General features: G+C 52.3%; 4 protein-coding genes across 11 annotated transcripts in view; 2 read left to right on the top strand and 2 right to left on the bottom strand.

Annotated features, from left to right (window-relative positions):
- MAMSTR (MEF2 activating motif and SAP domain containing transcriptional regulator) overlaps positions 1-1,561 on the top strand; it is a 10,770-nt gene extending 9,209 nt beyond the window's left edge. Inside the window, exon 9 of the mRNA XM_024237386.3 lies at positions 1-1,561. This exon is cut by the window's left edge and continues 3,519 nt beyond it. The gene's annotated coding sequence lies outside the window, so the exon portion shown is untranslated.
- A 1,103-nt stretch (positions 1,562-2,664) lies between these two features.
- Positions 2,665-13,518, bottom strand: LOC129052009 (galactoside alpha-(1,2)-fucosyltransferase 2). Of its 3 annotated transcripts, none has more exons than XM_054540870.2 (2): positions 13,345-13,518; positions 4,312-6,423 (listed from the first exon to the last, which is right to left on the bottom strand). In XM_054540870.2, the coding sequence occupies exon 2, from the start codon at positions 6,419-6,421 to the stop codon at positions 5,390-5,392; it is 1,032 nt and encodes a 343-aa protein (XP_054396845.2). In that variant the 5' UTR covers positions 6,422-6,423; positions 13,345-13,518; the 3' UTR covers positions 4,312-5,389. The 3 variants fall into 3 exon arrangements, 2 of the variants coding, with proteins under 2 accessions (XP_054396844.2, XP_054396845.2); XR_008516659.1 differs by lacking the exon at positions 4,312-6,423 and adding an exon at positions 12,635-13,046; XM_054540869.2 differs by lacking the exon at positions 13,345-13,518 and having other exon boundaries at positions 2,665-6,692.
- A 12,081-nt stretch (positions 13,519-25,599) lies between these two features.
- Positions 25,600-48,302, bottom strand: LOC100445051 (galactoside 2-alpha-L-fucosyltransferase SEC1). 6 transcript variants are annotated; one of them, XM_054540867.2, is made up of 5 exons: positions 48,226-48,302; positions 46,334-46,404; positions 41,744-41,883; positions 34,858-34,969; positions 25,600-28,213 (listed from the first exon to the last, which is right to left on the bottom strand). In XM_054540867.2, exons 2-5 carry the CDS (start codon positions 46,383-46,385, stop codon positions 27,189-27,191), a joined length of 1,329 nt encoding a protein of 442 aa, XP_054396842.2. In that variant the 5' UTR covers positions 46,386-46,404; positions 48,226-48,302; the 3' UTR covers positions 25,600-27,188. The 6 variants fall into 6 exon arrangements, with proteins under 6 accessions (XP_054396842.2, XP_054396839.2, XP_054396837.2 ...); XM_054540864.2 differs by having other exon boundaries at positions 48,009-48,271; XM_054540862.2 differs by lacking the exon at positions 48,226-48,302 and adding an exon at positions 47,530-47,628.
- NTN5 (netrin 5) lies at positions 30,426-48,210 on the top strand. The gene is made up of 9 exons (XM_002829515.6): positions 30,426-31,206; positions 34,571-34,667; positions 35,083-35,193; positions 37,111-37,761; positions 44,442-44,630; positions 45,285-45,434; positions 45,785-45,838; positions 46,056-46,136; positions 47,576-48,210. The coding sequence occupies exons 4-9, from the start codon at positions 37,131-37,133 to the stop codon at positions 47,938-47,940; spliced, it is 1,470 nt and encodes a 489-aa protein (XP_002829561.3). The 5' UTR covers positions 30,426-31,206; positions 34,571-34,667; positions 35,083-35,193; positions 37,111-37,130; the 3' UTR covers positions 47,941-48,210.
- Positions 48,303-53,924: the final 5,622 nt, after the last annotated feature.

Genomic DNA, 53,924 nt, shown 5'->3' with positions numbered 1-53,924 from the left:
TGGGTGCACAGACCTAGTAAGAGGAATCTGAAGGCACGTGGGTGGGCCGCCAGCACTGTCCACTGCAGATGGAAAAGAACAGTAGACCAGGCTGGGCGCAGTGACTCACGCCTGTAATCTCAGCATTTTGGGAGGCTGAGGTGGGCAGATCACCTAAGGTTGGGAGTTCGAGACCAGCCTGACCAACACGGAGAAACCCCGTCTCTACTAAAAATACAAAATTAGCCGGGTATGGTGGTGCATACCTGTAATCCCAGCTACTTGGGAGGCTGAGGCAGGAGAATCGCTTGAATCCGGGAGGCGGAGGTTGTGGTTAGCCGAGATCACGCCGCTGCACTCCAGCCTCGGCCTCCCAAAGTGCTGGGATTACAGGCGTGCGCCACCGTGCCCAGCCATTTTTGCATTTTTTATAGAGACAGGGTTTCACTATGTTGCTCAGGCTGGTCTTGAACTCCTGACCCCAAGTGCTCCTCCCACCTCAGCCTCCCAAAGTGCAGGGATTACAGGCGTGAGCCACCACACCTGGCCCGGAGACTTTTCTGACTGTATCACTCTCTATATCAATGTGTCCCCATCTCTGCCTGACTCAGGTCACTCTGTCCCGGTTGTGTCTTCATATCTCTTCTCTGTTCTCTGTCTGATTTGCCCTCTGGCTGTTCTCTCCTCCCTATCTCTGTCTCCAACTCCCTCCTGCCCTTTATCTCTGATGCATCCGTCATCCCTTTCAGTCTCCGCACTCATCTTTCTGTGTCTCAGGCACTCGTCTTTCAGCTTCTGCCAGGCCCCTCACCTGCCTCCATTGCACCTTCCCCATCTCGCCTGCGTCCAGAGTGGGCACTGTTGAGCTGAGGGTGCACTTGGTCCCTGCACTGCCCCAAGGAGTCAGGGCCAGGAAGCCGGCTTGGTGGGGTGCCTGTCTGAACCTTAAGCCTAACTGAAAGGCTTGCATCCTGCACTGCCAAGCACCCAACACCCAACTCTTCTCCAAAGACTTCATCCCTCCCTCCTGCCTCAGGAAAACCAGGGCTGGACCAAGGGGGATCAGATGGGGAACCCCAAGCAGCACCTTCCTGCTCTCCTCCGATCTCAACAGAAGGTGGATATTTACATCATGAGGCCTGAAAAAGACCACCAACATCAAAATACTAAAAATTACTAATTTATCTTATAAACATACTCCCTCCCCAAAAGGATATAGTCATATTCATTGTGTAGACTGGAAAAAATATTTCTCCTCCTCCTTCCTCTCTTTTTCCTTCCTTCCTTCCTTTTTTTTTAGACGGAGTTCATTCTTGTTGCACAGGCTGGAGTGCAGTGGCATGATCTCGGCTCACCGCAACCTCTGCCTCCCGGGTTCAAGCCATTCTCCTGCCTCAGCCTCCCAAGTAGCTGGGATTACAGGCATGCGCCACTACACCTGGCTAATTTTGTATTTTTAGTAGAGACAGGGTTTCTCCATGTTGGTCAGGCTGGTCTTGAACTCCCACCTTAGGTGATCCACACTGGTCTTGACCTCCCACAGTGCTAGGATTACAGGCGTGAGTCACTGCACCTGGCCTCCTTCCCCTCCCCTCCCTTCCCCTTCCTCTTTCTTTCTTTCTTTCCTTCCTTCCTTCCTTTCTTTTTTCTTTCTCTCTTTTCTCTCTCTCTCTCTGTCTCGAGTTTCGCTCTTTTGCCCAGGCTGGAGTACAGTGGCGATACCTCAGCTCATTGCAACCTTCACCTCCTGGGTTTAAGTGATTCTACTGACTCAGCCTCCCAAGTAGCTGGGATTACAGGTGCATGCCACCACGCCTGGCTAATTTTTGTATTTTTAGTACAGACAGAGTTTCACCATGTTGGCCAGGCTGGTCTCGAACTCCTGACCTGAAGTGATCCATCCACCTCGGCCTCCCAAAGTGCTGGGATTACAGGTGTGAGCCATAGCACCTGCTTGCCTCAGGATCTAATTGTATCTTTTCAATTATCTTTTTTTTTTTAGACGGAGTCTCGCAATATTGGCAGGCTGGAGTGCAGTGGCACAATCTCGGCTCACTGCAACCTCCACCTCCCAGATTCAAGCAGTTCTCCTGCCTCAGCCTCCCGAGTAGCTGGGACTACAGGTGCCCACCACACCCTGCTAATTTTTGTATTTTTAGTAGAGACGGAGTTTCACCATGTTGGCCAGGATGGTCTTGATCTCTTGACCTTGTGATCCCCCTGCCTCGGCCTCCCAAAGTGCTGGGATTACAGGCGTGAGCCACCACGCCTGGCCTGTATCTTTTCGATTTTTAAAAATTTTGTTAGTGATGGTGTCTTGCTATGTTGCGACTTTGGAGTGCAGAGGCTATGCACAGGTGTGATTGTGGCTAACTGAAGCCCCAAACTCCTGGGCTCAATTGATCCTCCCACTTCAGCCTTCCGAGTAGCTGGTCCTACAGTTGTATTCCACGATACCCAGTTAGTTTTTTATTTTTTGTAGAGACAGGATCTCCCTATGTTGCCCAAGCTGGTCTTGAACTCTTGATCTCAAGTGACCCTCCCATCTTGGCCTCTCAAAGTGTTGGGATTACAGGCGTGAGCCACTGTACCTGGCCTGTACCAATTATATTTTGAAGTGACTTGTAAATGCCGTCTTGAGAGCAGGGATCGTATCTCCTAGACTGCTTTCTGATACATGATAGGTTCACAGTACATATTTGTGGGTAGTCTGGAGAAAATACTGTAATATTGAGATCTCAAAATCATTGTAAAAGTTGCCTTGTTCTTTTCTTTTTTTTTTTTTTTGACCAAGTTTTGCTCTTGTTGCCCAGGCTGCAGTGCAATGGCGTGATCTCAGCTCACTGCAACCTCCATCTCCCAGGTTCAAGTGATTCTTCTGCCTCACCCTCCCTAGTAGCTGGGATTACAGGCATGCACCACCACGCCTAGCTAATTTTGTATTTTTAGTAGAGACAGGGTTTCACTATGTTGGCCAGGCTGGTCTCGAACTCCTAACCTCAAGTGATCCATCTGCCTCAGCCTCCCAAAGTGCTGGGATTACAGGTGTGAGCCACTGCACCCAGCCAAAGCTGCCTTTTTGATCCAGACTTGTAACAGGATTCCATCTACTCCTAAGATTTTTTTTTTTTCGAGATGGAGTCTCACTCTGTTGTCCAGGCTACAGTGCAATGGTGTGATCTTGGCTCACTGCAACCTCTGCCTCCCTGGTTCAAACGATTCTCCTGCTTAAGCCTTCCAAGTAGCTGGGACTACAGTTGTGCGCCACCACCCCTGGCTAATGTTTTGTATGTTTAGTAGAGACAGGGTTTCACTATGTTGCCCAGGCTAGTCTCGAACTCCTGACCTCAGGTGATCCGCCCACCTTACCCTCCCAAAGTGCTGGGATTACAGCCACATGCCTGGCCTAAGATGTATTTTGGAGTTCATGTGATACTCATGTAATAAGCTCTCAGAGAACCTTTTCTCCCATCCCCAAAGTCATAATTGTGTTTATTCATTTATTTGTTTATAAGAGTCAGGGTATCACTACGTTGTCCAGGCCGCAGTGCAGTGGCTATTCGCAAGTCCAATCACGGTGCACTATAGTCCCTAACTCCCGGCATCAAGCAATCCTCCTACCTCAGCCTCCCTGGTAGCTGGGAATACCCCACTCTATGACTGTGTTCACACTGGTGATTAAAATAGATTATTCCTTTGATGACTGTGTAATGGTTACAAATGTATCCTCTAAGAGGGAAGGCTGCTGTGGGGTGTTTCACTGCCTGACATGTAACAGATGTGCTGCAAACATTTACTGAAAGAATGAATGGAACGCCCTGAAGTTCACTGAGCCAGGCTGGTCTCTGAGTTCTCAGCAATGATCATCCCAGGCCCTAGAAAGCCAGGATTGAAGAGGCAGGACCTATGAACTTGGATGCATGCCAGCTACAAGCCAATATGGCACATTTGTGCAAGCTGGAAAAAGGCTCCACTTCCAGATGGACTAACTAGAAAACAGTGAGCTCTAGGGCCAGGCGCAGTGGCTCACACCTGTAATCCCAGCACTTTGGGAGGCCAAGGAAGGCAGATCATGAGGTCAGGAGTTTGAGACCAGCCTGACCAACATGGTGAAACTCCATTTCCACTAAACATAAAAATTAGCTGGGCGTGGTGGCATGCACCTGTAATCCCAGCTACTTGGGAGGCTGAGGCAGGAGAATTGCTTGAACCTGGGAGGCGGAGGTTGCAGTGAGCCAAGATCATGCCACTGCACTCCAGCCTGGGGGACACAGCAAGACTCTGTCTCAAAAAAAAAAAAAAAAAAAAAAGAAAAGAAAACTGTGAGCTCTCTGGGTGGACACAATGCCAAGGACACCTGGTTTGATGAGTAGACTGTGGGTCTGTTTAAACCCCACTTGCCTTCTTGACCAGGGGACTTCATGCAGTGAACAACCTACACAACCCCTCAGGGCATCCCTGTTGTCTACCCTAAAGCCATTTCCCCTTTTCTCTAATTTTCTGCAAGCTGCATGTCCTTCAGAGGCAGCTGATCAACTTCCCAGCTGCACAATCTGAGGCTAAACTAATCCCAGAAGTCTCATTTCTTTTGCCTCCTATCGGGTCACATGGGTATGTGACAATTCCTACCCATCGGAGTTGGGGGGAAATTGCTGGAAGGCTTAGGAAGGTTTCATTCATTCTTCAAAAGGGACCAAGACAAGAACCAGCCTCTTTCTGCTGTTTTTGAAAGGAATTATTTGTATGTGATGGCTGGATGTGTAGCAGCCCTTTTGGGACCGTGGGATGATACAGCTAAGAAATGGTAGCACAGCATATGAAGATGGATGGAGCTCAGGTGACTGATGACTTTGTGGAGCTGCTAAATTAACTGACCCTGAAGCTGGGCCACTTCTGATCTTGTGTGATATGTATGATTATGGTCTTTGAACCCGTTCATTTCTTTTTCTTTTCTTTTCTTTTTTTTTTTTTTTTTTTGAGACGTAGTCTTGCTCTGTCACCCAGACTGGAGTGCAGTGGCACCATCTCGGCTTACTGCAACCTCCGCCTCTTGGGTTCAAGAAATTCTCTTGCCTCAGCCTCCCGAGTAGCTGGGATTACAAGTGTGCACCACCACGCCTGGCTAATTTTTGTATTTTTAGTCGAGACAGGGTTTCACCATGTTGGCCAGGCTAGTCTTGAACTCCTGACCTCAAGTGATTCACCCGCCTCGGCCTCCCAAAGTGCTGAGATTACAGGCATGAGCCACCACGCCAGGCCACTGTTCATTGAGATTTCTGTTACTTGCAGCCCAACGCATCTTCACAGAAGAGATATGGGTCCTGCTCATAGAACCACATGCCTCTCATGCCCGGGCACTCATCTTGAGGGAGCCAGAGAAGGAGAAAAGTTCTCAAAGGACGGGCCAGCATTAGTGCTTGAGTAAGGGGGACAGGTCTGCGGCAATCCCCGTCCACTCCGGCAGGAAGGCTGCCTCTGGCTTAAAGATTTTGAGGAAAGGGGAGTCGGGGAGGGTGTAATTGGCCAGGTAGATGGTGTCCCCACCCGCAAGGTATGCGGCCCAGATCCCGAATGTCCCGATGGTCATGATGGTGTGGTTACACTGTGTGAGTAGAGCAAAATCTTTGGCAGGTGAGCCCTCAATGCCATCGCCAGCAAACACCACATCACTGTGGGAGGTGTCAATGTTCTCCTGACACCAGGCCATGCCATTACTGGTGACCACGAAGATGGGGGAGCTGTAGCGAGCTCGGAACCAGTCCAGGGCCTGCTGTAGGTATCGCCGGTCGGCCACCACCCCCTTCCACACTTTTGGCATGACATGGACATAGTCCCCTCGGCGAACATGGACCCCTACAAAGGTGCCCGGCTGGCTCCCATTTACCTGCAGGCCCCGCAGGAACTTCTGGGCCTCCTCCCGCACGTGGTCGTGCAGGGTGAACTCCTGGAGGATCTCGTGGCGGAGGTGGTGGTAGAAGGTCCAGGAGCAGGGGTAGCCCGTGAGGCGGACGTACTCCCCTGGGATGTGGCGGTACTTCTCCTCCATCCAGTCGTTCAGGTGGTAGTTCTGCCAGGGGATCCTGCTGGCCGTGGTGCTGTGCAGCACCGGCAGGGTGATTCTGAAGATGGGGGCCAGGGTGCTGTGCATCTGGGCCGGGATGAAGGCGGGCCGCCCGTTCATCTTGGCCAGGGCGTACAGCGTGGCGTACTCACCCATCTGGTTCCCCAGGCGGCCTATCGCATTGATTGTCCATATCCCCCTGAGCTGGCTGGGTCCCAGTGCCTTTGATGTTGAGGCTAGCACTGGTATCTGCTCCGGTAACTCCCACATGGCTTGAATCTTCGCTAGCCGCTGCTGAATGTGAAATATAGTGGACACCGTAAAGACAAACAGGATGAAGTGGGCCACGGGAAAGGAGAAAGGCATCTGAACGACCAGCATGGCTGTCAGGGGAGGAAAACGGGACATGTTAGCTGGGAGATGGAGGCCCGGGGCGCTGGTGAACGTGGCCATGCGCTGGTGCGCAGGCATAGTGTGGGTGCATGTGAGTGTGCTTTTACTTCGGGTGTGTAAATACTTGGCACATACTTGCCTATATGCATAGGCATGTATCTCGAGTGTGTTTATACAGATGTGTCTACATTGTGTTCATAGGTGGGTGTGTGTACACAGGTGGATGCGTACACATTGTGTGTAATGTGGATATGGGGGATCCATACATTGTATACATATACAGGTGTGTGCAAAATTGTGCGTGTACATATACAGCTGTGTACAAATGGACATGTGTACATGGTAGTGTATGGGTAGAGATACATCGTGTACATGTAAGGGTATATGTGTAAGTATGTATACACATACATATGTCATCTAGGTGGTTGTGAACACAGCATGTGTGTATATGTGAATGTGTATACATAGCAGTATATATATATATACTTTGTGTATCTATACATTGTATGCATTTTTTGTTTTATTTATTAATTTTTTATTTATTTTTTGAGACAAGATCTTGCTCTGTCACCTGGGCTGGAGTGCAGTGGTGAGAACGTGGCTCACTGTAGCCTCGACCTCCTAGGCTCAAGCAATCCTCCTGCCTTAGCCTCCCGAGTAGTTGGGACTACAGGTGCCCATCACCACGCCCAGCTAACTAAAAACAAATTTTCTTTTGTAGAGATAAGATCTCAGTATGTTGGTCGGGCTGGTCTCAAACTCCTAGGCCAAGTGATCTTCCCACCTTGGCCTCCCAAAGTGCTGGGATTATAGGCGTGAGCTACTGCACCTGGCCCACATTGTATGTTTAAATGTGGGTGTTTATCGACTGAGTGTACATATGTGGGTGTCTACATATGGTGAGTACAAGTATATGTAGTTATTATTTACTGGCGATCCAGTTTGTAGAGATGTTCTTTTTTTTTTTTTGAAATGGAGTCTCTGTCACCCAGGCTGGAGTGCAATGGCACGATCTCTGCTCACTGCAACCTCTGCCTCCCGGGTTCAAGCTATTCTCCTGTCTCAGCCTCCTGAGTAGCTGGGATTACAGGCACCCACCACCACGCCTGGCTAACTTTTGTATTTTTAGTAGAGACAGGGTTTCACCATGTTGGTCAGGCTAGTCTCGAACTCCTGACCTTGTGATCTGCCTGCCTCAGCCTCGCAAAGTGCTGGGATTACAGGCGTGAGCCACCGCGCCTGGCCCGAGATGTTCATCTTTTGTTTTTATTTTCCTACTTGCCAGAGTCCAGTGCCAGAGATATTAATCTTTGCATGTCCTGCCTGTATCCACTTTGAAGGGAAATTGTCCACCTGGCCTGCCTGCCCTCCTGGCCACAGCCTGTTGAACTTGAGAGGAACACCCAGCTCCACCGTGGACTTTCCATTCATCGGCCACGGCCTATGACAAATGTAGGCTGGCTCTAAAAGATGAGTTGTGGCCAGGCACAGTGGCTCATGCCTGTAATCCCAGCACTTTGGGAGGACGAGGTGGGCAGATCACCTGAGGTCAGGAGCTGGAGACCAACCTGGCCAACATGATAAGGCCCCGTCTCTATTAAAAATACAAAAATTAGCCAGGTGTGGTGGCGGACGCCCGTAATCCCAGCTACTCGGGAGGCTGAGGCAGGAGAATTGCTTGAACTAGGGAGGCTGAGGCAGGAGAATTGCTTGAACCGGGGAACCCGGGAGGCGGAGGCTGCAGTGAGCCAAGATCATGCCACTGCACTCCAGCCTGGGGGACACAGCAAGACTCCCTCTCAAAAAAAAAAAAAAAAAAAGAAAAGAAAAGAAAAAAAAATAGTGAGCTCTCTGGGTGGACACAATGCCAAGGACACCTGGTTTGATAAGTAGACTGTGGGGCTGTTTAAACCCCACTTACTTTCTTGACCAGGGGACTTCCTGCAGTGAACAACCTACACAACCCCTCAGGGCATCCCTGTTGTCTACTCTAAAGCCATTTCCCCTTTTCTCCTTGTTAACACCACCTTAATTTTCTGCAAGCTGCATGTCCTTCAGAGATGGCTGATCAACTTCTCAGCTGCACAATCTGAGGCTAAACTAATTCCAGAAGTCTCATTTCTTTTGCCTCCTATCGGGTCACATGGGTATGTGACAATTCCTACCCATCGGAGTTGAGGGGAAATTGCTGGAAGGCTTAGGAAGGTTTCATTCATTCTTCAAAAGGGACCAAGACAAGAACCAGCCTCTTTCTGCTATTTTTGAAAGGCATTATCTGTATGTGATGGCTGGATGTGTAGCAGCCCTTTTGGGACCGTGAGATGATACAGTTAAGAAATGGTAGCTGGCTGGGCGTGGTGGCTCACGCCTGTAATCCCAGCACTTTGGGAGGCCGAGGCGGGCAGATCACGAGGTCAGGAGATCGAGACCATCCTGGCTAACACGGTGAAACCCCGTCTCTACTAAAAATATATTTTAAAAAATTAGCTGGGTGTGGTGGTGGGCACCTGTTGTCCCAGCTACTCGGGAGGTTGAGGCAGGAGAATGGCGTGAACCCGGGAGGCGCAACTTGCAGAAGCCGAGATCACGCCACTGCACTCCAGCCTGGGAGAGAGAGCGAGACTCCGTCTCAAAAAAATAAAAAGAAAAAAAAGAAATGGTAGCACAGCATATGAAGATGGATGGAGCTCAGGTGACTGATGACTTTGTGGAGCTGCTAAATTAACTGAGCCTGGTCCGCTTCCAGTCTTGTGTGATATGTATGATTATGGTCTTTGAACCAGTTCACTTCTTTTTCTTTTCTTCTTTTTTTTTTTTTGAGATGGAGTCTTGCTCTGTAACCCAGGCTGGAGTGCAGTGGCACCATCTTGGCTTACTGCAAACTCTGCCTCCTGGGTTCAAGCGATTCTCTTGCCTCAGCCTCCTGAGTAGCTGGGATTACAGGCGTGCACCACCACACCTGGATAATTTTTGTATTTTTAGTCGGATGGGGTTTTACCATGTTGACCAGGCTGGTCTCGAACTCCTGACCTCAAGTGATGCACCCGCCTCAGCCTCCCAAAGTGCTGGGATTACAGGCGTGAGCCACCGTGCCTGGCCACACAAATTCTAGATAAAGTTCCTTTCTCATCACTACAAAAGTATATCCTTTCACTAAGTCCAAAACAGAATGCTGGACTTGATGACTCAAAGACACATCACCACCAGTGGCTAGGTGCACAAGCTCTGGCCAATTTCAGACTCTCACAGTCACGAGCTGTGTGATTTTGGGCAAGTGACATCACCTCTCTGAGGACTAAAACAGTGTCTGGCACATATACACAGGTGGTAAGTGTTTGCTATTGTCACCCACAAGGCAAAGAATGCTGTTCGTTATAGCCTCTGGGTGAAGAACCTAGGTTTCCCACTTTTGATACTGGGAGTATTGATAGTGGTCAAATGTAGCATTTAAACCATAGATCATAGAACGGGAGGGTAGCCAGGCACAGTGGCTCACGCCTGTAATCCCAGAACTTTCAGAAGCCAAAGTGGGTGGATCACCTGAAGTTAGCAGTTCGAGACCAGTCTGGCCAACATAGCGAAACCCCGTCTCTACTAAAAATACAAAAATTAGCTGGGCGTGGTGGCGTGCACCTGTAATCCCAGCTACTGGGGAGGTTGAGGCAGGAGAATCACTTGATCATGGAGGCAGAGATTGCAGTCAGTAAGCCAAGATCGCGCCACTGCACTCCAGCCTGGGCGACAGAGTAAAATTCCATCTAAAAACAAAACAAAACAAAAAACCCACCCAGGTTTCCCTGTTTCTTTAGGCCTTCATTTCTGAAGGCTCCCATGTCATGTAACACTTGCCTTAAATACATTTGTTATGCTTGTGTCTGTTAACCTTTTACTGTAGGTGCCCCAGTTGCAAACTTTGTGATAGGTGAGGAAAAGATGCTACTTTTTCTCACCTATGGAAGGAAGGAAGGAAGGAAGGGAGGGAGGGAGGGAGAAAGGGAGGGAGGAAGGGAGGGAAGGGACAGAGATGATAAAAGGGACAGAGGAAGAGACAAATAGAGAAAAAGACAAGAAGACACAGAGAGAGGCAGGACTAGAGAGACAGAGAGAATGAAACAGACAGGGACCAGGCACGATGGCTCACACATGTAATGCTAGCACTTTGGGAGGCCGAGCTGGGAGGATTGCTTGAGTTCAGGAGTTCGAGATCAGTCCGGACCACATAGTGAGAACTTGTCTCTATTTTAGAGAAAATTAGGCCAGGCGCGGTGGCTCACGCCTGTAATTCCGGCACTTTGGGAGGCCAAGGTGGGGCAGATCACCTGAGGTCAGGAGTTCGAAAGCAGCCTGACCAACAGGGAGAAACCCCGTCTCTACTAAAAATACAAAAATTAGCCAGGCGTGGTGGCACATGCCTGTAATCCCAGCTACTTGGGAGGCTAAGGCAGGAGAACCGCTTGAACCTGGGAGATGGAGGTTGTGGTGAGCTGCGATTGTACCATTACACTACAGCTGCACTCCAGCCTGGGTGACAGAGTCAGGCTCTATCTCAAAAAAAAAAAAAAAAAAGGAAAAAGAAAAACAGAATGTTCTAGACGGATGTCCCTGCCTCCTTGGTAGCTCCCTACCTCCTTACCCAGGAAGGAGGAAGGTGGCTGCTGAGCGGCCCAGAGCAGGAAGCTGGGCAGTGACCTTGACTTGAACCTGCAGGGAGAGAAGGAAGAGGTGGGGGGGGCCTCACAGAGCGAGCTGCGCTATGAGATTGTGAATTTTTGAGGTTTGGTGAGATGCCCTGCACGGCATGATAAGGAACCTCTTATGTGCTGTGTGACTTTAACCCAGGGCTTTTACCTCTCTGTGTTTCATTGTCCTTGTCTGTCCATCAACAGGGGGTTGTGGGGAGGGATAAAAACAACACCTCCCCGGAGGTTGCAGTGAGCTGAGATCGCACCATTGCACTCCAGTCTGCGCGATGTCTCAAAAAAAAAAAAAAAAAAAAAAAAAAAAGCCAGTGCAGTGGCTCATGCCTGTAATCCCAGCACTTTGGGAGGCTGAGGCGGGTGGATCGCCTGAGGTCAGGAGTTCGAGACCAGCCTGACTAATATGGTGAAACCCCATTTCTACTAAATACAAAAAAATTAGCCAGGCATGGTGGCTCATGGCTGTAATCTCAGCTACTTGGGAGGCTGAGGAAGGAGAATCGCTTGAACCTGGGAGGCGGAGGTTGCAGTGAGCTGAGATTGTACCATTGCCTTCCAGCCTGGGCAACAAGAGCAAAAGTCCATCTCAAAAAGATACAACAACAAAAACAAACCACACCTCCCTTAGGGCTGTGTGGGCACAAAGGGAAATGCTGTATTACATGGGCTGTCCCTGGTGTTCAGAGCAGAATTGGTGCCCCAAACTCACACTTATGTCAGGCTTGAACCAAGCACCACTCCCATTCTGCCTGAAGGCATTATTTTTTTTGAGTTGCTTTTTTTGTAGGGATGATGGGGAGGGGGGTCTTGCTATGTGGCCCACACTGATCTCAAACTCCTGGCCTCAGGAGGTCCTCTGTTCTCCTTCGTCAGCCTCCCAAAGTGCTGGCATTACAGGCATGAGCCACCACACCTGGTCTATCTTACTGAGATTTTTTTTTTTTTTTTGAGACAGAGTTTTGCTCTTGTTCCCCAGGCTGGAGTGCAATGGCATAATCTTGGCTCACCACAACCTCCACCTCCCAGGTTCAAACAATTCTCCTGCCTCAGCCTCCCGAGTAGCTGGGATTACAGGCATGCACCATCATGCCTGGCTAATTTTGTACTTTTAGTACAGACAGGGTTTCTCCATGTTGGCCAGACTGGTCTCGAACTCCTGACCTCACGTGATCCGCCTGTCTCGGCCTCCCAAAGTGCTGGGATTACAAGCGTCAGCCACCACGCCCAGCCCCATCCACGTCTTTCTATTGCAGCCCGGCTTCCTCCTCTCCCCTCTGTCCCCTACACCCAGCGCCGGCCCTGCCCCTTCGCAGCTCACAGCCCCTTCAGGGCTCCCTATGCCTCTTAAGACAGAATCCCAGTCTCTCGCCTGGCCCCGCACACCCCTCCGGCTTTGTCACCAGCTGTTCCCGTGAAATAACCCAGCTCTCCGCTCACCCGGGGCCCCGTCCTGTCCCCCAGCTCTGAAAGCCTTTCTCTACCCCAACTGCCCCGTGCCCCGGCCAGCTCAGCACGTCCGGCTCAGTCGCACCCCACTGCCTCGAGCCCGCTGTCTTCCTGCACCTCCCCGGGATTCCCGGATTCCCGGCATTATCACTTCCACTCTGGGGAGGAGAACGGAGCTTCAGGCAATAACGTAGGGCCATCACTTGCAAACCCCACCTTTATTCTCCGACCCAGAACAGAAGCGGTGATTCAGAGCGGGTTTAGGGAGTGCAGGAGGGACGGAGCCGCCCTCCCTGGGCAAGGGCAGGGTTCGGAGGTGAGACCAGCAGTTTGGGTTCCATGAAGCCTCTGAGGAGCCTCAGGGTGGAGACGGGAAAGTCGGGTCACCACCAGCTGTGCGTGAGCCATCTGCACCATTACTGCCAGGGTGGTTCCTGCAAACTGCTGAGGGGAAGGAGACAAGGAAGGACCTGGTGGCCCGGGGTGGAGAAGGGGAGGGAGGTGGTGGTTGGAGCTCTAGAAACAGATCCACCTGGAAGGAAGTGGGGAGGGAGCTAAGGAGGGCGGCTGGCTGGGGAGGGGGTCCTGGCTGCCGAGGGAGGGACCCTCCTCTCCTGGAGGTCCTGAGTTGGGGGTGCATCCCAGAGGGCACCAGAGACCCACGAGGGCACGCGGGTCCACGTCCCAAATCCCTGCTCTCCGCCTGGGCGTGTGTGCACAGGTGTGCGTGTTGTAGGGTGGGAGAGGAGCCCCCTCACCTTCTCTCACCTGGTCCTGCTGAAGGAAACCGGGACAGAGTGGTTGGGCAGGCACCTCAGCGTTCCCTCTGGGTCTCTCTTCACTCAGGGCCAAAGAAACCCTTCCAGCATCGGTGACTGGCAAACCCCGCCCAGGAGCTACAGGGCTTTCCAGAGCAGGTGTGGCTGGGCTGCGGGAGGGAGGTGAGCCCGTAGCCCCTCCTCCCTCCCCAGTGCCTGCCACAAAGTCCATCTTGTTATCTACCCTTAGCTCCTCCACCTGCACCAGGCACCCCAAGCCTGGCCATAAGGGTGGGGGAGAGAGGCAGGTCAAGGTCGCATCCCCCATCCGGGTCCCCTGGGGGTCTTCCTTGGGGAACTGTTGTGATGCCCCAACAGAAAGGGGCCCCCACTCTGCTCCCCTCCTCCAGGCAGCCAGGAAGGCCTCCAGAAAGGCAGCATGGAGGCGGGGGACAGAGTCCTGCTAGGCCAGGCTCTCGCTGACTCTGAGTCCCCTCAGAGTCTTATATTTATTTATTTATTTATTAATTATTAGTAGTATTACTTTTTGAGAGAGTTTTGCTCTTGTTGCCCAGGCTGGAGTGCAATGGCATGATCTCAGCTCACTGCAACCGCCGCCTCACAAGTTCAAGGGATTCTCCTGTCTCAGCTTCCCAAAGTGCTGGGATTACAGACGTGAGCCACCTCGCCCTGCCTATTTTAAAAAAATTTTTAAATAGAAATGGTCCCGGTGTGGTGACTCACACCTGTAATTCCAGCACTTTGGGAGGCCGAGGCAGGTGGATCACTTGAGGTCAGGAGTTTGAGACCAGTCTGGCCAACATGGTGAAACCCTGTCTCTACTAAAAATGCAAAAATTAGTGTGGCGTGGTGGCGTGCACCTGTAATCCCAGCTACTTGGGAGGCTGAGGCAGGAGAATCACTTGAACTTGAGAGGCAGAGGTTGCAGTAAGCTGAGATTACGCCATTGCACTCCAGCCTGGGAAACAAGAGCAAAACTCTGTCTCAAAAAAAAAAAAAAAAAAAGATGGATGAGGAATTTTACTGAGAGAAGAGGCAGGCACCACCAGAGCTCCCAGCAGTCCTAACAGGAGGAAAGGGAAACCAGCAGCCACTCCCCAGCTTCAGCTAAGCAGCAGGGGGCTAACTACCAGCTACAGAGCTCCCTTAAAACAAACAAAAAAATCAGATCAAGCTTCCCACTCTAACCACCAGTTTGCAGAAAACAGGAGGATAAAGTTGCCAGTGAAACGACACCATGAGGCAGCAATCAGCCCAGTCCAGAATGTGAGCCCGGCAGCAATCAGCCGAGTCCAGAATGTGAGTCCGTCTACAGGACAAACAACCAGTTTCCCTGTGATTCAGCGACAAGGAAAAAAGAAACAGGGTGGGGTGGGGGAGTGGGGAGGTGAGCTGTCATAAAATACACAAAACCGGTAGGGTGTGGTGGCTCACTCCTGTAATCCCAGCACTTTGGGAGGCCGAGGCGGGCGGATCATGAGGTCAGGAGATCAAGACCATCCTGGCTAACACGGTGAAACCCCGTCTCTACTAAAAATACAAAAAAAAAAAAAAATTAGCCAGGTGTGGTGGCAGGCGCCTGCAGTCCCAGCTACTCGGGAAGCTGAGGCAGGAGAATGGCATGAACCCCGGGGGCGGAGCCTGTAGTGAGCCGAGATCACGCCACTGCACTCCAGCCTGGGTGACAGAGCAAGACTCCGTCTCAAAAAAAAAAAAAATACACAAAACAGATTTGGGGCTCAGAGGCTTAGCAACAGACTTTCCAACTCCATGACTGTCCCACAGATGTTCCAAAGTCATGGGAATGAGCTGGGCGCAGTGGCTCATGCCTGCAATCCCAGCACTTTGGGAGGTCGAGGCAGGAGGATCACCTGAGGTCAGGAGTTTGAGACCAGCCTAGCCAACATTTTTTTTAGTGAAACTCCATCTCTACTAAAAATACAAAATTAGCTGGGCATGGTGGTACACGCCTGTAATCCCAGCTACTCAGGAGGCTAGGGGAGGAGAATTCCTTGAACCTGGGAGGCAGAAGTTGCAGTGAGCCGAGATGGTACCACTGCACTCCAGCCTGGGTGAGAGAGCAAGACTCTGTCTCAAAAATAAAACAAAGTCCTGAGAATGCAGGACAAACCTTAATTGCGTAACTTTTATTGTCGCTGACCCCAGCTGCATAAATGCTGTGGTAGCATCCTAGGACCTCCACTGTGACAACTAAAAACAACCCCCACAGATTCCCATAACTCCCCCAGGGGGACAGCACCCCGGAATTCAGGACTGCTGCCCTAAACCCTCTGTTTTCCATTTCAGCTTTTCCTTACTGGTGCATGCCCCCATGCTTGGCCACCACGGCCAATTTCAAGCTACCAATAAGAGATCATTGAACATGGAATTGGAAAGAAATGCACAGTAATACATTGTTCTATAGTAAGTCTTCTTACTATGGCAAACACTTACCAGCCAGTTCTCTGAAGAAAAAAACACACTGTATGGTAGTATCTGCCAATTTGTGTGCCAATGTATGTGCTCACTGCAACCTCCGCCTCCTGGGCTCAAATGATTCTCCTGCCTTGGCCTCCTGAGTAGCTGGGACTACAGGTGTCTGTCACCACACTCAGTTAATTTTGTGTTTTTTTGTAGAGATGGGGTCTCACTATGTTACCCAGGCTGGCCTCGAACTCCTGAGCTCAAAGCGATCCTCCTGCCTCAGCCTCCCAAAGTGCTGGGATTACAGGTGTGAACCATCTTGCCTGGCCTATTTATATTTATTATGTCTGTGTAATAGGCTTGCTATAGAACAATGTAATACTGTGCATTTCTTTCCAATTGCATGTTCAATGATCTCATATTGGTAGCTTGAAATTGGCCGTGGTGGCCAGGCATGGGGGCGTGCACCTGTAATCCCAGCTACTCAGGAGGCTGAGGCAGGAGCATAGCTTGAAGCCAGAAGTTAAAGACCAGCCTGGGCAACATAGCAAGACCTTGTCTCTAAAAAAATAAAGAAAATTAGCCAGACATGGTGGCACATGTCTGTAGTCCCAGCTACTTGAGAGGCTGAGGCAAGAGAAGCCCAGGAGGTCCAGAGTCAGCTATGATCCTGACACAGCACTCCAGTCTAAGTGACAGAGAAAGATCCTGCGTCTGAAAAATTAAAAAATAAATCTGGGCACAGTTGTTCATGCCTGTAATCCCAGCACTTTGGGAAGCTGAGGCAAGCGGACTGCTTGAGACCAGGAATTTGAGACCAGCCTGGTTAACATGCTGTAACCCAGTCTCTACTAAAAATACAAAAATTACCTGGGTGTGGTGGTGCACACCTGTAGTCCCAGCTACTCGGGAAGCTGAGGCACGAGAATTGCTTGAACCTGGGAGGTGGAGGTTGCAGTGAGCCGAGATCACGCCACTGCACTCCAGCCTGGGTGACAGAACGAGACTCCATCTCAAGAAAAAAATTTAAAAAGTTTTTTTAAACACAAGTGTGTGAGGGTGGCTGTCCAGGGACACAAGGACACCGAAGAATTGTGATCAGTGCTTCCAGTACGGGGAAAAGTGGAACTCATTTATACAGGTAAAAATGGAGAGGTCAAACACGGTGGCTAATGCCTGTAATCCCAGCACTTTGGGAGGCCAAGGCAGGTGGATCATTTGAGGTCATGAGTTTGAGACCAGCCTGGTCAACATAGTGAAGCCCTGTCTCTACTAAAAAAAAAAAAAAAAAAAATACAAAAATTAGCTGGCTGTGTGGTGGTGAGCACCTGTAATCTCAGCTACCTGGGAGGCTGAGGCAGAAGAATTGCTTGAACCTGGGAGGCAGAGGCGGGGCAGGGTGGAGGTTTCAGTGTTCTGAGATCGCACCACTGCACTCCAGCCTGGGCAAAAGAGCAAGACTCTGTCTAAAACAAACAAACAAAACAAACGAAAAACCAACAACAACAACAACAACAAATGGAGATCGTGAGCAGAATCACAGCATTTTGCATACATAAGATTAGATTGACAGTTATAAGATTAGATTAGGTGCAGTGGCTCACTTTGAGAGGGTGGCGGGCTGATCATGAGGTCAGGAGTTTGAGAACAGCCTGGCCAACCCTGGTGAAACCCCATCTCTACTAGATACAAAAAATTAGCCGGGCATGGTGGCTGTGCCTGTAATCCCAGCTACTCGGGAGGCTGAAGCAGGAGAATTGCTTGAACCTGGGAGTCAGAGGTTGCATTGAGCCAATATCGTGCCATTGCTCTCCAGCCTGGGTGACAGGGTGAGACTCCGTCTCAAAAAAAAAAAAAAAAAAAAAAAAAAAAAAAAAAAAAGCCGGGTGCGGTGGCTCACGCCTGTCATCCCAGCACTTTGGGAGGCTGAGGCAGGCGGATCATGAGGTCAAGAGATCGAGACCATCCTGGCTAACATGGTGAAACCCCATCTCTACTAAAAATTTTTTAAAAATTTTAAAAATTAGCTGGGCATGGTGGCGGGCACCTGTAGTCCCAGCTACTCCGGAGGCTGAGGCAGGAGAATGGCGTGAACCCAGGAGGCAGAGCTTGCAGTGAGCTGAGATCACGCCACTGCACTCCAGCCTGGGCGACAGAGCAAGACTCCGTCTCAAAAAAAAAAAATTGTAGGCCGGGCACGGTGGCTCATGCCTGTAATCCCAGCACTTTGGGGGGCTGAGGCAGGCAGATCACGAAGTCAGGAGATCGAGACCATCCTGGCTAACATGGTGAAACCCCGTCTCTACTAAAGCTACAAAAAGTAGCCAGGCGTGGTGGTGGGCGCCTGTAGTCCCAGCTACTCAGGAGGCTGAGGCAGAAGAATGGTGTGAACCCGGGAGGCAGAGCTTGCAGTGAGCAGAGATCACGCCACTGCACTCCAGCCTGGGCTACAGAGCAAGACTTATCTCAAAAAAAAAAGAAAGAAAGAAAGAAATTTACTCTTTCTGGATGGGCGGGGTGAGGTGGCTCACGCCTATAATCCCAGCACTTTGGGAAGCCAAGGCAGGTGAATCATTTCAGGACTGAAGTTTGAGAGCAGCCTGGGCAACATAGTGAAACCCTGTGTCTACAAAAAATGCAAAAATTAGCCGGGCATGGTGGTGCACATCTGTAATCCCATCTATTCAGAAGGCTGAGGAATGAGAATCACTTGAGCCCAGGAGACAGAGGTTGCAGTGAGCTGAGATCGCACCACTGCACTCCAGCCTGGGTGACAGGGCAAGACTCTGTCTCAAAAAAAATGTTTTTAAAGGCCTGGCGTGGTGGCTCATGCCTGTAATCCCAGCACTTTGGGAGGCCGAGGCAGGCAGATCACCTGAGGTCAGGAGTTCAAGACCAGCCTGGCTAACGTGGTGAAACTGTCTTCCACTAAAAATACAAAAAATTAACCGGGCTTGGTGGCATGCGCCTGTAATCCCAGCTGCTTGGTAGGGTGAGGCAGGAGAATCGCTTGAACTCAGGAGGGGTGGCTGCAGTGAGCTGAAATCATGCCACTGTATTTCAGCTTGGGCAACAAGAGGGAAACTCCATCTCAAAAAAAAAGAAAATTAAATTTATTCTTTCTGAGAGCCCCTACCCATGAGGGTTTCATCTGCATTAAAAGACTGCCCTCTGTAGCCAGGCTTTTCTTCTCTCTTCCATAACCTGTCTCACCAGTCTCCAAGCCCTGATTCTTCTTTAACCTCAGAGTGACATAAAAACTTCGTCGGGCACGGTGGCTCAGCCAGGCGTGGTGGTTCACGCCTGTAATCCCAGCACTTTGGGAGGCTGAGGCGGGCAGATCACTTGAGGTCGGCAGTTCGAAACCGGCCTGACCAACATGGAGAAATCCCATCTCTACTAAAAATACAAAATTAGCCGGGCATGGTGGCGCATGTCTGTAATCTCAGCTATTCAGGAGGCTGAGGAGGGAGAATCGCTTGAACCCGGGAGGCAGAGGTTGCGGTGAGCCGAGATCGCACCATTGCACTCCAGCCTGGGGAACAAGAGCGAAACTCTGTCTCAAAAAACAACTTCAGCTATCTGGCCCTTTCTCTGAGTTGGCGTATTTTCTGTGAGTCTTGTGTGCACATAATAAAACGTGTATTCCTTTTTCCTGCTACCTGGCTATTATTAGTTTGATTTATGTAGACTCAAATTTTTTAACCTCCAGGGGAAACATTTTAACTTCGCTACAGTTCTGGCACTGTGAGCAGGATGCAAATCAAATCACTCTGTTTCGGAGCCTACAGATGGTTTTCTGGGACAAATGATAAATAGCTGGCAGAAAAAGGTGAGATTTCTTACCAGCTCCTTGGATCTCTGCCTGTGGGACCCGGTCCAGTAAAGGTGGTAAAAGTCTTTGTTTTTTTCCCTTTCCAATATTGGATTAATGGGAAAAAACGTATGTGAACTAGTTTGCTTATAAAATAAATTGGTGGGCCGGGTGTGGTGACTCATGTCTGTAATCCCAGCACTGTGGGAGGCTGAGGCTGAAGGATCGTTTGAAGCCAGGAGTTCAAGAGCACCCTGGACAACATAGCAAGAGCTATCTCTGCCAAAATTTTATTTATTATTATTTTATTTATTTTTATTTATTTATTTATTCCAAGACAGAGTTTCACTCTTGTTGCCCAGGCTAGAGTACAATGGCACAATCTCGGCTCACCGCAACCTCTGCCACCCAGGTTCTAGCGATTCTCCTGCCTCAGCCTCCCGAGTAGCTGGGATTACAGGCGTGTGCCACCACGCCCGGCTAATTTTTGTATTTTTAGTAGAGACGGGGGTTTCACCAAGTTGGTCAGGCTGGTCTCTAACTCCTGACCTCAGGTGATCCACCTGTCCCGGCCTCCCAAAGTGCTGGGATTACAGGCATGAGCCACCACGCCAAGCCTTCTAAAAATGTGGAAAATAGCCAGGCATGGTGGTGTATGCCTGTGGTCCCAGCTACTTTGGAGGCCGAGGTGGGAAGATCACTTGAGCCCAGGAGATAGAGGCTGCAGTGAGTCACAGTGGTGCCACTGCACTCCAGCCTGAGCGACAGAGCAAGAGCTTGTCTCAAAAAAAGAAAAAAAAGACTTGTTTCCTCATCTACCTCCACTCTTTCTTCCTTTTGTCTCCTTCAATAGCACATGAAGAGATTTAAAAGAGACGAGTTAATGGGTGCAGCACACCAACATGGCACATATATACATATGTAACAAACCTGCACGTTGTGCACATGTACCCTAGAACTTAAAGTATAATAAAAAATATATATATATAATAAAATAAAAAAGACTTTTAGTGATTCTGAGACTCCTTGAGGAGCCCAGCCAAAGCACCACAGACTTCCTTTTTGGGGTCTTCTGTCTTCCTCATGGAGCCCCAAGAGTCGAGGGTGGGGTCTAATCCTCTGCTCTCTTTTGCACTAAACTCCCTGATCTCTTTGGCTTTTGAAGGTCCAAGGGTTACTTTCTTCTCTTTTTTTTGAGAGAGAGTCTTGCTCTTGTTGCCCAGGCTGGAGTGCAATGGCACGATCTCGGCTCACCACAACCTCTGCCTCCCAGGTTCAAGCGATTCTCCTGCCTCAGCCCACCGAGTAGCTAGGATTACAGGCATGTGCCACCGTGCCTGGCTAATTTTGTATTTTTAGTAGAGATGGGGTTTCTCCATGTTGGTCAGGCTGGTCCTGAACTCCCGACCTCAGGTGATCCACCCGCCTCGGTCTCCCAAAGTGCTGGGATTACAGATGTGAGCCACCACGCCGGGCCCACAATGGTTACTTTCTCCCATCCAAGTACTAACCAGGCCCGACCCTGCTTAGCTTCCGAGATCAGACGAGATCGGGCGCGTTCAGGGTGGTATGGCCGTAGACCACAATGGTTACTTTCTAAGGTAAGAAAGCACTTGACCTTTGTTCATGAGATAACTAAGTAGTTACTGTCAATAGCTACAATTTTGAAGATAACTGACAAGGCTGGAATGAATGGTTATTACCACAGCGGGCAAATTTTATCCTCCTCATTTCTTCACGCATTTAGATAAGAAAAGACCCAGATTTCTGACTGAGCCAAGCAGAACTGACAGTAAAGTGTGCCTTGCAGCCCAGGCTGAGTGTGGGAGCTTTTGACAGCCTGTCCCTGGGGCATTTCCCTCTTGGGCTTTGCCACTGGTCTAGGGGATCAGGGATTCAGCCTAGGAATGGGATGCTTGATTTCTGGGATCCAGGAGCTCTGCCTTCCAGCTGTGCCTGCTTTTTATATAGGTGAGGCTTAGGCCATTCCTGGAAACTCCACGTGCTTTCTCGGCTTTATCTGTAAATGGACTCAGTAATCCAGATAAAAAACAGAAAGTAGGGCTGGGCGTGGTGGCTCACACCCGTAATTGCAGCACTTTGGGAGGCCAAGGCGGGCGGATCACCTGAGATCAGGAGTTTCAGACCAGCCTGACGAACATGGAGAAACACCCCCTGCCCCCCCACCACCCCGTCTCCACTAAAAATGCAAAATTAGCTGGGCGTGGTGGTGGGCTACTGTAATCCCAGCTACTCAGGAGGCTGAGGCAGGAGAATCACTTGAACCCAGGAGGCGGAGGTGGTGGTGAGCCGAGATCGTGCCATTGCACTCCAGCCTGGGCAAAAAGAGCGAAACTCCGTCTCAAAAAAAAAAGGAAGAAAAGAAAAGAAAGAAAACCAGAACAGAAAGTAGGCCAGCACGCCTATAATCGCAACACTTTGGGGGCTGAAGGTGGGAGGATCTCTTGAGGTCAGGTGTTTGAGATCAGACTAGGCAATAGAGGGAGAACCAATCTCAAAAACAACAAAAGAACTTACATTCTTTCCTTTGCCTTGAGATATAAATTGATATCCTGTTTTCTTTAAAATTTGGCTGGGCCCGGTGGCTTACGCCTGTCATCCCAGCGCTTTGGGAGGCCGAGGAGGGCGGATCACTTCAGGCCAGGAATTTGAGACTAGCCTGGGAAACATGGCGAACCCCATCTCTACTAAAAATACAAAAATTAGCCAGGCATGGTGGAGCACGCCTGTAAATCCCAGCTACTCAGATGGCTGAGGCACAAGAATTTCCTGAGCCCAGGAGGCAGAGGTTGCAGTGAGCTGAGATCGAGCCACTGCACTCCAGCTTAGGTGACAGAGCAAGACTCTGTCTCAAAAATAAATAAATAGGCTGGGTGTGGTGGCTCACGCCTATAACCTAGCACTTTGGGAGGCTGAGGCAAGAAGATCCCTTAAACCCAGGAGTTCAAGACCAGCCTGGGCAACATAGTGAGACCCCGTCTCTACAAAAAAATACAAAAATTAGCCAGGTGTGGTGGTGAGTGCCTGTGGTCCCAGCTACTCGGGAGGCTGAGGCGGGAGGATCACTTGAGCCCGGGAGGCAGAGGTTGCAGTGAGTTGTGTTTGCACCACTGCACGCCAACCTGGGTGACAGAGTGAGACTCTGTCTCAAAAATAAACAAATAAAATATTATAATAGAGCATATATAGAAACCTCATCTCTGGCACTTTGTATTGGCATTGCAGATGAAGTACGGGAGATGATTGATATTCAGTAATGGTGCTGGGAGATTTGGTTTTCCATATAAAAAATATGAATTTAATATATATACACACACACACACACCCCATCTAGGTTTGTGTAAATATACTCTGTGATGTTCATACAACATGAAATTGCCTAATAATACATTTCTCAGAACACATCCATATTGTTAAGTGACCCATGACCATATTGTTGAATGAATGAAAGTATTTCCAGAATTTTACTTCCTGGGACAATGTCCATGAAATCATCTCCAGGACCACTGGCCCTGTGCCAAAGACACTGAAACCTTTAGTCTCTAAGCTGCTTTCCTGTTAAGCCATGGGGTTCTCTTTTCGCTCTGTTTGTACAATCCATTCAATTAATATGCATTAGACGCTGTATGTGTTTCCCGGGTTGCTCTAAGAGGGTAACACACAACTGGGTCCCCTCAAAGCAAAAGAAAATCATTCTCCTTTCTTTCTTTCTTTTTTTTTTTTGAAACGGGGTCTCGCTCTGTCTCCCAGGTTGGAGTGATCTCAGCTCACTGCAGCCTCCGCCTCCTGTTCAAGCAATTCTCCCGCCTCAGCCTCCCAAGCAGCTGTGATTACAGGCATACACCATCACACCCGGCTAATTTTTGTGTTTTTAGTAGAGATGGGGTTTCGCCATGTTGGGCAGGCTGGCCTCAAACTTCTGACCTCAGGTGACCCACCTGCCTCGGCCTCCCAAAGTTTTGGGATTACAGGTGTGAGTCATCACACCCAGCCCATTCTCCCTTAGTTCTGGAGGCCCAGAGTTAATCTCTACCTTTGTCATCATGTGGCTTTCCTTTCTTGGGTGTCTAGATTAGGGGCACCACACACCCTACTCCAGTATAAGCTGGACTTAACCAGTTACACCTGCAATTATCTTACTGTAAACCACAAATAAAATTCTCAGTCTCCCAAGTAACTGAATGGACCCTCCCTCTAGACCAAGGACATTCTAAAGTAAACCTGAAACACTAGTTCAGTCCAGGATGGGACTGGGTGGCTGGGCATGCCTCATTATACCCTCCTGCCATCGTAATTCAGGCTCAGCTGACCCGTGTTTAACATCAACACAGACCTCAAGACTGACCAGGGCCGGGCACGGTGGCTCACGCCTGTAATCCCCGCACTTTGGGAGGCCGAGGAGGGCGGATCACTTGAGGTCAGGAGTTCCAGACCAGCCTGGACAACATGGTGAAACTCCATCTCTACTAAACATACAAAAAATTAGCCAGGCATGGTGGTGTGCTCCTGTTATCTCAGCTACTCAGGCTGAGGCAGGAGAATCACTTGAACCCGGGAGGTGGAGGTTGCAGTGAACCGAGATTGTGCCACTGCACTCCAGCCTGGGTGACAGACTGACGTCCTACTTGGGGCTAGGACTTTAATATATGAACTTGGCCAAGGGAGGCTGGGTGCAGTGACTCACGCCTGTAATCCCAGCACTTTGGGAGGCTGAGGCAGGAGGATAACCTAAGGTCAGGAGTTCGAGACCAGCCTGGCCAACACGGTGAGACCCCCGTCTCTACTAAAAATACAAAAATTAGCAGGGAGTGGTGGCAGGCGCCTGTAGTCCAAGCTACTCAGGAAGCTGAGGCAAGAGAATCACTTGAACCCAGGAGGCGGAGGTTGCAGTGGGCTGAGATCACACCACTGCTCTCTAGCCTGGGTGACAGAGAGAGTCTCCATCTCAAAAAAATAAAACAAGGAAACTTGGCCGGGGACTTGTCACAAGTCAAACCATAAGGAACATGTGCTGTGCACTGGATACTGTCTGAGGTGCTGGGGTATGCAATCTCCTTCTTTAGGAGACTTAAGTGGGTCCTGTCCTGCTCGGCTTCCTTTTGTCCCCTTCTAGTGAGGGACAGGGCGGGTTTTTAGATGTCCGTCCAACTTCTGCTTTGGAATTTGCAAACGCAGTAAGAAGCTCAGTAAATATTTATTGATGAATTAGTGCAACTTGTTGGCAGCTTCTGCTTGGGCTTTTGTAATGTGAAAGCTGTTGGCTGGGCACAGTGGCTCATGCCTGTCATCCCAGAAGTTTGGGAGGCTGAGGTGGAAGGATCACTTGAGGTCAGACCAGCCTGGCCAAAATGGCAAAACCCCATCTCTACTAAAAATACAAAAATTAGCTGGATGTGGCGGCGGGTGCCTATGATCCCACTTGGGAGGCTGAGGTGGGAGGACTGCTTGAACCCAGGAGGCGGAGGTTGCTGTGAGCTGAGATGGCGCCACTGCACTCCAGCCTGGGCGAAAGAGCCATCGCACTCAGCCCTCCTCCTGCGTTTCTTTTTTTTTCTTTGAGACGGAGTCTCACTCTGTCACCAGGCTGGAGTGCAGTGGCACGATCTCAGCTCACAGCAACCTCTGCCTCCCGGGTTCAAGCGATTCTCCTGCCTCAGCCTCCCCAGTAGCTGGGATTACAGGCATCTGCCACCACGCCCAGCTAATTTTTGTATTTTTAGTAGAGACGGGGTTCACCATGTTGGCCAGGATGGTCTCGATCTCTTGACCTGGTGATCCGCCCGCCTGGGCCTCCCAAAGTGCTGGGATTACAGGCATGAGCCACCGCGCCTGGCCCCTCCTGTGTTCTTTAACACCTCCCAAGCCCAAACCCTGTTACTGGCAGCAAATCCATATGGGTCTGCAGCAACCTCAATTCTTGTCTCCTAAGAAGAAAGAATTTGACTGAGGGGAATAGGCAGAAGGAAAGACCAAGGCAGCCTGGGCAATAGGCTCTCCTTTAGAGCAGGAGAGAAAGTTTATTGAAAAGCTTTAGAGCAGGGACAAAAGGAATGAAAGTACACTTGGAAGAGGGCTAAGCAGGCGACATGAAAGACAAGTGTGCAATTTGACCTTTTGAGTTGGGGTTTTATATCTTGGCACACTTCTGGGGTCTTGCGTCCCTTCTCCCCAGTTCCTCCCTTGGGGTGGGCTGTCCACTTAGGTGGTGGCCTGCCAGCATCTGGGTGGGGAGCACGTGCAGTGTGTTTACTGGAGTTGTACGCGTGCTCACTTGAGGCATTCTTCCCTTACTCACCGAATGTCCCCAGGAGGTCATGTGCCAATCAAACTCTGCTATTTTGCCTCTTAGTGCACGTGCTTGTGCCCACTCGCCGAACTCCCGAGATCTTATTGGGAAGCTGCTGATCACCAGCTTTGAGTGTTTTCTCTTCTTTCTTTTCTTTTTTTTTTTTTTTTTAGTAGAGACAGGGTTTCACCTTGTTAGGCAGGATGGTCTCGATCTCCTGAACTCGTGATCCATCAGCCTTGGCCTCCCAAAGTGCTGGGATTACAGGCATGAGCCCGTGCCCGGCCTAATTTTGGTATTTTTAGTAGAGACAGGGTTTCGTCACGTTGGCCAGGCTGGTCTTTAACTCCTGACCTAAGGTGAGCTGCTCACCTCGGCCCCCCAAGTGCTGGGATTACAGGCGTGAGCCACCACGCCTGGCCAGCTTTGGGTGTTTTCTATCTACTGGGAGACCACCATTCCTTGGCACCAGCTGCAAGCAATTTATTTATTTATTTATTTATTTGATTTGATTGAGACAGGGTCTTGCTCTGTTGCCCAGGCTGCAGTGCAGTAGTGTGATCATGGCTCACTGCAGCCTCAACCTCCCAGGCTCAGGTGATCCTCCCACCTCAGCCTCCTGAGTATCTGGGACCATGGGTGTGTGCCACTAGGCACAGCTAATTTTTGTAGAGATGAGGTTTCAATATGTTGCTCAGGCTGGTCTCAAACTCCTGGATCAAGGGATCCCCCTCCAACTCAGCTCTCAAAGTGTTGGGATTACAGGCGTGAGCCACTGCACCCGGCCCTTCCCTCACATTCTTTCGTGATAAGGCCCACTAACTCCGAAGCCAAAATTCCTAGTTGCCTAGAAAATCGAGTTCCCCTATCCTTCAGGGCAGGGATGGCTTCTCTCCAGGACATGAGTGCAAAATATCTGGGCCCTGTGCTACCAGTGCTGCTAGGAAGGAGAGGGCAAAACTGCATTTCCATCGTAAAGCAATGCCAATGTTCCTGGCGTGCTGCATACATGTGAGCAGCCGACGCCTCCCACACGGTCATAAGGCACTGGCTCTAAGCGAATTTGCTCAGCTCCCACCAGCTGCTACTGGTGTTTATTTCTGTGGTTTGTGCATTTTGTGGTTAACATACTAAGGCACAGAGGTTGAGTCAGTTGTCCAAACTCACTCAGCTATGAAGTAGATAAGCCTGGATCCAAACTGCGTGAGGGACCTTGAGTCCATGCCCCGCACACCCCACTCACTGCCCCTCGAGTCAGAGGATGAGGGCCAGGCACAGGCAGGGCTGGCTAGAGGCCGTTCTGTCCAGCCTGTCCAAGGTCAGCTGCAAGGCCCACCCACTCTGGCAGGAAGGCCGCTTGCGGCCTAAAGACCACGTCGAAAGGGGAGTTGGGCAGGGTGAAGTTGGCCAGGTAGACGGTGTCCCCGCCCGCGAGGTACGCGGCCCAGACCCCGAAGGTGCCCACGGTGATGATGGTGTGGTTGCACTGTGTGAGCAGCGCAAAGTCTTTGGCAGGTGAGCCCTGGAGGCCATTGCCAGCGAACACCACGTCCCCAAGAGAGCTGTTGATGCTCTGCCGGCACCAGGCCATATCATCGCTGGTGACCACAAAGACCGGGAGGCGGCAGCGGGCCCGGAACCAGTCCAGGGCCCGCTGCAGGTAGCCCCGGTCGGCCAGCACCCCCTTCCATACGCGCGGCATGACACGGACATAGTCCCCCCGACGCACATGGACCCCCACGAAGGTCGCCTGCCCTGCCCACTTGGCCTGCAGGCCCCGCAGGAACTTCTGGGCCTCCTCCCGCACGTGGTCGTGCAGGGTGAACTCCTGGAGGATCTTGTGGCGGAGGTGGTGGTAGAAGGTCCAGGAGCAGGGGTAGCCCGTGAGGCGGACATAGCGCCCCGGGATGTGGCGGTACTCCTCCTCCATCCAGTCGTTCAGGTGGTAGTTCTGCCAGGGGATCCTGCTGGCCGTGGCACTGTGCAGCACCGGCAGGGTGATTCTGAAGATGGGGGCCAGGGTGCTGTGCATCTGGGCCGGGATGAAGGCGGGCCGCCCGTTCATCTTGGCCAGGGCGTACAGCGTGGCGTACCCACCCATCTGGTTCCCCAGGCGGCCCTTGGAGTTGATAGTGAACAGGCCCTCCCGGGGGAGGTGTCTGGGGGCCAGGACCACACGGGCTGAGTATGCCCAGGGCGCAGGCACCAGAGCCAGGCGCTGGTGGCAGTGAAAGATGGTGGACACCACAAAAATGGCAAAGATGAAGTAGAAGGTGGAGAAGGAAGGGCGGGTGGCCCAGAATCCCTTGACGGCTGCGGGGAGGAGAGAGGACATGGTCAGGAGGGAGGGCTGGGGGGGACAGGAGTCTCTTCACCCGCCCCCTGCCAAAGTCATTCATTCACTCACTCAATCCATCCAAACCTCTGTCCTGAGCACCACAGTGCATGGGGGAGGCCTCAGAGCACAGACCCTGGGGTCTTTCCACCTGAGGCTGAGTTCCTGTTGGAAGTCCCAGCCTTACCAGCACCTTGTGACTTCAGTCAAGTTACTGCACCTCGCTGAGCGCAGCGGCTTGTGCCTGTAATCCTGGCACTTTGGGAGGCTGAGATGGGAGGATCACTTGAGCCCAAGTTCAAGACCAGCTTGGGCAAAAAATGTGAGACCCTATCTTTACAAAAAAAAAAAAAAGTTTTTAAAAAATTAGTCAAGCATGGTGGCATGCACCTGTGGTCCCAGTTACTTGGGAAGCTGAGGTGGGAGTATTGCTTGAGCCCAGGAGATTGAGCCTGCAGTCAACTGTGATTGTGCCCCCGCACTCCAGCCTGGGCAACAGAGCAAGACCCTGTCTCAAAAACAACAAGAAGTTACTGAGTCTCTCTGAGTCTGTTTCCTCACTTGTTAAATGGAGATGAGTACATGGAACCATTCGAAAGTGCCAATATTCAACCCGATTTTACCTACACTCATGGCCATTTCTTTTCTTTTCTTTTTTTTTTTTTTTTGGTGATGGAGTCTTGCTTTGTCACCCAGGCTGAAGTGCAGTGGCACGATCTTGGCTCACTGCAACCTCCGCCTCCCGGGTTCAAGAGATTCTCCTGCCTCAGCCTCCCAAGTAGTTGGGATTACATGCATGCACCGCCACCCCTGGCTAATTTTTGTATTTTTAGTAGAGACGGGGTTTCACCATGGTGGCCAGGCTGGTCTCGAACTCTTGACCTCGTGATCCACCCGCCTTGGCCTCCCAAAGTGGTGGGATTAGAGGCATGAGCCACCATGCCTGGCCTACTCACGGCCATTTCTATGGTTCTACCTCACAGAACTACCTCATGGGGTTGCTTGAAGATTAAATGTGATGATTTTGTAAAGCAGTGCCTCGCACACAGAAAATGCCCTGTATTTGTTGGAAAATCAATACCTGCAGTAGCCGGGCACGGTGGCTCACACCTGTAATCCCAGCACTTTGGGAGGCCGAGGTGGGCAGATCACCTGAGGTCAGGAGCTCGAGACCAGCCTGGCCAACATGGTGAAACCCCGTCTCCACTAAAAATACAAAAATTAGCCGGGCATGGTGGCGGGTGCCTGTAATCCCAGCTACTCATGAGGCTGAGGCAGGAGAATCGCTTGAACCCAGGAGGTGGAGGTTGCAGTGATCCGAGATTGCGCCACTGCACTCCAGCCTGGGTGACAGAGCAAGACTGTCTCAAAAAAATTAAAAATAACATAAATAAAATCAATACTTGCAGACTATTTATTACATGCCAGCCACAGTGCTCAGGGCCAGGAAGCCAGCAGAGGACAAAACAGATAAGAATCTTTGGTGCCCGTGCAGAGGGAAAGAGCACAGGTGGGCCCAAGTTCATGGACAGGCTCTGCCTTCTGCAGGCTGGTGACCTGGAGGTGTTATTTAACTCCTCCTCTCCTCCTCCAAGAAATGGGGCTGCCACACCCCTGCACTGATAAGTGCTAAGCGTTTCCTGATACTATTAGTGGGTGTGGTGGGTTCAAGCCAACCACAGACTCCTGGACTCCCTTTCCCTTGGATCTGGGCGGGCCCATGACTGCCTTGACCAGTTTAATATAGTGCAAGTGAAATTGTGTCCGTTTCTGGCCCAGGACTTAAAGTACTAACAGCTTTCATGTCTTGCCTTGAGAATGTTCTCTTTGCACTATCATGTCAAGCTGGAGAATTCAGCTTTTGTTTTTTAAGACAGGTGCTCACTCTGTCACCTAGGATGGAGTGCCAGTGGTCTGATCACAGTTGGGCTCAAGGGATCCTTCCACCTCAGCCTCCCCAGTAGCTGGGACCACAGGCATGTGCCACCATGCCCAGCTAATTCTTACATTTTTTGTTGAGGTGGGGTCTCACTATGTTTCCCAGGCTGGTCTTGAACTCCTGGGCTCAAGCAATCCTCCTGCCTTGGCCTCCCAAAGTGCTGGGATAATAGGCATGGGCCAATTTTAGCTTTTATATGTAGGGCTATGATTATTAATTCTTTTTCTTTTCTTTCTTTTTTTTTTGTGATGGAGTTTTTGCTCTGTTGCCCTTGCTGGAGTACAATGGCGCGATCTCGGCTCACTGCAACCTGTGCCTCCTGGGTTCAAGCGATTCTCCTGCATCAGCCTCCCAAGTAGGTGGGACTACAGGCACCCGCCACCACGCCCAGCTAATTTTTGTATTTTTAGTAGAGACAAAGTTTCACCATGTTGGCCAGGTTGGTCTGGAACACTTGACCTCAGGTTATCCACCCACCTCAGCCTCCCAAAGTGCTGAGATTACAGGCGTGAGCCACCACGTCCAGCCAGCTCTTTTTTTGGCAACCACTTTGAGATATAATTAATATACCATTCACCCACTTAGTGTGCGATTTAATGGCTTTTAGTATATTTACAGAGCTGTGAAACCAGCACAATCAATTTTGAATATTTGCATAACCACCCCCCAAAAAAACCCCCCACCCTTTAACCATCTCCCCACAATCTTCCCTGTTCCTTGTCCTCCCACCAACTAATCTCTTTTCTGTCTTTATGGATTTGCCTATTCTCGATTTTTCATGTGACTGTAATCACACACTCCATGGCCTTCTGAGTCTGGCTTCCTCACTCAGCACCGTGTTTTCGAGGTCCATCCACACTGTAGCACGTGTCACGGCCTCACACCTTTCTTTTCTTTTTCTTTTTTTGAGACAGTGTCTCACTCTGTCGCTCAGGCTGGAGTGCAATGGCGCGATCTCGGCTCACTGCAACTTCCACCTCCTGCGTTCAAGTGATTCTCCTGCGTCAGCCTCCCGAGTAGCTGGGACTACAGGTACACCCACCATACCCAGATAATTGCCTCACTCCTTTCAATACCGAAAATCCCATTGTCCAGGTAGACCACAATTTATTCACTCATCAGGTGATAGGCACTGGAGTTGTTTCCAGTTTTCGGCTGTTGCGAATAGTGCTGCCACGAACCTGTGTGCTGGGTCACAGGGTGAACTCTACGTTGAATCGTTTTGGGAGCTGCCAGGTGGCTGCCCCAGTTTCCGTTTCCACCAGCAGTACGGGAAGGCCCCATTTCCCAGCCTCGCTTGCCGTTGTGTTTGGTTGTGGTGGGTGTGCAGGGCCATCTCACCGTGGAGCCCACACCTATTCACCTCCAGGTCCAGCCCTGACCACTGGGCCTGACTGGGCTCCAGGGACCTCGGTCCTGGTCCTCGCCATGGGATAGATGGTCCCTTCTCCGGGGGCCGCTCTTTCCGAGTCTCCTCCAGCTCTCCCCAGGGCTCCCAGAAGGTCCTCTGCTCCCAGCCTCTACCATGTCCTGATCGGCTTTCTCTTCTCCCCGTGTCCACTCCTCTGACCAATGTCCTATGGTTTCGCTGTGGCCACTGCAATGGCTACAACTCAGCAGTCATTGCTTCACCCTCCCTCCTACCCCACTCCTGCTGAAGCCCTGCTTGGCATGGGCTCACCCCTAAAACTTCTGGCTTCTGCCTCACCCCTCCCGGCTCCCCATCTCTCCCTCCACATGTCCTCTTAAACATCGGGGGCCTACAGGCCTCTTCAGCTCTCATCCTCCTCTATTCCAGGGCTTCTCGCTTGGTTCATCGGACCCTTCTGAGAAGCCTGAACACTCTGGGGCCCTCCTTGAAAGTCTCGCGTGGGTCCCCAGCAAGGCCAGCTGGCCTAAGGCCTAACAGAAATGCCTCTGGCGCTGCTTTAGTTTCCAAAAAGTGAATTAAATCTGCCCAAGCCTTTTTTCACTGAGCTGGTGAAAACTGTGTCCCAAACATGATCTTGCCATCCACTCAACTCAGGGTCCTGCCCCACGGAGAAGGAGCTGAGCTCTGAGCCCAGCTGGAGCCCCTGGGCAGGTCCCAAGGCTAGGGCTGGGGTCGGTGGGGGTGCAGGGCAGGGACAGGAGCCTGGGCCACTGGCCAAGGGAAACCAGCTCAGGACAAGGGTGCCCCCACGGGGTCCACCTTCATTTTGTGTGACTCGTGCAGTTGTGTTGAGACAGGCCCCACGCTTGCTTTAATGATCTGGCGTTGCCATCTTAAAATCCTTCATAAATTCTAAACAAGGGGTCCTGTGTCTGCATTTTGCCCCAGGTCCTGCAGATCAAGCAGTGGGTACCGCGGCTGCTCTGGCTTTTCCTGGAGTCTCAGGTGCTCCCTCTTGTGGCTGTTCTCAGCCTAGACAACCAGAAAGCACCAGCCAAGGCCGAGGCTGCAAGGGTGCTGGCGGGCTACGCCCATCTCGGGGCTGGCTGTCCTGGTCCGCGATTCCTTGTCACCCATTTTCCTCAGGGGGAGCGGCAAACGCCAACCTGGACTGAACTCATCTGGGGACAACCCTGGCTTGGAGGAGGGTCATGTGGCTATTTGCAGACTTTACTTCTCTTACTGTGAACACCCATGTGCTTTGCTGCCTAAAACATAATATGTTTGACAATGTGATGCGGCCCAGACCTACCATGGGTGCCATGTCACATGTGGACTACGCATCCGACAACAGGGCCAGGAAGCAGAAGGTTCTGGAACACGACTTTCCCAGAGAGCTCAGATAAGAACCTGTGGGCATGTCAGCTCATTTAGTCCTCACGACCCCTCCGCCCACCATGAGGAAGATCCATTCTTTCTTCCTCATTTAACAGATAAGGAAACTAAGGCACAGAGAGGTTAAGAAGCTTGTTCTCAGTCACACAGCTAGGACAGAGGTGGATTTGAACCCAGGCAGTATGGCTGGGGTTACCATCCTGGCCTTTTTGAATATGTCTGGGGAGGGCAGGCCCTACCCAGCCACACAATGCCCAGTAACTCCTGCGGGTGACCTGCCCTGCCTCGTGGGGCCTCCATTATGTCTGGGTCACCAAGGCAGGGGTTAGAGGTCTGTGCAAGCCCAGCACTGAGGGTCTCTCTGGGTTGAACCCACCTCAGAGCTGTGCTTTGGCCAGGCCCGGCCTTCTGTAGAAGCTGTGAGGGTGAAGGTCTCCAGCCCTTAAAGAACTCTCCCTGACAAAAAAACAGTCTCCTTCCCAGCTTGGGGCACTATGTGCTGGGCTGTGGCAGCTCTGTCTGTTCTTCCCTGTTTGCCCCCAGGCACCCGCAGGGGGGCCGATCAACTCAGGCAGCTCAGGCTGCAAGGAACAAAAGCTTCCCTCCAGGAGCCGGAGCTTAAGAGACTTTGCCCAGGTGGGGAGGAGGACGCAGCGAGACCTAAGCCTTCTTCCTCAGTTTTCTGTGGCAGCAAGCTGGGTTCTGTGCTGGCCGTGGCCTCAGCACAAATGCCCCTCCGCATCACCCTACTTACATCTGCAACCCCTGGGCCCCCGTGGCCGCTTCCCCACTTGCTTTGCTCCAAGGCACTTGGCACCTTCCAACAATCTAGAGCACAGAAGGACCGGCGCTGCTGGGGTCTCCCCCTCCCCTCTCTGGACACGGAGCCTGATGGGGCAGGGGTCTGTGTTCCCAGCGCACACCCCCAGCAAAGTCCCATACAGGGAGAGCTCAGGCAGGGTCAGTGGAGGGACCTGCGCCTGAATCCTGAAGTTCCACCCTGACTCGCACAGCCCGGGCCCCCAGCTCCGACATGTCCCCTCTGATAGGGGGGCGTCTCAGCCCCATTCCATCCTCCTGCAGCTGATGCCCCTCCCAGCTTTTGGAGTGACTCCCTTCTTTCAAATCCGATGTCCCCGTCCTGCTCCTGCCAAATCTGGCCCCCTCCAACGTGGTACCTAAGGGTCCAGAGTTGAGGGTCGCCTTGGCCGTGCCCTCGCACCCCCTGGGGCAGGCCTGGGGCAGTGGGTCCCAAGCCTGTCAGGATTGGGCCCACACTACACCACGATAAACGCTGGGGCCACCCAGGGCAGCAGGTGCCGCGCCCCAACTCCATGAGGCCCTTGCTTTTCTCAGCGGGAAGTGACAGAAAAGATTATTTTTCTAGTCAACCCATTCGGAGATGGAATAGAACAGACAGCAACATTTGCATGAAAATGTCACGATGAAAGCACTGAGGCTTCGCAGGACACCGGCACTGGGGAGGTGCTTTTGAGCTTGGTCCCCCGCACCCCGGGGGTCCCCGCCTTCTCCCTCTGCCACAGGAGAAACACTGGGGCCAGGTGTTCTCAGCTCCTTTGTCGCCTTCCCCACCATCTTACAAAGCTACTGAGGCCTTTCGAATTCCAGGGGCTGGTCTGAACCTTCCAAGAGCACAGATTTTTACGACTTGAAAATGACTGACCTTAAGGCTCGGTGAACCCCCAGCTGACAGAAGGTTCCAGAGGTGAGGAGGAGGGGCTGGCTTGGGGTCACGCAGCCAGAGGGGGGCTGAGCAAAGTTTCCAACAGCGATTGTCTCCCAAAGGTCAGCCCCTGCCCAATCGCGATCGCGGCCACCACAAGGCGGGGCTGAGCCAGTGGGCAGGGGTGGAGTGGGATGGAGCGGGACCCCCGACTGACAGCCTCCCGTCCTACCTGCGGTGAGCCTCCTAGGCCAGGCTGCTGGGGGCTGTCCTGCTGCTGGACCGCCGGGGGCAACGGCACTCACGTCCCACACCATTGCGGGTGGCCTGGCTGGCAGGGGTCCCTGTGGGGATAGCATGGCTGTGGTTGGTGAGGGATTGGGGTGGGAGGGGGGTGGCGGTGTTAGATTCTGCGGGCTCTGCTCTGAGCCCCCGCCCAGCCCAGAAACCCCACTAGCCTAGGGCCTGAGAACAGCCACGCCACTCCCTCCTGAGAGCCCACCGCGCCACAGCTTGGAGGAAGAGCCTGCGGGGAACTGGCTGCAGGACGCTCTCTTCTTGTGTGCAGGTTTGGCCAATGTCAGGGCCTCAGGGCTCGGGTTGGGGGGTGCATGCCAAGAGCCAGTGAAAGGAAGCCTGGGTCCCAGATGGACCCCAGGCCGCCCAGGCAGGCCTCCTATGAGTCTGCTGGGAGCACGGCTGGACTCTTTCTTAAAGAGGGGTATGGGCTCTCTGTGGGCCACGACTGGTTTCTGGATCCCCCAGGAACACTAGGGAACTCACAGCCTGGTTCCTCAAGGTGCTAAGGGCCAGAGGGTGCCACCCCCTGAACTATCCAGCAAGAGAAAAAGGGGACATGGGGGGCTGGTCCTTAACAGGATGCTGCTGAGGGCCAGGCAGGCAGCTGCCACCCGAGTGGATGTAAAATGGCGCCAGGCTCCTTGGGAGGGCGGAGGGCGAGGCCTGTCATCTGGGCCAGGGGAGGCAGCGTCTGCATGTGGCCAACAGCAGTGGGGACGTGGGCTGTGAGGCCAGGCTGGGGCAGGTGTGGCCCACCCCAACCCCCAGGGTGCCCCAGAGATGCCCAGCCCAGGGGCATGCCTGGGCGCAGATTCAGAGCCAAGGGCCTGGAAAGGCTCCGAGGCCCCCAGTCCACAGTGAGCTCCTCACCAGAGGCTGCTGGCCCTGGAAGGGGAAAGTGGGGGCATTTCAGAGTCCAGTCCTTCCCGGCTCCTGCCATTCTTAGGGTCTGGGCTTCTGCCCCCACGGGCTCCCTGGCATCTGGCACCCCACCCTGTCCCAGCTCCTGCCTTCCTGCCTCTCTCCTCCTCATTACCCACCACCCCCAACATCTGTTCCTCCATCTGCTCTGGGGAACTCTGGTTGGGTGGAGAATGTGGGGACTCTGGTCTCCGGGCCCTGAGGCCCAGGATAGAGGGCAGGGTTGAGGTGAGCAGAAAGTCCCAGAACGCTAACTTCTGGTCCCCACACCCTGACTTCTGAAGGGAACCCAGGTGTCTGCTTCCCCTGACCCCATAGGGATCCCACTGTCCCGCTCCCAAGCCCCAGAGCCACCCAGGTTCCAGCTCCCAGCATCCCTTTCCTCAGCTCAGCTCTCTGGGCTTTGCACTCGGGTGGGAAAGGGTTAAGGGTGGGGCACTGGGGGTGGGTGGGTGGGTGGCAGGGAGGCTGGGTTGTTTGATGATAATCCCTTTCCGTGCCCAGGGTGTGGAGAACAACGTTAGGGCCCCATGTGGGAAAGGCCATGGCTCTGATCCCTACAGGCCTGGGCCTCGGTCTCTCACTTCTGATCCCCCGCCAGGCACCCCTAGCCTGTCCCCTTCCCTCCTCTCCCCAGGGCCTGCCGAGCTGGGTGTCTCTGAGCCCACCTGCCCACCTATCCCAGCCCCCAGGCAGTCCGAGCCTCAGTCTCCCGGCTCCCTGTGGCCTCTGGGTGCCTGGCCTCTGTCTCAGCCTCTCGGCCTCCTGTCTGTTCCTCTGTCTTTGCAGCAACTTCTCTGTGCCGAGCCCCTCCCCTAGGCTGACTGTCCTCTCTCTGCCTCTGTCCTGTCCTCTATTTCTTTGCGACTGAGTCTTCATCTGTCCCTAAGCCCCCTCTCCTGCCCAGCCCTGCTTGTCTCTGTGTCCCTCTCTAGGTTTCCACGTCTGCTGGCCTTGGCCAGCCCCTCTGCTCCAGCCGCTCACCGCTCCCCAGGGCCCCCTGCCCCTCGACACTGACGGATAACTCTGGGGTGTTAAGCTACGGATTAGTTCAGGCAAAATTCTCGATTTTGTCTGCGTTCTTTCCCCTTTGGGTTATGTAAACAGTAATTCTCCCCAGATGGAACTATTTTCCTCGCTTCCATGCAGCCGGGGAGGGGCCTGGACGGGTTGGGGGTGGAATGCTCCAGTTCCACAGGACACCTCCAGGAGGGGTAGAGGCTGCGGCTGAGGTCCCCAGCCCAGCCACCTCTCTTCCCTCCAGGTGCTGGCTCTGCTGTGACCATGCCTGTGACCTTTGCCCTCCTGCTCCTCCTGGGCCAGGCCACTGCGGACCCATGCTACGATCCACAGGGCCGCCCCCAATTCTGCCTCCCGCCAGTGACACAGCTGGCTGCCGTGGCGGCCTCCTGCCCTCAGGCCTGTACCCTGTCCCCAGGAAACCACCTTGGCGCCGGGGAAACCTGCAATGGCAGCCTGACCTTGGCCCTGGGTGGCCCCTTCCTCCTGACATCTGTCAGCTTGCGCTTCTGCACCCCAGGACCCCCAGCCCTCATCCTGTCTGCTGCCTGGGCCTCAGGGGGTCCCTGGAGGCTGCTGTGGCACAGACCCGCCTGGCCTGGGGCCTTGGGGGGCCCTGAAAGGGTGACCTTCCACTCCACACCAGGTCCTAAGGCCACTGTGGCGGCCAGCCACCTCCGTGTGGAGTTCGGGGGCCAGGCCGGGCTAGCGGCAGCTGGGCTGAGAGGCCGCTGCCAGTGTCATGGCCACGCTGCCCGCTGTGCCGCCCGTGCCCGGCCCCCCCGCTGCCACTGCCGCCACCATACCACTGGCCCAGGGTGCGAGAGTTGCCGCCCATCCCATCGAGATTGGCCCTGGCGGCCTGCCACGCCCCGGCACCCCCACCCTTGCCTGCGTGAGTCCTGCGCCCCTCACTCTGCCTGCTTTTGCCTGCCTGCCACTGGGTCCTTTGTCCCTACAGGAGCAGGATGTTCCCTTCCCTCCCTGGAACTGGGTGCTCCTTGCCTCTCACCCCAGTCTCAGACTCGGTCCCCTCTGTACCTCCTCCCTGCAGCCAGTCCTGTATCTCAGCCACACATGGGCCTGTCTGCTCATGAGGGGCTCACCCTCTCCCCAACACTCATCAGCCTGTGATGATGGTGATGATGGTGATGATGGTGATGATGATGATGATGGTGATGATGGTGATGATGATGATGGTGGTGATGGTGGTGATGGTGATGATGGTGGTGATGATGGTGGTGATGGTGGTGATGGTGATGATGATGGTGATGACAGTGGTGGTGATGATGGTGATGATTGTGGTGGTGATGGTGGTGGTGATTGTGGTGGTGATGGTGGTGGTGATGGTGATGATGATGGTGATGACAGTGGTGGTGATAATGGTGACGATTGTGGTGGTGGTGATAATGGTGACTGTGGTGGTGATAATGGTGATGATTGTCATGGTGGTGATAATGGTGATTGTGGCGGTGATGGTGACGATGGTGGTGATGGTGGTGATGGTGGTGATGGTGGTGGTGGTGGTGATGGTGGTGATGATGATGATGATGATGGTGGTGGTAATGTGGTGATGGTGATGGTAGTGGTGATGATGATGGTGGTGGTGATGATGGTGGTGGTGGTGGTGGTGGTGGTGATGGTGGTGATGATGATGATGGTGGTGGTGGTGGTGATGATGATGATGGTGATGATGATGGTGGTGATGATGATGGTGGTGGTGATGATGGTGATGGTGGTGGTGATGGGATGATGGTGATGATGGTAATGACGGTGGTGGTGGTGATGTGATGATGATGATGGTGATGGTAGTGGCGATGACAATGGTGGTGGTGATGGTGATGATGATGGCGATGACAATGGTGGTGGTGATGTGATGATGATGGTGATAGTGGTGATGGTGATGGTGATGGTGATGGTAATGGTGGTGGTGACAGTGGTGGTGATGATGACAGTGGTGATGGTGACGATGGTGGTGATGGTGGTGGTGGTGGTGATGGTGGTGATGATGATGATGATGATGGTGGTGGTAATGTGATGATGGTGATGGTAGTGGTGATGATGATGGTGGTGATGATGATGGTGGTGGTGATGATGGTGATGGTGGTGGTGATGTGATGATGGTGATGATGGTAATGACGGTGGTGGTGGTGATGTGATGATGATGATGGTGATGGTAGTGGCGATGACAATGGTGGTGGTGATGGTGATGATGATGGTGATGACGGTGGTGGTGATGTGATGATGATGGTGATAGTGGTGATGGTGATGGTGATGGTGATGGTAATGGTGGTGGTGACAGTGGTGGTGATGATGACAGTGGTGATGGTGACGATGGTGGTGGTGGTGGTGGTGGTGGTGATGGTGGTGATGATGATGATGATGATGGTGGTGGTAATGTGATGATGGTGATGGTAGTGGTGATGATGATGGTGGTGATGATGATGGTGGTGGTGATGATGGTGATGGTGGTGGTGATGTGATGATGGTGATGATGGTAATGACGGTGGTGGTGGTGATGTGATGATGATGATGGTGATGGTAGTGGCGATGACAATGGTGGTGGTGATGGTGATGATGATGGTGATGACGGTGGTGGTGATGTGATGATGATGGTGATAGTGGTGATGGTGATGGTGATGGTGATGGTAATGGTGGTGGTGACAGTGGTGGTGATGATGACAGTGGTGATGGTGACGATGGTGGTGGTGGTGGTGGTGGTGGTGATGGTGGTGATGATGATGATGATGATGGTGGTGGTAATGTGATGATGGTGATGGTAGTGGTGATGATGATGGTGGTGATGATGATGGTGGTGGTGATGATGGTGGTGGTGATGGTGACGATGGTGGTGATGGTGGTGATGGTGGTGGTGGTGGTGGTGGTGGTGATGGTGGTGATGATGATGATGATGATGGTGGTGGTGATGGTGGTGATGGTGGTGATGGTGGTGGTGGTGGTGGTGGTGGTGATGGTGGTGATGATGATGATGATGATGGTGGTGGTAATGTGATGATGGTGATGGTAGTGGTGATGATGATGGTGGTGATGATGATGGTGGTGGTGATGATGGTGGTGGTGATGGTGACGATGGTGGTGATGGTGGTGATGGTGGTGGTGGTGGTGGTGGTGGTGATGGTGGTGATGATGATGATGATGATGGTGGTGGTGATGGTGGTGATGGTGGTGATGGTGGTGGTGGTGGTGGTGGTGGTGATGGTGGTGATGATGATGATGATGATGGTGGTGGTAATGTGATGATGGTGATGGTAGTGGTGATGATGATGGTGGTGATGATGATGGTGGTGGTGATGATGGTGATGGTGGTGGTGATGGGATGATGGTGATGATGGTAATGACGGTGGTGGTGGTGATGTGATGATGATGATGGTGGTGATGATGATGATGTAATAACAGTTTCCGAGCACCCATCCCAGGGCCTGGCTGGATGCAGGTACTTGGGTAATATTTATTGAACAGTTGTAGGGGAACAGGACAGCTGGATGGCACCTGACTCCTCAAACCAACCACAGGGGGAAAGTATTCGGTCACTAAACACATATTTATCAATCACCTACTGTGTGCCAGGCAGGGATTGTCAACAGGCCCATTTTACAGATGAGAAGACTCAGGGCTAGAGTTCAGAAGTCCCCTGCACAAGGACACACAGTGGCTGCGTGTGGCAGGGCCAGGATCTGAGCTCAGGAAGCCAAGTTCTGGGGTCTCAGCCTGTCCCTGCCAAACTCCTGCTGGGTACTGTCACACCAGGTGGCAGACAAGAGGCAGACAAGGAGCACGGCCTTGGTGGCCTGGCAGCCAGACTATCTGAGCTTGAATCCTAGCTCCTCTGCTTACCCGCTGTGAGACCTGGGCAAGTGACCTAACCTTTTGGTGCCTCAGTTTCCTCCACCATAGAGTGGGGATAGTAACAGCACATCCTTTACAGGCTATAGTGAAAATTAAATGCATTAATACACATAAAGCCTTTAAATAAAGCCCAATGTGGTACCTGGCACAAAGGAACGGCTTCCTGAGCACCTGCCAAAGTCGCCACTCCCCAGCTGAGGAAAGTGAGGCTCAAAGAGAGGTCACTTGCCCTAAGTCTCATTGCCAGCAAGGGATTGAACCCAGAGAGCCCTGAGTTCCTAGATGCCGTGACAATCCACTGCTCCATCCAGCTGGACAGGGGCCCCCCAGGAATGTCCCATGTGATGCCCTCTTTCCCACAGGTGCTTCCATACCAGGCCTTCCCTACCTCCCTCCAACAGTCCCTCCTCAGAGACAGCCAGTGTCAGCTCCTTCTGGCCCTGACCCCCTCCCTCCTCCAGCCTGAGACACTTGGTAGAGGGTCTGAGGTCCTGGGAGGTAACTCTACCAACAGACACAGACACATACACACATGTGCAAGTGTACCCTGGCCTTCCCTCTCCACCTCCCATGCTCTTTGCCTCCCAGCCCTCTATTTCTTTTCTTTTTTTTTTTTTTGAGATGGAGTCTTGCTCTGTCACCCAGGCTGTAGTGCAGTGGCGCCATCTTGGCTCACTGTAACCTCCGCCTCTGGGGTTCAAGCCATTCTCCTGCCTCAGCCTCACGAGTAGCTGGGATTACAGGTGTGCGCCACCACGCCCGGCTAATTTTATATTTCTAGTAGAGATGAGGTTTCGCCATGTTGGCCAGGCTGGTCTCGAACTCCTGACCTCAGGTGATCCGCCAGCCTCAGCCTCCCAAAATGCTGGGATTACAGGCGTGAGCCACCACGCCCGGCCTCTGCCCCTCTATTTCTTCATACATGAAGATCACATGGGCTAACTTACAGACCACCCCCATTCTTTGGCCAAATCTTTTACCTAAGCAGGGGAGTGAGGGGTGAGACTCACCTGGCCTGAGGATGAGGCAGCCTTCATCCTGGGCCTGGACAGGGCCTGGGCGCTGGGGAGGCTGTCCTCCTGAGGGTCACCACATCCCCCCAGACTGAGCAGGGCAGTGCCCTCCAAACCCGGGTAAGAGACTGACAATGCTGCGGTGGAGAAAGGTCAGGGTGACCAGGTGAGACTAATGCCTGCGGCAGAACTATGGGCTTCACAGACATCCTGGTCTGCATCTCCCCTCCGTCATCTGAGTTTTCCACAGGGGAAGTGAGGTAAAACGATTACCCTTGGGTCAGAAAGAATCCAAAGCCTGACTCAACTCACTGATCATCTGAATAGCTTTGCCACTTTGAATGTCCACAAAAACCCTGGGAGAGAGGGATCTGGATTCTCTCTAGACAGGGAGAAAACAGAGGCTGGGAGAGGGGGAGTTCTTTTTCCAAGAACATGCAGCCGTCTGAGCTCCCTGATTATCCCACGACTCTTCTGGGCTCTCAGGGACCTGCCAGTCCAGGGCTCTCAGACCTCTTAGAGTCAAAACACCCTGCAGTTCAAGTCTCTTCAAAGAGTGTCCATGAGCCTGGGAGACATAATGAGTCCCCGTCTTTACAAAAAAAAATTTTAAAGTAGCCTGGTGTGGTGGTGCACGCCTGTGGACCCAGCTACCGAGGAGGCTGAGGTGTGAAGATCCCTTGAGCCCAGGAGTTAGAGGCTGCGGTGAGTTATGATTGTGCTACTGCACTCCAGCCTGGGCGAGAGTGAGACCCTGTCTCAAAAAAAAAAAAAAAAAAAAAGAGTGGTCTGTGAACCCCCTGTATCAGCATCTCACTCTGCAGTGCTTGCTGGAAATACAGATCCCTGGGCCCATCAGAAAGCCTAGGGAGGAGTCCTGCAATCTGGCTTTTGTTGTTGTTTTGGGTTTTTGCTTCTTTTTTAAAGACAAGGTCTCACTCTGTTGCCCAGGCTGGAATGCAGTGGTACAATCATAACTCACTGCAGCCTCCAACTCCCAGGCTCAAGTGATCCTCCCACCTCGGCCTCTAGAGTAGCTGGGACTTACAGGTGTGGGCCACTATGCCCTGTTAATGCATTTTTAATAAAAACAACAACAAAACATTTCCCTGGTAATTCTGATGGGTAGTAAGGTTTGAGAGCCACCTTAAAAAACCTGACAAACGCTCCCAGGATAATGCACATGCTAAATAATCCTCACGTGAGCTGTGTATTACTGGAGTGAGCTAAGAGCTCAGACTGTCAAGCTAGAAGACCTGTGTTTAAGTCCTGCCTCCAACTACCCGCTAGCTGTACCTCTCTGTGCCTCAGCTTTCTCCCTCTGTAAAATGGGGATGATAATAGTGCCAGCCTCACAGAGCCCTTGTGGAGATGAAATACATCAAACACTTAGCTCAGGGCGCCCTGCACGTACGAATGCTAGACATCCAAGTACTTGCTCTCCGCCAGGCCTCGGCTATGCACTTTTTATCCACTTTATCTCATTTAAGCCTCAAGAAGTAAACATTATAAATGCCATTTCACAGCCAATCAAACTACAGAAGGGAGAAATCACCTGTCCAGGGAATAGAGTCAGAGAGACACACAAGGCTAAAAGGGTCTGATTCCACAGGCCATAGCCCACTCTTTTTGTTTTTTGTTTTTTCTGAGATGGAGTCTTGCTCTGTCGCCAGGTTGGAGTGCAGTGGCGCGATCTCGGCTCACTGCAACCTCCACCTCCTGGGTTCAAGCAATTCTCCTGCCTCAGCCTCCCGAGTATCTGGGATTACAGGCGCGTGCCACCACGCCCAGCTAATTTTTGTATTTTTGGTAGAGACAGGGTTTCACCACGCTGGCCAGGCTGGTTTTAAACTCCTAACCTCAGGTGATCTGCCCACCTTTGCCTCCCAAAGTGCTAGGATTACAGGCATGAGCCATCGCGCCCGGATGCAGCCTACTCTTTAGAGGCCCAGTTTCACAGATGTTCAGGAGGTTCATGAGTCCCCTCGGCCTTACCAGCTCCAGTCCAATGTACCTTTTTTTTTTTTTTTGAGATGGAGTCTTGCTCCATTGCCCAGGCTGGAGTGCAGTGGTGCGATCTTGGCTCACTGCAACCTCCACCTCCCGAGTTCAGGAGATTCTCCTGCCTCAGCCTCCCGAGTAGCTGGGACTACAGGCACAAGCCACCACGGCCAGCTAATTTTTTTATTTTTAATAGATGGGTTTTCGCCATTTTGGCCATGTGGGTCTCGAACTCCTGACCTCAGGTGATCCACCTACCTTGGCCTCCCAAAGTGCTGGGATTACAGGCATGAGCCCGGCCTACCCATTTAAAAGATGAGAGACCATCCTGGCTAACACGGTGAAACCCCATCTCTACTAAAAACACACACAAAAAAATTAGCTGGGTGTGGTGGCACGCGCCTGTAGTTCCAGCTACTTGGGAGGCTGAGGCAGGAGAATCGCTTGAACCTGGGAAGTGGAGGTTGCAGTGAGCTGAGGTCGCGCCACTGCACTCCAGCCTGGGTGACAGAGCGAGTCTCCGTCTCAAAAAAAAAAAAAAGATACTAATAGAGATGTCCTGGGACCCAGGCATTCTCTTCTACCTTGGACACTCACGGCTTCCCTTCATGAGGGCAGCACCATGGGAAGAAAGCTGAGGACTGGCGAGCAGCACACTCGGCCCTGATGTGCCCCCACCCCATTTTGCTCCTAGCCTGCTCCTGCAACCAGCACGCCCGACGCTGCCGGTTCAACTCTGAGCTGTTCAGACTGTCGGGCGGCCGGAGTGGGGGTGTTTGTGAGCGGTGCCGCCACCACACAGCCGGGCGGCACTGCCACTACTGCCAACCTGGGTTCTGGAGGGACCCTAGCCAGCCTATCTCCAGCCGCAGGGCCTGCAGGGGTGAGTGTGGCCTGCAGACAGGCCTGGGGGGAACAGAGGCGGGGCTGGGCTCCTGGGGCTGAGGGAGGAGGGGCTGGGGGCCTGGACTCCTGGGGCTGAAGGAAGAGGGGCTAGGGGCTAGGACTCCTGGGACTGAGGGAGCAGGGGCTGGGGGCCTGGACTCCTGGGACTGAGGGAGCAGGGGCTGGGGGCCTGGACTCTGGGTCTGAGGGAGGAAGGGCTGGGGGCCTGGACTCCTGGGTCTGAGGGAGGAGGGGCTGGCATCCTGGACTTCTAGGTTTGAGGGAGGAGGGGCTGCGGTCCTGGACTTCTGGGCCTGAGGGAGGCGAGGCTGGGGGCCTGGACTCCTGGATCTGAGGGAGGAGGGGCTGGGGGCCTGGACTCTGGGCCTGAGGGAGGAGGGGCTGGGGGCCTGGACTCCTGGGTCTGAGGGAAGAGGGGCTGGGGGCCTGGACTCCCCAGGCTGAGGGAGGAGGGGCTGGGGGCCTGGACTCTGGGCCTGAGGGAGCAGGGGCTGGGGGCCTGGACTCCTGGGTCTGAGGGAAGAGGGGCTGGGGGCCTGGACTCCCCAGGCTGAGGGAGGAGGCACTGTGGAATTGGGAGGGGCATCTGGGGCCCCGATACCCCATGCCCCCAGCTCCTCTGCTCATGTAGCCTGCCAGTGCCACCCTATTGGGGCAACAGGAGGAACCTGCAACCAGACCAGTGGGCAGTGCACCTGCAAGTTAGGGGTCACAGGCCTGACCTGCAACCGCTGTGGCCCTGGCTACCAGCAGAGCCGCTCCCCCAGGATGCCCTGCCAGCGTGAGTCTTGAGGGGCCAGGCGACAAGCCTGAGTAGAGCGGGAAGGAGACATCCCAGGTCTCCAGTGAGCAGGTGCAGTGAGGGCTGGGGCCTTGGGAATTGGGAGCCCAAGGCTGGAGGCTGGACTCTGGGCCCTTGGATAAGCAGGGACTAAAATTCTGGACTCTTGAGGAAAAGAAGGCTTGGGGCCTGGACGCCTGCGTCCCGGGAGAGGAAGGCAAGGGATGCTTGCACTCTTGAGTCCTAAAGGAATAAACACTTAAGAGTTTGGGTGCCTGGATTCCCGGGGCAGGGGCGAGGGGATCCTGGGGGAAATGACTAAGAGGTTAATTTCTCCTTTGGTCTCACAGGAATTCCAGAGGCAACAACCACCCTTGCCACTACTCCTGGTGCTTATAGCTCTGGTAAGACAGTCTGGCATGGAGGTCCCTGAGTGGCAAGTGGGACTGGGGATGGGCTGACTGGGTCCCCAGATGGGGATACATGGGTCACCCATTGAGCCCAGTCCCAAAGGCTTGGGTGCCCCAGCTGGCCATCAAGATAGAATAGAGGGATGGGCAGGGGTAGAAGGCTGTGGTCTAGGCCCCAGAAGCCCACTGCAGACAGCCTGACCCTCCCCAGACCCTCAATGTCAAAACTACTGCAATATGTCGGACACCAGGGTACACATGAGCCTTCGGAGGTACTGCCAGCAGGACCATGGTGAGTGCTGGGGAGACAGACAGCTGAAGGCTACACAACTGGTTCTGATAACTGCTTCTAAGCCACCCCCTTTCTGGCCTTCCACTTTCTCATCTTAAATGGGAAGGAGTGTTGGATTCCAAAGCCCCTTCCTGAACTAGAAATTGATGGGGCAGAAGACAAATGGGGAGGGGGAGTGGGGAGGGGGCATTCACTACCTTCCTGTGTCTCCTCTTTCCCCATGTTCTTGGGCTTGCAGAGTTTCATCATCTCCTTCAGCCTGACATCTCTGAGGGATGGAAGAGATAGGGGAACTGGTTGAGTGGAATGAACTCTTGCCCTGTCCTCCCTATCTCAGAGACCCTTTCTGCTTCCCTTCATGGTCCCAGATATTTGAGCCTTAGCCCTACTCCCCATAAAGACTTGTCCCACGGTTCCCTAATCCCCAGCCCACACCTGCTCCATGACCTTGGGGTCTATGACCTCAGGCTATTCAGCTCTCTTAAGACACTCAGGAGTTCGGCCCAGCCAACAAATCTAGACCAACCCCAGCTATTTCTCTCAATTTATAGGACAGCAGACTTCTCCCTCAGGATCCTCATCTGGTCACTAGTGTTCTAGGCCTTCAAAGGTGGAAAGCTTTTCCCCACCTTCCGCAGGGATCTCCTGCCCCGCAGACCCAGCTGGCTAGTCAGAGTCCCACCCAACCTCTCAGAAAGTGCATTTTTCTGGCTGGGCGCAGTGGCTCATGCCAATAATCCCAGCACTTTGTGGGGGCCGAGGTGGGCAGATCACTTGAGGTCAGGAGTTCGAGACCAGCCTGGCCAACATGGTGAAACTCCATCTCTACTAAAAATACAAAAATTAGCCAGGTGTGGTGGCAGGATCCTGTAAACCCAGCTACTCAGGAAGCTGAGGCACCAGAATCACTTCAACCTGGGAGGCAGAGGCTGCAGTGAGTTGAGATCACACCACTGCACTCCAGACTGGGCAACAGAGTAAGATTCCATCTCAAAAAAAAAAAAAAATTATGTTTTTCTGAATCACTATCAGTATGACCTCAGCCCTCACATTCCAGGGACCAATCTCTTCCTTCTTCTGGTCCTCCAAATTTATCCCAGAGCCCCTCCCCTGGCAATGTGACCCCTCCTTCCCAAGAATTCCACCATTGATACCTTCTGACTCCACTGTATTAGAGACCCTGGACCTGCCTCTTCTGCCCTGTCCCCAGCCCCACCTACTGTAGTTTAACTCCTTATCTCAAAGATGTTTCCTCCAGCGGGCTCTACCACTCACGATTTAGGGTCAAACTCTCAAAAGTTCAAGGTTTCTCTCCCCACTGCGATACCAGAAGCCCACCCACCGGTCTCGGGCTCCTGCCCACTGTGACTGACCCCACGGGACCCAGAGGTACCCTGGAAGCTCCCCACGACCCGGGCTGACATCTCCCCTCCCCACAGTTCTCCGCGCGCAGGTGCTAGCGTCCGACGCGGCGGGCCCAGCATGGCAGCGGCTGGCCGTGCGCGTGCTGACCGTTTACAAGCAGCGGGCGCAGCCCGTGCGACGCGGCGACCAGGACGCCTGGGTGCCCCGCGCCGACCTGGCCTGCGGCTGCCTGCGCCTGCAGCCAGGTACCGACTACCTGCTGCTGGGCAGCGCAGTGGGCGACCCCGACCCCACGCGCCTCATCCTCGACCGCCACGGCCTCGCGCTGCCATGGAGGCCGCGCTGGGCCCGGCCCCTGAGGCGGCTGCAGCAGGAGGAGCGCGCCGGAGGCTGCCGCGGCGTGCGGGCATCCACACCCAGCCCCAGGCCGGAGCACTAGTTGTGAGATGGGGCTGCCTCGAACGCCAACAAAATAATTTGGGAGCGACTAGGAGCTGAGCCTTCTACCTCGATGGTGCGCCGTAGAGAGCCAATCAGACGTCGCAGAGCCCCGACGACACTATGCATGCGCCCACGCCGCGCAGGCGTGCGGAACTTTTAGCAAAAGGCGGCAAGACGGACATCTGGTTCCAACAGTTCCTCCTTTGCCCTGTGGCTCATTCCCCGCCAGTGATCTATTTCCCCCAATAAAGTCTCAAATCTTGGGGAATTTTTGTCTACAGACCCCTGATCGATGCTGGCACAGTCTCTAGAGGGAAGCGAACAAGGCCTTGAATCAATACACGGAACTGAAGTTAGGACCACAGCACCACAGGACCCTGACAAAGTGGCCAATCCAATGAGAGCGCTCTTATGACGTCATTGGATGCTAGTCAGACTGGTGTTGCCAGATGATAGGCCAAAGGCCAATGGGCGGGGCTTGATTGGAAAAGGCGGGAAATCCCACATAGGGAGGGACAGCAGTTCCAGATTTCTAGAAAATTCCAGACGTAGGAACTTTTGGTTTCTGATGGGCCTCAGGATAGGCTCTGAGAAAGGAATTAAGATACTTTGGGTGACTCATTTTTGAAAGAATAGCCAATCGGAAGCCACAGAGTGGTATGACATAACTTGGTGCTAAGCGGAATTGTATTCCCACTCAACAATTGGCCTGCACGCCAGAGGGGAGGGGCTCAAAAGGCAGGAAGCGGTAAGTACCACGGAATGGAAGGTTGCCACAGCCTGGGACCTAACTTGCCACCCTGACCTCTGCACCTGCACCCACGGCAAACAAAATAATCTCAAATTTGGGTGATCTTTTTAGGATAGTCACTGAGGGGGTACTCAGGGAGTCTTAGAGGAAGGGATGTGATTTAAGGTCCATTTGTTTGTTTCTTCCTCTTTTTTAAAAAAATTATTGTATTTATAGTTATATTTACTTACTTATTTTTTTGAGATGGAGTTTTGCTCTTGTTGCCCAGGCTGGAGTACAATGGCATGATCTCAGCTCACTGCAACCTCCACCTCCCCGGTTCAAGCAATTCTCCTGCCTCAGCCTCCCAAATAGCTGGGACTACAGGTGAGCGCCACCACGCCTGGCTAATTTTGTATTTTTAGTAGAGATGGGGTTTCACCACATTGCCCAGGCTGGTCTCGAACCCCTGACCTCAGGTGATCCGCCCACCTAGACCTCCCAAAGTGCTGGGATTACAGGCATAAGCCACTGTGCCCAGCCAAATATTTTTATTTTATTTTATTTTAATTATTTAGTTTTTTGAGACTGGGTCTCACTCTGTTGCCCAAGCTGGAGTGCAGTGGCTCTATGGTAGGTAGCTCACTGCAACCTTGACCTACTGGGCTCAAGCAATCCTCCCACCTCAGCCTCCCAAGTAGCCAGGACCACAGGCACAGGCCACCATGCCTGGCTAATTTTGTTGTTGGTAGAGACGAGGTCTCTCTATGTTGCCCAGGCTGGTCTCGAACTCCTGGGCTCAAGTGATCCTTCCACCTTGGCCTGCCAAAGTGCTGGGTTTATAGGCATGAGCCACCGCGCTGGCCTAAGGTCCATTTGGACCTGGAACAAAGTGGCCAATACAATAAGCACACTCCTATGATGTAACTGGGTGCTAGTCAGATTTGTGTTGCCTAATAATTTCCTTCCCTGAGAGAAAGCTGGGGCTCTCAGCCAATGGGGAGTCAGGATATGCCATGATGTCACAGGATACCAGGCAGGGAGAAAGGTGCCTTCTAGCAAACGTTCTGGGTTTGCTCTTGGTTAGATGGAAAAAGGCAAGAAATTGCCTCCAGGGAGACCATTTGACCCCCATGCCACCAATAAAATGTTACATGATCTGGGAGAACCTGCCCTTAGCCTCCCGATGAACCCAGGGTGGGGGCATCTCTGAAGTAGGAGTCTTTTATGAGATTTTCTTTTCTTTTCTTTTTTAGTAGAGATGGGGTCTCACTATGATGCCCAGGCTGGTCTCGACACCCGAGCTCAAGCAATCCTCCTGCCTCAGCCTCCCAAAGTGTTGGGATTACAGGCGTGAGCAACCGTGACCAGTCTTAAGGGATTTTCCTTCCTTCCTTCCTTTCTCTCTGAGATGGAGTCTCACTGTGTCACCCAGGCTGGAGTGCAGTGGAGCGATCTTGGCTCACAGCAACCTCCACCTCCCAGGTTCAAGCGATTCTCCTGCCTCAGTCTCCTGAGTAGCTGGGATCACAGGCACGCACCACCACGCCCAGCTGATTTTTGTATTTTTAGTAGAGACGGGTTTCCCCATGTTGGCCAGGCTGGTCTCGAACTCCTGACCTCAGGTGATCCACCCACCTCAGCCTCCCAAAGTGCTGGGATTACAGGCATAAGCCACCGCGCCCAGCCAAGGAATTTTCTAAGAAGTGTCCTCTGTTCCAGAAAAAGTATATTCCTTATCTTTGTTATTTTCATCCTCTCTCGAAGCCAATTCAGTTGGGCATTCACTGCCCCCATACTCCACCTTCATATCCAATCCATGAGCAAATCCTGTCCACATCTACAAAATATCTCCCATAATTCAACCATTTTTACCACTCTATTGCTACCACCTTTGTCCAAGCCACCATCACTGCTCGTCCGGATTATTACAATAGTCCCCACACTGCTCTCATCACTACCCCCTGAAAGTCTTCACATGGAAGCCAGGATGATCACTTTAAATCATGTCAGGACAGACATGGTGGCTCATGCTGGTAACCCCAGCACTTTGGGAGGCTGAGGTGGGAATCACTTGAAGCCAGGAGTTCAAGACCAGCAAACTTGGTAACATAGCAAAACCCAATCTCTACAAAAAAAAAAAAAAAAAAAAAAAATAGCTGGGCATGGTGGTGCACACCTATAGTCCCAGCTACTTGAGAGGCTGAGGCAGAGGATTGCTCAAGTCCAGGAGTTGGAGGCTGCAGTGAGCTATGATCGCAGCACTGCACTCCAGCCTGGGCAACAGAGTGAGACCCCATCGCTAAAAATAAACTCTTTTTTTCCTTCTGCATTTTTTAATGCACACTCTGCCCCAGGACCTTTGCTCTTGCTGTTCTCTTCCTGCAACACACCTTTTCATGTAATGGCAAGCCAGTTTCCCTACTTCACTGAGACCTTCCATTAGGCAGGTTAGGCTAGCTCTGTTGGCTCTACAGAGTTTATTTAGTTCTGGCTGGGTGTGGTGGCTCACGCCTGTAATCTCAGCACTTTAGGAGGCCGAGGCTGGTAATCACTTGAGCCCAGGTCTAGACCAGCGTGGGCACCATGGTGATACTCCATCTCTACAAAAAAAATACAAAAATTAGCCGGGCATCGTGGTGTGTGCCTGCCTGTAGTCCTCATACTTGGGAGGCTGAGGCAGGAGGACTGTTTGAGTCCAGGAGGTATCGTGGTGTGTGCCTGCCTGTAGTCCTCATACTTGGGAGGCTGAGGCAGGAGGATTGTTTGAGTCCAGGAGGTCCAGCCTGCAGGGAACTATGATTGGGCCATGATACTCCAGCCTGGTTGACAGAGCAAGACCCTGTCTCAAAAAAAAAAAAAAAAAAGAAAAGAAAAGAAAAGAAAAAAGAAAGAAAGAAAGAAAAGAAAAAAAAAGGAAAAAAAAAAAAAAGTTTCTTTCTTGTTCATATACATGTTCCATTGTATAACCAACATGTGGTTGGTTTTCCACACAGTCAAGGACCCAGGCTGAGAGATGTTCACTACCTTGTAGCACCAGCTGTAACCCAGGGCATCCTTGATCACTGAGACAAGGAAAGAGGAAAAGCACTGAATGGTCTTATGCAAGCAAAACAGCTTTGGTCCAGGAACGACTCCCGGCCCTTCCAATCACAGCTCATTCATCGGGATTACTCATGTGGTTCCACTCAATTGTATGAAGGTGGGGACGTAGAATTCCCTCACGTGCTCAGTAACACAGAAGAACTGTCGAATTCCTTTCCTGTTACTGCCATAACAAATTACCATACACTCAGCAGCTGAAACAACACAAATTTATCATCTTACAGCTCTACAGATCAAAAAAGCCTCACATGGGTTTCACTGGGCTAAAATCAAGGTGCTAACGAGGCTGCATTCCATCTGGAGCCTCTAAGAGAGAATCTGTTTCCTTTCTATTCCCAGTTTCTAGAGGCCACCCACACTGCCTGATTCATGACCCTTTTTTCCATCTTTACAGCCAACCACGACAGGTCGAGTCCCTTTCACATTTCAGATTTTTCCTGCCTCTTCTATCCTCACATCTCTTTCTGACCATGGCTGGGAAAGGTTCTCTGCCTTTAAGGACTCCTGTAATTAGACGAGGGGCACCCAGTCTACCACCATACCACCCTGAATGAACCCGATCTTGTCTGATCTCAGAAGCTAAGCAGAGTCAGACCCTGTTAGTTCCTGGATGGGAGATGGGGCCACCCAGATAATCCAGAATAATCTCTCCCCATCTCAAGGTCCCTTTTGTTTGTTTGTTTTGAGACATTCTCGCTCTGTTGCCCAGGCTGGAGTATAGTGGCATGATCTCGGCTCACTGCAACCTCCGCTAGACAGCGAAAAACAAACAAAAAGCCAAAACAAACAAACAAAAAACAGAAAAAAACAAAACAAAACAAAAACAAAAAAATCCCCCCCAAATTAGCAAGGCCCGGTGGTGCACACCTGTGATCCCAGCTACTCGGGAGGCTGAGGCAGGAGAATCGCTTGGATCGAGGAGGTGGAGGTTGCAGTGAGCCGAGATCATGCCACTGCACTCCAGCTTGGGCAACACAGCGAGACTGCATCTCAAAAAAAAAAAAACAAAAAACAAAACAACAAATCCCAGCCCTGCTGATCCGTGTCCCTCAGTTTTCTCATCTATAATATGAAGATGATAATAATGATAGAAAATAATCTACAGGGTACGTTTTGAGGATTAAATGAGTTAATATATATAATGGGCTTAGAACAGTGCCTAGCGCAGACTGAGAGCTGTATGAGTTATTTATTTATTTATTTATTTATTTATTTATTTATTTATTTATTTTGAGATAGGGTCTCACTCTGTCTTCCAGGCAGGAGTGCAGTGACACAATCACAGCCCAATGTAGCCTTGACCTCCCAGGCTCAAGGCATCCTCCTGCCTCAGCCTCCCAAGTAGCTAGGACTACAGGCGCAAGCCACCAAGCTAGGTTTTTTTTGTTTTTGTTTTTGTTTTTTTTAGAGGTTAGGTTTTGCTGTTGCCCAGGCTGGCTTTGAACTCCTGGGCTCAAGCAATCCTCCGGCATCAGCCTCCCAAAGTGCTGGGTAATCCCATCACCAGGCGTGAGCCACTGCTCAGGACGTTGAGTTTGTTATTAACATTATTTAGGCCGGGCACGGTCTTTCACGCCTGTAATCCCAGCACTTTGGGAGGCCAAGGCAGGTGGATCACTTGAGGTCAGGAGTTCGAGACCATCCTTCCAACATGGTGAAACCCCGTCTCTACTAAAAACAGAAAAATTAGGCTGGGCATGGTGGTTCATGCCTGTAATGCCAACACTTTGAGGGGCCGAGGTGGGCAGATCACCTGAAGTCAGGAGTTCAAGACCAGTCTTACCAACATGGTGAAACCCCATCTCTACTAAAAATACAAAAAGTAGCTGGGTGTGGTGGCATGCGCCTGTAGTCCCAGCTCCTCGGGAGGCTGAAACAGGAGAATTGCTTGAACCCGGGAGGTGGGTTGCAGTGAGCTGAGATCACACCACTGCACTCCAGCCTGGGCGACAAAACAAGACTTCTTCTCAACAAAAAAAAGAAAAAAAAGAAAAAGAAGCTAGGCATGGTGGTACACAGCTGTAGTCCTAGCTACTCTAGAGGCTGAGGCAGGAGAATCGCTTGAACCCGGGAGATTGAGGTTGCAGTGAGCCAAAACTGCGCCACTGCACTCCAGCCTGGCAACAGAGCAAGACTCTTGTCTCAAA

This window comes from Pongo abelii, chromosome 20 (genome assembly GCF_028885655.2).
Source record: "Pongo abelii isolate AG06213 chromosome 20, NHGRI_mPonAbe1-v2.0_pri, whole genome shotgun sequence".
NCBI classification, from domain to species: Eukaryota; Metazoa; Chordata; class Mammalia; order Primates; family Hominidae; genus Pongo; species Pongo abelii.
This window is presented reverse-complemented; position numbering and strand designations above follow the sequence as displayed.

Coding starts and splice junctions, on each gene's coding strand:
- NTN5 (XM_002829515.6), top strand. CDS start 37,131: ATGCCTGTGACCTTTGCCCTCCTGCTCCTCCTGGGCCAGGCCACTGCG. Junction 44,631..45,284: donor CAGCCGCAGGGCCTGCAGGG/GTGAGTGTGGCC, acceptor CTGCTCATGTAG/CCTGCCAGTGCCACCCTATT. Junction 46,137..47,575: donor GTACTGCCAGCAGGACCATG/GTGAGTGCTGGG, acceptor CCCTCCCCACAG/TTCTCCGCGCGCAGGTGCTA.
- LOC100445051 (XM_054540867.2), bottom strand. CDS start 46,385: ATGATGAAACTCTGCAAGCCCAAGAACATGGGGAAAGAGGAGACACAG. Junction 41,884..46,333: donor GAAAGAGGAGACACAGGAAG/GTAGTGAATGCC, acceptor TCTCCACCGCAG/CATTGTCAGTCTCTTACCCG. Junction 28,214..34,857: donor GCCTAGGAGGCTCACCGCAG/GTAGGACGGGAG, acceptor TCCTCCCCGCAG/CCGTCAAGGGATTCTGGGCC.
- LOC129052009 (XM_054540869.2), bottom strand. CDS start 6,511: ATGCCTGCGCACCAGCGCATGGCCACGTTCACCAGCGCCCCGGGCCTC.